The sequence below is a fragment of the Lepisosteus platostomus genome, chromosome 3, assembly GCF_059453375.1.
Source record: "Lepisosteus platostomus isolate fLepPlt1 chromosome 3, fLepPlt1.hap1, whole genome shotgun sequence".
NCBI lineage: Eukaryota > Metazoa > Chordata > Actinopteri > Semionotiformes > Lepisosteidae > Lepisosteus > Lepisosteus platostomus.
This window is the reverse complement of record NC_142613.1, coordinates 35,618,824-35,690,912: the sequence shown is the minus strand read 5'-3', so window position 1 is coordinate 35,690,912 and position 72,089 is coordinate 35,618,824. Positions and strand designations below refer to the sequence as shown.

At 35.9% G+C, this 72,089-nt stretch overlaps 2 protein-coding genes and 1 long non-coding RNA gene across 4 annotated transcripts in view; 1 reads left to right on the top strand and 2 right to left on the bottom strand.

Moving 5' to 3' along the window:
- tfap2b (transcription factor AP-2 beta) overlaps positions 1 to 18,066 on the bottom strand; it is a 20,060-nt gene extending 1,994 nt beyond the window's left edge. Inside the window, exons 1-7 of one of the 2 annotated variants that reach the window (XM_088625467.1) lie at positions 17,961 to 18,066; positions 14,160 to 14,615; positions 10,982 to 11,042; positions 6,118 to 6,337; positions 5,251 to 5,369; positions 2,845 to 2,986; positions 1 to 1,238 (exon numbers count right to left, since the gene is read on the bottom strand). The exon at positions 1 to 1,238 is cut by the window's left edge and continues 1,994 nt beyond it. In XM_088625467.1, coding sequence (XP_088481593.1) covers positions 938 to 1,238; positions 2,845 to 2,986; positions 5,251 to 5,369; positions 6,118 to 6,337; positions 10,982 to 11,042; positions 14,160 to 14,615; positions 17,961 to 18,041 — 1,380 coding nt within the window. In that variant the 5' untranslated portion in view covers positions 18,042 to 18,066 and the 3' untranslated portion in view covers positions 1 to 937. Of the gene's footprint in view, positions 1,239 to 2,844; positions 2,987 to 5,250; positions 5,370 to 6,117; positions 6,338 to 10,981; positions 11,043 to 14,159; positions 14,616 to 15,345; positions 15,741 to 17,960 lie in introns of those variants that run through there. The other variant, XM_088625468.1, reaches the window with a different exon arrangement.
- Positions 18,067 to 34,613: 16,547 nt separating this feature from the next.
- tfap2d (transcription factor AP-2 delta (activating enhancer binding protein 2 delta)) lies at positions 34,614 to 46,484 on the bottom strand. Its single transcript, XM_088625466.1, has 8 exons — positions 46,306 to 46,484; positions 45,101 to 45,598; positions 43,289 to 43,349; positions 40,343 to 40,508; positions 39,612 to 39,730; positions 39,278 to 39,419; positions 38,963 to 39,076; positions 34,614 to 37,438 (listed from the first exon to the last, which is right to left on the bottom strand). Exons 1-8 carry the CDS (start codon positions 46,342 to 46,344, stop codon positions 37,219 to 37,221), a joined length of 1,359 nt encoding a protein of 452 aa, XP_088481592.1. The 5' UTR covers positions 46,345 to 46,484; the 3' UTR covers positions 34,614 to 37,218.
- A 99-nt stretch (positions 46,485 to 46,583) lies between these two features.
- Positions 46,584 to 61,687, top strand: LOC148674799 (uncharacterized). Its single transcript, XR_015935397.1, has 3 exons — positions 46,584 to 46,832; positions 57,146 to 57,268; positions 60,951 to 61,687. It is a non-coding gene; the product is annotated as an uncharacterized LOC148674799 (long non-coding RNA).
- The last annotated feature ends 10,402 nt before the right edge of the window (positions 61,688 to 72,089 follow it).

The window sequence follows — 72,089 nt, the reverse complement described above, 5'->3', positions numbered from 1 at the left end:
GGTGTTTTATACTTATGAGTTGTCTTTGATAAATTATACTTCCAGAGTTCCACTTGGGACGCTGTGAATTGTCGCACAATTATGCCAAGATGCACTTTATCTTGCAACTCACAACTGTTGCATTACGGACTAAGGATTTAAAAAACTGAAATGTTCGTAAACAGTATAATTGGCCACTCAGCACAGATATGCTACAGGTGTTATTAAATATTGTCGTTCCATGGACGACATGCGAGCCTAAACTTGGATCTTGTTCTTGGAATTTGTTTAATATTTGCGGTTTCCCTTTTTGTTTCCTAACAGAGTAACTCATATCAGACTTTGGAGACACTATTTATGGATTGATTAACATCTAAACTCCACTGACTTGGTGAACTGTAAGTGAAAATGTTGGCAACGAACCAAGGCATCATCGGTATGGTGCCAGTATCAGACGTATTCCAGTAAATATAGTATCACATATATGTCTGTGCACACACAAATTATGACCAAAAAAAGGTGTCATACCCCTAAGCACAAAACCCTGTATCCAACAGGAGTCTTGAACAGGTGACAAATCCACACGTGGTTCGACAGGAAAAGTGGGGTAGGCCTTCAGAAACGTGGCAGGGATAGAAAGTCTGAAATTAAATATTTCCATCTTCAGAAATGTAATGGGCAAAACTGCACGAAGAATGGGCTTATTGAATCCCAGGAAAAAATAACATATATATTTATATATATATATTGGCACATCCCCTTAGGAGTGCTTGAATCATGGACTTAGAGTTTGTACTTAAAACTTAGGTGAAAAAAATCCTTTGCTATGAATTCGGACCCAGTGTGGTTTACTTGTGCGCCTCTTTGCTTTTCTTCCTTTGCGTCTTCCTTGATAGTGTTCCTTTCCATCGTAAATGCAATATTTTAAAGCTAGAATATAAAGGATTTGGATTCGTTTTTATTTCCTGTGCTTTTCCTCTTTATCTCCAGTTTTGGAGCCAGGTCCCTCGCCTGATGTGTGCCTGTTTGTGTTGTTGTTGTTTAAGAACATCTTGTCCAGTCCTTTCAGTGCCTCCGTCAGGTAGTTTTGGAGCGCCGTGAGGGCAGCGCAGATGGCTGGAGACCCAAAGCCATGAGTGATGAGGCTAAAATGAGACAAACAGCTTTGGATGCCTGGTTCCAGAATGGGGGATGGTCTGCTGTTGCCCAGGGGCGTCCTGTCCTGAGCCAGGAGGTCTGTGAATTCCTTACAAAGTTGCCTGAGAAAGAATAAAATGAAAATAATTACCCTGTCAGATAACAAAAATCAAATACACACAAGCCTACTTCAAATACTACCTTAATTTGACATTGGAAACAGTGGGAAGGGAAACGAATAAAAATATTTTTGTTCCACGGAGTTCATTGCTTAAATCTCAAAATTAACCATTTATATCAAGTGAAACCTCTGCATCCACTATACATTAGATTGATAAACAGAGCAGGCGCAATCGATCACATATATCAGGGGGTTGTTTGTTAATGTGACCGTTGCTTGAAACCTGCATACTGTAGGTATATCCAACAGATCATCAACCTTCACCAGCAATCGTTCCAGGGCACTTGTTAGCCTTTCTTGTGTATATTTTTTTTAAATGTGCACCTCTGGACTTTTTAGTCTCACATTTAATTAGTTAATTGTATTGACAAAGAGCTGTATATAGATCCTGGCATAGACACCTCATGCATATTGATAGTTTCCTGGTTTTGGTCCCGTCCCCCCCCCCCCCCCCCCCCCTTACATTAAATGGGCTAAAGGCTTTAAGGGGGGAAAGGGAAGGGTCTATAAAACGTGTCTAAAAAACTACTTTAGCGCAGCGCTGAACTGTGATTGTAAAGTGGGCAAGGGACTTAAAAAACCACTCAACCTAGAACCTTCAAACGCAAAACAGAGGATCTGCAAACAATTAAAGGCCGAAGACATTAATATATTTTGACCCGGCGGAAAAGGGTAATCAAATTCATATCACGTTTACAAAACATCTAGACAAATTTGAGCAAATGATTTTCACTCCGTCATAGATTTCCTTTAATTACGTTGTCAGTAACGATATTCGTATTTCAGAGAAAGTCATACATTATGAGGTTGTTGCTGTTTTAGGTGTATATTGCAAAAATGTAAACTCGCCTTTGTGTAGAGTTCACTTTATGCTCTCAGCCAACTAATATAAACACGTACACTCATCAGAAAGGTATAGTTGTAAACTATAAAAGGAAATATTTGACGGGAAACAAAAACCTTCTTGTGTGCGTTTATTAACTGCTTCATAAACACAAGTTTAGCAATCGTAACATCTCCGGCGATAAACTAATTTCGCGTATTTTCAACAACTAGAACTCTTCCGCACATTAAAAACAAATAAACTTTGCGTTTCCTATCCTAAGGCAAAAGCCTGAATTTGCAACTGTAAGGAATAGTGACTGCTCTCCTGTTATGAACTGGATCCGTGCGTAAGGGGAACATGGTACAATGAAGTGAAAACATTTTAACTTTAGATCTAAGTGAAATAAGACACAAGTAAGGCTCTCGCAGTAGTCTAATAAATATATATTTTTGCTGGTCCGATCAAAAATAATGAAAACTAAGAAATAAATGGGAAAGATAACAGTCTCCTTTAATCAAGTAGTATATATTTTAGATTAAATATTGCAGGCCTTTATAGGAACAGAATAGGCGATTTGCAAATAGTGCTTGCGCCAGTTTTTATGCACACCAGATCAAAAACGCCAGCAGCTGCTACCGACGGTTCTTTGCTTTCTATTTTCTATTTCTTCACAGGAGGCAGTTGACCCAGGCATGATGAAACAAATAAGCAATAAACTTACTTTGTTGCTAGTAGCATGTTTTTTCGTGAATGGAGCTCATTGGGGTCCGCGTGCTGTCTATTTAAATACTCCGAGATAGCTTTAGCTGGGAATTCAGTTTCGCAAATATAGCCAAAATCCCGGGCTAAATGGACTGCTTCGCCTGAAAATTAAGTGGGTGACAGACAGAAAACAACGTTATTACTAGTGTTAATAACAACCACAATATCCACAACGACACAAAAATAATAAGATAATGTATCGAAGACTTGTGTTCCTTTTCTTGTCCCGAGAAAAATAAGATGAATTTTATTTGTACCAATTAGACGATGCCATATATTGGTGAAATTGATTCATGTTCTATCATTGAGTTTTTAGAATGAAAATTAAGTTATATCTCAAAGTCAAAACTTCAGATGTCACATACAGTATGTATCTGCCTATAAACTTTAAAGGCACGCTCTTGCAGCTGTAAAAAAATGTTTTTTTCCTCCTTAAAAGTTTTTTGGGGGCTTTTATTTCATTTCAATAAGTGGACAATTAGAGGTTACAATTTGATTTTTAAAATTAAAATTATTTTTAAAAGTATTGGGTTAAAGTCGGTCGACAATGGTGAACTGAAATATATTCCACTTCTGAATCGCTGAATCTGTTTAATATAGTCTTAAATGACTGATTACTACTGTACGTCTTCGTTGTGATTGTACAAACCTATTATAATTTCCTAGACCATAAATGCATGGCCTAATAATTTTACATCACCTCTAGATCGGTCAAACGTTTTAGTCCATAGAATGTAGAGAAGAGGTTAGTTATGGCTCCCATCCCCTCAGTACATACACACTGTTACTTTACTTTGGTTTGTCAATCTGTACAAAGCATTTGAGCTATAGAATAAAAATTACTATATGCTGCCATATAAAATCTGAATTATCTCACCATAGTGGTTAAAATAGTAATGACTAACGCGGCAAAATATCTCCGACTTGCCCTGCCCTCCTACACTCCCTCTCCCTCACACGCGTTTTTTCTCTTTTAGGTGTGGCTAGAAAATGAAGGTAAAAGTACCGTGCTTGCGAATTAACCTCTTTTTACTGAGCAAGAAATCTATCCACTGGATATTAGAGCTGAATGTTCTTCTGAACGTAGAATAATTTTGTAAACGTGTCTGTCCATTTAGGCCATCGCAAACAAAACTTATCATTGCAGGTGGAGTTGTTGCTGCTACCGCTGTTGTTTGTTGTTGTTAGTAATAATGCTCAATCGTTCTCTTTAAAAAAATCTGAAAACTAGCGATGTGCTTGTTAAATCCAATGAATTAATTTACTCGGTTTAAATTAAAAATGTAAAGCCGTGGCAGTAATTATTGTAATGATAGCTGCCACTTCTCTGACATGCTTGGTTTAGGTTTCTACCCTCAAGAGGTTCGTGTCAACAGACTCCCACTGACGTACTTTTAAACCTCAGAAATAAGACACAGTAGCTAGAGAAAGACCAGCTCAGGGGGGATTCCAGTAGATTATGCCTTGGTCCCTATGGAATAAGGCATTAGAACTAAAAAAAAACCGCTCGAAAGCTCTGCCACGGTGACATGGGAAAATATCTAGCACACAAACACCGACGTTATATGGAATTATACAAGAAATATATTTTTTAATTAAATCAGTGTCATTTTTAAAACTCGCTAAGTTGTGCTGAATGTGGGAGAAAAATGGAACTGAAGCCTAAGTGATTATAGCCTGGCATTAAAAATAAAAAGTAAAACTAAAACTGCCAATAACGGCATAACAGTCGCAGGTAACCCGTTTATTAGTACAGTAAATAAAGAATAGCCCACTACCCCATCATTAATTTTGAAGTTTATTAGAAAATTATGTCCTTTGCGTTTCGTTAATTTACTGATATACATTATTATTACGTTATTATTGTTATGTTATTATTGTTTTATTATTAAATATGACATATTAGGCTATACATTTAAATACAGTTAATACACTTTAGGATGTACAGTTAATAGACTTTTGGATGAAACATAAATCCAACTGAAATAAAGTACGATAAGTACATTCGAAAAAAAACTTATTTTTTCTTGTCGTTTTAAAGTAATTACTGTTTTATCCTATAGGCCTTACTTCTAATTAAAGATTACGATTTCGAAAAATAATCCGAAAGTAATTTTATTTTTTCAGTAGCTTTTCTACTTTTTATCCTCCTTATTGGCGTTTCCAGTCCTCGCCATCCACTATGAGTGTTTATAACGTGTTGCAGCAGCATCCGGCCTTCATGCACTCTCAGACTTTGGGATTTGGGGACCATCTTTCGATGCATAAATGTGACACCTCATTTGACGCCTCGTAAAAAAGGTAGCTGGTGAAATCTATGGCCCTCTTTGCTTCTTTTCAAATTAATTGATTTATGTTTGCTTACCTTCTACTAGTGAGGTCAGCAAAGTGACATTTGCGGCCTTGCGCCTACCCGCTGGCAAATTCAACCCGATTTTTTCTAGTTTTTCTCTCAAGGATCTCCCACCGTTTTTTGATTTTGCTCTGAAATGACAAAAGACAAAAACACCATTATGATTAGCACGAGAACAATTATAATAGATAAGGATGTTTCTTAAAATTATCCTGAGAAACAAAGTCGAGTGGTCGCTTTGACAATCACGTTCTGTGTTGTCTGACGAAGCATTTACATTGGTTCCAACTTTTACAACTCGGCACTTCTCAGGGCGTCTCTGAAGCATTTTGCCCAAAGGTAAAACGGTGGTGTTGCCCCAGGCTTGAGCCCACAACCTTCTAGGTTAGAAGTTCACTAACCGTGTTAGTACTCTGCTTCCGAGTTTGCTATATCAAAAAACGAATAATAATAATAATAATAATAATAATAATAATAATAATAATAATAATAATAATCAGTCACAAGAATAATATTTTATAAGACGTATATGCCCAAATGATTTACACATTGTGGTTGATCTCCTACTGTTTATTATATCTTTCCTGTGGGCCAATATGGTTAGATTGTTTCAATAGAAAACTGTGTGTTTTGCTTTGAAACAATGGAAAACACTGAGCCATTTAATTTAGTAATGTACGACCCAAAGCAGATTTAAGGGTAGAAATAGTTTTCTTATGGCCTGGATATCATTATCCTTAGTTCTGATATTTAACGGAGAATAATCTTATAGCTGGGCTGCCCTATGATTTTGTTAAAACAACATTCAAGACTAAATCTATAATGGACGCAAAGAGGTAAATAGAAGCTGGTAAGAGAATGACGTCCAAACTGACTTACCTTCTGAGAACACCGCCCAAAAGAGAGGCATTGAGACATTCTGGTGGAGAGAGGCGCCTTTGAACTTCGCCAACTGTAACTTTATATTTAGAAGTGGAGCTGAGAAGGGACAAACGACCAGGTACTGAACAAAACACCTCGTTTGTGTTAACAGCAATGCCACCAATCAAGCCATCTTTGCTCATCATCAAAGAGGTCACACTCTTAGGAGGGACAGGAACTGAAAATTAAAAAGCAAAAAAAAATATTATGATAGTGAAAAGGAAAAGTAATCCCTGACGTAATGTCAGTGGGCATATCATTTGTTTTTTTCGTGTTCATGAAATGTAGCACAAGGAAAAAAGCAAGTTTTTAGAATATATTTTTTGTTTTTAAATATATTCATTTTTATTTTTCCTTTTCAAAATAGCTGTCAATTGTAGTAACACCTTTCCTGTTAAAACTGTTTTCCATTCCTCTGAACGAGTAACCGCTTAATCTCTATTAGTCATAAAAGTGACGTGGCTAGTGCACCTTTTTATTCGGATATATAACAAAATATTGTATAGACACACCATAAGTAAATAGCAATGATCTTACATTAAATGTCAAACTGTACGGAACAGTAAAACGTATTTTTGTCTTCTTAAATGAAAAACGTATATTTCTTTTTATTGTTTCTCCATAAATTATTTACTTCTTATTTCATTGTTTCTTTTCAAATATAAAGAGATATTGTATAATTAATTGCAAATCGTATGCCAGTGTTATAAGGCGCCGTACTGAGCCCTGACAGCATTAGTGAGCTGCATATAGTTTACTATGAGAGGCCAAAAAGGTTTTATATGGCGATCGATGATTAAATGTTTACAGTATCATAACCACAATATAGCATTGTCTTTTATTAAAACATTAAAAATTTTAAAAATATCGTTAGTGTCGTAGATATATAAACAGGTGTGCTTTCTTTACAAAGTCCTGATATCTGTCACAATTCTCGTTCCCGTGATTTACAGAGACTTTCCTTGGTCAGTAGGATACAGTACCAAGGCTTCCCAACATGCACAAACACAGCTTAAAAAAAAACTCTTAACCAGATATTAGTCAGATATATTATTGTGATGCGATTGCTAGGACTATACTTATAATGGCTATAGCGGCATACTAACTCTGTTGTGGCCTGGCCCCAGTTTGTCATTCCCTATCTTTAGGTGTGGCAAAAAAGAAGGTAGAGAGAAAACAAAGTCGTAAAGCAGACATATCCCGACTCGTTTAAGACATAGGCTCGAGTTGCATCAAATGCATTATGAAACTTTCTTCTAAGGTTGATTTTACTTTTACTGTGTATTCATGTGGTTAGAAATGTGTGCATTTTCCTCCCCATCATCATCTTTATTTCCGTGCAGGTAAATAGTATTTTCTGAATGCAGTGGACATTGACAAAATGTGTAAATGTACGTTGAAATCTAAGTGAAATATTAAGAATGGAGACTGGAAATTTGTCTGGACCTAAATAAAAAACGAAGAGTTTGAGACAAATTAGTAATTTACAGGATACAGTATGTGTCACAACAATAATATGCCTAACTCTTTTCCTTCTCTCTATACGCAGCATATAATTTTATTTGATGAGTTAAATTGTGTATAAGTTTAGGATACGTTTGGTGCAATGTTTAATAAATACCGTCGATGCTTAATAGGCAGATGACACCTTTGCAACAGGCTGCTCGGAGTTTTTGTTTTCTTGTGGGTCGCACAAGTGCGCTCCCAATCATGATTTTCTTTCCGCGTTTATTGTTACATGTAAACTACTGTACATAATCCCCACAGATGGGTTATATTTGTAGGGTAAATAGTAAATTTAAGTCTTCAGAATTAAATAAGAATAGTAAAAAGATAATGATTTGCATGTATGTCTCTACGTGTAGAAAACATGTCCCTTCTATAGTATATATATGACCAATGGTTTTACGGTTTTGTATTTAAAATAGTCATCATATGCATTTATATATTCATTACATTTTTAATACTGTCGGGTAGAGCACAACTCTCCACTGGATTCCACGTAGGGACTTCTGAATTTAAAGAATGTTGTTAGTCACCCTGGCAATAAAACAACCAATTGTACATCACTAACAACTCTGTTGGAAAGCAAATCACTCTTCCTACTCCCGAATATGAAAGGCTGGAATTACGACTGGAAAGGATAAAAGCTGTATTTATGTTGAAAACAAGGGTTACCAGTGGCATTGACCTAAAGCAGGCCATCTCCCTCTTGCCCTCTATCTTCACACCATGTTATTTTTGTTTGTTTCTCTGACCTATGTTCAGAGATCTAGTCAAAAACGTCCGGATTATTTCCTGCTTTCAGGAAAGAGAATAAGGTTTGAGCAACCAATTGCTCAGTACAATAATGTGTTCTTATAAGTATTACACATTATACCCTCTTCAGACACAACGGATTTTATTTTTAAAAATTAGAGATATTAGTGATCGACGCCAGCACCTGCTCTTTTCAAAGCCCCGGCACGTTTAAGTTAATTCTATCAGTCACGGTGAAGTACTGTATATTTTAAACGTTTCTGTGCTAACACAGTCAAGAAATATTTATGGTGTAGCATATGCTTATTTGTGTTCCCCTTAAACCCCGAGGATACTCTTGGAGAAATCGGAAGGCTAGCGGTACGTTTCCATTCCCCAATGCAACTATACAATAATCCAGTTTTATTTTTACTTATTTATTTGTATACACATAGATCCCTGCTAATCTGTTTTATGTATTGAATCTGAAATCAAATCATTCGGGGACAAATAACTTTATATTTTTTGTCTTTATGCTTTAGACAAAAATAAATACCAGAATGACATTCTTTGTGTCTAAATGGGTTTTTAGACCGCTAATGTAGCACAACATTCTCATTATTACATTATTGATTGTTGATTGACTTGCGCCTTCAAATCGTATTAACCACCCTCTGCCAATCTATATTAGTGGAGTTTAAAAAGGCCTACCATTATCATCACACTGGAGTTCAAGCGGTATTTCTTAATGTTTGCTCTAATGGGGCAACGAGAAGACAGAGGCCATGGTCCCTGACTATTGTATTAATAGCTCAACGGGGGCTAATACAGAAAATTAGCCTTAAACGAGCTCTGGAGATCTCCACATGAAAAAGTCATTTATCACGCTGGCTACTTTAACTCGACTCGTTTGCTCTCTCTACTGGGACCAACTCATTTTCCCTTAACTAAATTACTTTAGAAATGTCAACCAGTCCGTACAAACATTAACAAGGGGCTTGTAGGGCGAAATGATTTCTAATTATTCCGGTCTTAAAACAAAAAAGGGGTCCAGTTGAATATATATATATATGATCAGTATAGTGATTTCTTGATGCATTCATGCGAGTGGTTCATTAACAGGGAAGGTATATACTGTACGAAAACATACACTTTGCCATATACTCCTTACTCCACTACCTGACATTTAGACAGGTCTACCCCGGTATATGTTTGTATGACATACTGTATACTAGGGTAGTCGTAATGTTATACTGAGAGCGTATGTGGTCAAACAATGCCATACTATACCTTCATCAGTATAATAGGGCCTATCAAAATAAAAACCTTAATAAACAATAGCAAGAACAATAATAGCAGCGAACATACAGTAAATAAACATTTAATAGTAGTTATTTTAATAACAGTTCATTAAAGCTCACAAAATCTCAAGCTAAACCAGTTTCTCTTAGCCCTTCTCTTAGCCCTTGGAAACGTTTCAGGTGTTAATCACCACATTGTTATATCAAGAAGAAGCGTGGTCTGATTTTTAATAGGTTTATCTAGTACCATGCATCATTTGTATAATTCGTTGACGTATCAGAAGGAATAGCATTAAAAGCAGCGCTAGAAGTAATATTTGTAAAAGACAACTGTATGTCGTATTGTTGCAAGACATCAAAGCCAAAGAGTCTTTGTTTATTTATGCTGTGCTTTAACTGAAACTGAAACCTCCTTTTACCACAGACATTCTATGCAGATGGGTACAACCTGCTCGCGTCTCATTAAAGTTGGTCACACAGATAAGAAATTAGGGATATGGTAAAATTATAGACAGGAGGATTTGCGTTACATTTAAATAGCTACACTGAGGACTTGCGTCTTGCAAGGCACACGTTTTTTTTAAAGTTATATAATGATTTAACCCAATGAACAATAACCACAAACGTATCAGATACTTATCTTTTCGTGTAAGAGAATATTAAATATCTACACACATTTAAATGCATATATAAAGTGTGTAAATGTGTGTAACATGTCTTCAATGTTTCCCTTTTAAATGTTGTGCTTACAAGAAGGCTTAGCTAAAAATGTTGAAAACAGCTGCATTTAATTAAATTGATTTACTGCAATGTGTTTTCAGTAAAGGGTTTAATGACATTGAAGTTTGTCTTGTACTAATTTGGACTTTTGAATTGCGCATTTTATGAGAATTTTTGGAACATGGGACATTTAATGTGGAAACAGAAATATGTATTATATACAGCCATTATCAGTATAATTTTCAAAAGAGGCAAATATAAGAACCAGGTCAATAAAACAGTGTCTAAAATCATTGTAGGTGCATGGGTTTCAGAGAGATAACGTACAATGTGCCATAATCAGTTCGTTTAACTATAAGTTAAAGTTCAAATACTCGCTTACATTAATCGGAGTATAAAATAAAGACCCAGCTCTTATTTCTGAAAATTGTGCTGTATTCGCATTTAATGCATTGTTAATGCTTCATGGAGTACGTATGTCGAGGTAAATACATGTTCTTAATATGCGTTTGACACTACATGCACAGTAGTATAAATGTCTTAACAGATTACAAATACCATACCTTTTTTAATCACAGATTGGTCCAGCAGGCTCATGCCACTGTTATTTGCGTCTTCTACGGTCTGTGAATATCAAAATACTAAGGATCAGTCACATAACTATTCAAATTTACTGGATATATTAACCAGACCTGTATATAAATCATGTCACTCTGAACTCAAGATCCGGTTATTTCCATTTATATTAACCCAGTAGGGGAGTTTTATCATTTCGACAGTCGACAAGGAAATCAAATTCTCCGACATTATATGGTCTTCTAATAAAAACGGGGTGCAAGCGTCTGCTGTAGAATTGCATTTCTCCTATCAAGCTGAGCAACGATCTTCAATTGATAATTTCTTTTTAAATAAACCTGCACATTTATTTTCTGTAGAAGCACCTAACATTATCCACTATTAACCTTATCGATTATTATTATTATTATTATTATTATTATTATTATTATTATTATTATTCGAAACAAATACAGGTGTGATATTTTCAATATCAACATACAGTTTTAGTTCCGGTTATATATTGCTACGATAATTCCAGCTATACATAATTATGTTCTCCATAAAATAAATAATTGTTAATTAGACCTTTAAGCTAAATCAAGTTTTAATTGCGTGAGACGTGTTACATTAACTGGAATGTCTGGGCTTACAGCTGCTTTTTGTAGAAGTAGTGGTAGCAGGAGCAATAGTTGTTATCATTGGTGGTAGTGTTGTCGTCGTTATTGTATTAGTAATTGCAGCCCAGTACTAACAGGAGCAGAGGGGGATGTTAAATGTAATTTAAGGCCTGTAGACTTTGGCTTTTCTTTCACTCTGCTTGAAATATATGTCAAAAAGTAACTAACACTTGGCTTTTCAACCAGAAATTAAATCTGACTGAAGTTACATATTTTAAGAAAGCATGTTTACACGTTATGTATTGGATGGGTACATGTATGTATAGTGATGACAGCTTGTGTGAATTGTAACTCTTGAGCAAGAGCTTTCCTCTTGTTATATTGATTCATTCCATATACAGTTACAACAACATCGAGCAAACAAGCGCTTCAAGATCAAGATTTCTTCTATGAACATAAATCAAGATAACATTGTAGAGCTTCAAGACGTAATATGTAATCATCATCATCTGCACTTTCATAATCTGGAAAATCTTTTTTTTTTCTGAGCAAGATTGCGAAAGTCCCATCAAAATGTGATAGAAGCTTTTGTTGTCTTACTAATATATATAAAGGAACAGATACTAAAAAGTATTTACAAAAGGGATTAGCAATAGTACGAGACTTGTTGAGCAATAGGCATCCCAGTATTCGGACTTTGAAACCAGCAATACATCTTAATGGAACACTGTGAGGAATTGTCTGCATGTTAAGTTTTAAATGTTATCAAAAATAATAAGTATATTTTAACAGATATTTAAGCACCTTTAAAGTCTATCTTAAACATAGAGATAAATGGGATTTATAGCGAAGACATGAAATACAATACTGATTAAAGCAATCAAATCGCCGATCAACGGTGCTTTTTAGAGTAGTTGCAGCTAATAAAAACACTCTTGTCTGATTTTGTATCTAATTATGGTCACCCGCTGTTTTCTGTACAGGATATTCACACAGCATGTTGGCACTTAATAGTCACAGGGAGAATAGTAAAGATTTAATTAGGACTAAACGCGGAAATAAGCAAAACGTACACTTTTAATTAAAGACTTCTTAGTTAAAGGTGATAAAGGCATCGTGTCGTTTAAAAAGATCAAAGGCCCCAGTAAGCAACGTTTTGGGGGGAAAAGTGCCGTTTACACAGACTTAGTCTGACCTACAATATAAAAATAGCCTTAATTTTATTAAACCTCAAATTTTACATGCATGCCCTTAGCGGTTTATCTATAACCTTCAGGCATACAAGCACATTTATATCAGTAGTTTGCAGATTCCCACGGGTAGTTAAATTGTAGGAATAATAAAAACAATGATAGAAAACAGTGTGAATTGAAAAAAAAAACAGAATCTCAATCAAATGTATTGAACAATTTCACAGGTACAGTCTTAAACAACTAGTCCTTAGATCAGTGGTCACTCTTATAGCCATTTTAACAGAACTATTTTTCACTTGCTTTGTTTCCTTTTAGTTGGCTTTTCGATATACACTAGAAAGCAACAAAAACTAAGGAGGGTGTAGAGAAGTAACATCAAGCAGAAACTGCAAGGGAAGCTCTAATCTAATATTCAGGATAACAAGTATGACGTCAATTGTGCTATCATTCAAATAATAAACCGTAGATATAGAAATAATGTATGGAAAACGCATCCTATGTTTTAAGTGCAATACTTTTGACATTATAAACAGGATTACACTGTACAGCAAAACAATTAAGGGTCAGATTTTAAATTTACTTTAGTGGCTGTTTTAAAACGTGTTTTTTAAGGAAATGTCTAAAAAATAAATCCTTACTATTATTATTGGTCCTGTGTTGTTGTATAATTTGCTTATTTTTAACGATTATCGTTGGTGTTTTGTTATAATTTTTTAGTGGGAACGAAACATTGCCACGTTGTCATCTTATTTGATTGCTTTCATTTCAAACAATCTTGAGATCCAAGACAGATTTTACACAAACGGTTCAAGGCCTTCTAATTAATTTCCCAGATAGCTAATCGGAAATAGGATGGATTTGTATTTTGTAATGGGAGATAATTAACGTCTTATTGAAAACATGCCCAGTGAAGGTCAACACACAAAAGTCTGAATTTTTATTAAATAATTGATTGTAACTTTACATCTTATAGCTGTCCCATATCTTTTTCATTTCTAGTACTATCCAATACCAATCCAAACATATGTTTGTGCTCTATTACTGTATTACACTTCCATTTAGTACCATTTCTTCCCCCGTCTTTTTTATTTTATCGTTTACCACATTTCTCTGAATTAATATTCATCTAAAAATTAAATGTTTGAGTGAATAATTCGTTAATTTAAATTATATATTATTAACCGTGGTGAACGGCGTAATATGACTTAAAACACAACACTGACGTCCTGTTTAAAACTGTTGATTAAAACTGGCCTTTTAATCTTGAGATAAGATCACTTTATTGGCCGTAATAAATGTTATAAGCAACACGTAATTTTTAATCTGGCTTGGAATTATTATTAATAATACATATAAAAAGAGCGGAAATTCACCTGCACATCTTCCATTCCATGCGCAATGCCATGAAGTGACAAACTGTCCCCCATTCCAGAATCCAGCCCATGGTGCGCTGAATGAAGAAGCACATCTGGCCGTCTCACAGAGGCATAGTCCCGCCTCGGGTCGAGTCCGGAGAGCTGCGGTAAAGAAGCCCGAGGCTGGGACAGTAAAGAGCCAGTTTCAGTTCCAACTTCTTGTCGTTGCCTCTGCCCCCAGGGGTGTTGCTGGGGTTGATGCAGAGGGTTTAAGGAGTAAGGGTCATTAACGTGGGCATACGGATCCTGGCTCTGGTGGTATGGAAGCGGCTGATAAGGTGGAGGAAAGTAAGGCGGCTGGAAGTCCGAAGATGGAGTATGGGAGAGCGGGGGAGCGCTGGAATACGGTCCCTGCGATACTGAACCTAGCTGGGACAGCCTGGAGCTATGGCTCGGGACTCCGTCGTGCCGGTCCTTAAGAAAAAGAAAACAAAAACAAGAAAACAATTTATTTTAAAAACAGCTGCGCTGTACAAAATTGACTGAAAAGAGTGAATAAATGATAAAGCATTAGGCCGTACACACAAAATGGCTTGTCCTTGTTTCAGCTCTGCCTCGGCATAAATTAATCATAAAAAAGTAGAAAAATAAAAGAAAACAGACGGGATCTTTTTGATTTTATGATACTCTATTAAAGCAAGTATAGGTTTATTCTATTCTTAAAGTAATCATCTAAAGTATTAATAAATGAAAAATATTGACAAGAATAGTACAATAATACAATGTTATCCATTCTCAATATAATTTGTTTCCACGCTCGGTTTCCGTTCTATATTATCTGACTATATATTTTGAATACTGATAACGTAGTGTCTGGGTTTAAGTGTGCTGACGGATTTACCTTAACACTCCTTACTGAGGTTGTAATGTCAAGTAAACGAATTAATATATTTAGCCAAAATTGCTATCCAAATCGCCCAAAGCTATAGTTACATTTTCTAATTGTAATTCGTTTTTGGTACAGAAACACTTTCTCCTTCAGCGATTTAGCTAACACCCCAAAAAAAAAAAAAACATAGGTAAAACGGTATAAGTAAATTCAACTGCTGTAATCTACAATTTATTTTCCAATTTCCATTGCAAAAGCCAGGGCTGCTAAAGAGAAAATGGACCTGTGTAAAAAAAAAGCAACGCTCCGACTCACCATGGCTGAATACGTATGGACTAACATCTGGAAGAAAGTCTGTTCACAGCAAAAAACAATAAAATTATGAAGAAATCAAGAGCGACGAGCAGTAGAAAAAGCAGCCTGAGGTATTTCCAAGACTATCCATCAACGGTTTCTCCAAAACGAATGGAAATGTTTACATATATATGTGTTTTTATTTTATTTTTCCTGAGCTCCTGTTCCAATCCTCTTCTACCCAAGGCAAGACTCAAACTGTTCTCATGTACCTTCCCTCTGCGTCTCTACACCACCTCATAATAATTGTTATTCATGACTATTAATATTACAGGAATACTTAAAGGGAGAATGGAGGACAAATGGAGCGTGAAGCTGGAGTCAGCTCTGGCGCTCCCCTACTATTGTAAATGACGTTCATTCAGCTGAGAATTACTAGATGTAATCAGACAAGGGGGCTGGCAAAGGCAGACTTTCCGCAAAAGTTTAGTAAGCGAGTGTCAACAAGACAGCTAATGCAACCAGTACGGTTCCTTTATAATCTATAAAATCTTTTGCTGGGATTAACTGGCCAGCGCTGTTCCAACCAATTATAAAAAGGTTATATTTCTACACCTGGTCTGTCTATGCGTGGTTTGTATGTAGACATACTGATTCAATTTTGTATATTTAAGGGGTATATAGGCCTCTATATGTATGTGAATGCAATTGCATGAATATACTTAATTGTTCATACAACAGACACTTTAACCTTCACGAAATTTAAAGTTTCAATCGATTTCAAATTAAAACAATAAACATTAAATATAATAAGTGTTCTACTCATGTCTCTAGTTTCTGTCATACGTTTTACGTTTATTTTCACTATCCTGTGTATCCGTAAAGTATTGGTCCGTCTACATTGCTTTCTTCTATTCATTAGAGTAAACAAAACGTATCGTACCGAAACACTTTAAAGATGCATTAGACAGAAGGTTTCCTCGAAGGGAAGGCTGGTTAAGTTTACTGGACAAAAGATAATGAAAGATATGCTATTGTTAGAAGCTTTTGCAAGTTTCATAGACCATATCTGCCTAGTTTTACTCTGTGGTCGAACATATAATTATCCCAGAGGTGTCTTTCACTGCTGTTTCAATTACTTGCGTAAATTACATATTTCCAGACTTCGGTGTTTAAAAATCGGGATCACTGCAATTTATAAACACACGTTCACAATTTAATATTCCTCTCTTACGGTTTGTTCTGCACGATTTTGTACGCTACGCAGGAAATGTTGAGGTTGACGCTTTGCAGAATGTGCCGGATTTCGCCAGCTTGCAGTTGATAATTAGCCTGACGACGGCTGTGAGAGCTAAGACATTTGTGGTTATCTGGAGGGCGGCTACCCGCCGGGCTGAACTAAAGAGCCCATAAAGACACACACTGACTTTCATTCAGTAGCTGTTTACACTCCCACATAAGCCCGTTTCTAAAGTCTTTGTGTATTTTATCCCATTCATTTAAATCTCGAATACCTCCGATGGCACAGTTTAACATTTGCGAACGCGTGGCATTTCCTTTTCTCTCTCCCTGTCAGCTGGCTTTTATTTTTGACTACTTACTAAATGTTGCATGTTCATGACATTTCACGTCAATTTATAATTTTGCACCACTTGAATTGCAAACTTTCGTTTATTACTATTAATTTTCGACAATTCCAATTATTCTTATGTAAAGTATGTAATGGACTTCTTCTCAGTTTACGACAATTTTCTGGTTCGAGCACTTTGCAATATTCCTTTTTCTATTCAATCGACGGTTAAAAAAAACTGAGAGTTTAGGTATGTTACTCCTACAGTTTCTAAAACCAATTGCGTTATCGTTGCGTGTCCTAAACATTATCTCACTCCCAGAATTATGAAGTCCTTAGTCTTCTGATCTTTTTTAGGCCAAAGAACAAATACCACTCAATAGCAGTTTTGAGTAGAACATCGTATTATACTTTACAGACTATACAGAAAGTCACACATAGAATGGCAATAAAATATACTTTTGAGCATTATTTTAAACTGTAGCCCAGTTATGAAAATAAAACGTCTGCGCCCCCTTTTCCACACAAAAAAATATGCTGTCTATAAATCTGCTTTTACCTGTCTTATACAAAAGTTGATTCAACTCACTTATCAATCTTTAACGGAGTTACCTTTTAGAAGAATTATGGCACGAGTTTTTAACCAAGGAAGCTTTTGAAACGTGCAAAAATGACAATCATAATAATACGTTTCGATTGCTTGTCATAAATGTTAATATTTTCCAATTAGGCCTATTCGATGCCCACTATGTAATGATCATGAACAGACCATTCCTAACGACCGAAGCTGTTCCGTTGTTGAATGTCTTACCATCCCTATTTTGTGAGTTTTTATTTTTGGCTCAAGCATATCCAAAATGAATAAAACTCTTCAAATTATTTTCAGCACTCCTAAAAATCAATACTAATGACAATTTCATTCTAATTACGAGTTTGTGATAAGTATTACTCCTCTCTCACTCAGTAAAATTAAATTAATAATAAAACATTAACAGCAATGATGAAAATACAAAAGCAAAAAAAGGAACCCCTCCGCGTTATTTGAAATAATTGTCATGAACATTACCTCATAAATATCTTCATACTTGACATTTTCTACTAGTTTCCAGAGCATGTTTGCAGACTGATCTCTGTTAACTGAGTGCATTCATGTGAGGAGCAGATGCCTGAATTCTTAGTACCCCTTTCTCAATCTCTCTCTCGCTCGCTCTCTCTCACCCCCCTCCCTCCCCCTTCAGACATACACATACAAAAACACCCCCACCACCACCTTTGGTCTAATGACCCGTATATGACTGAAATAGAGGGGATATCTACCAAACTGAAGTATCCAAAATTCTTGTTAATAAGAAAAATCAATGGGCACCTCCTGTCTATTGTTCCGTTGACACCACATCAAGAAAAAGAAAAGCGAAGCGTTAAAAAGCTTAACTTTCGTCAAAAAAAACAGGGCTTTCATAATACGTTTTTATGGGACTCTATATGATTATTTTAAGGTTTATACTGTGCCAAGAAAACAACAGTAGTAATACCAAAAATAGTGTTTCTCTGAATGGGGTCACTGATAAACAGCAAGCAATTGAGAATTTACGCCTTCTATGAAACATCCAGCGGTACATAGAAAATCATTTTAATGGTGATTCCGGCAAATTTAAAAGAGAAAATATTGTTCTTCCACACATTTATGTTTTTATGAACATGCTAAACTGAAATTAATGTTTTCATTATTTATCCGCTATAACTATACGTAATAACCCATTCTATTTCCTTCATATTGTATTTCTAAAATTTGTCGTAAAATGATTTAAAAATCATTTTTCAAGCTCTAGGTATATATAGATTAAAGATCTAAATTACTGACAATCACAACAACAATAACATCGTTATTAGACACAGCATTAATAATATCTTCGGTGTGGAACGTCTGATTATATACAGTATTGTTTCTCAATGCAAAAGAAAAAAGAAAATATCTTTAATATATAATATATGAAGTTTAATTTTAAAAAATGCAGTTGTTTTTCAAATAAGGTGTCATGGATGTGTTCGCGTAAGAAGCCTTAATTATACTATATACGCGGTATTTCAACAGTATATAATAGTGTTCTGTAGTACACTGATTATACTTGCAGAACGAAAGTCTCACCTCCTCATTGGTGAAAGTCAAATAGAAAAAGAGAAAAAAAACTTTAAACAACATATAACACATTAAAGAAATATATAGAACCTTACATGATATTTGACTATTTTAGTATATTTCACATTTGTTTCAGTACAGCTTACCGAGTTTGTAAACGGGCGCACGAATTTCAGCATTCTTTAGCCTAACAGGTAAGTTATATCTATTTATACTATTTATTATTGTTTAAGCTCTTGTGTCATTGGAAAGGGAAACTATTTGAAATTACAGTATATTTTATTTAAATAATATTCGATTTTTTCGCTTTTGCTGTTTAGTGTTCTTTTTATTTTGAATCGGAAGCCGATATTTCTGAATTTGGTTTGTTCTTAGAATTTTTGTCTTTTGTAGTGAAAGGGCAAATAGTTAATATTTAAGGAAAGCATGTTCCCAACTAATTTATCATCTGATGTCTCTCGAATCCTACAAATTAATAGCTCGATAAAAAAAACTCCATCTCCAATTTTTATCGAGCAAGCCTCATAACTGTCACTTGTTTCCACGGGACGGGAAAGCGGCATCAGTGAATTGTGACTCCAGATATACGTGTGTTTATATCGCCCCCTACTGGGGACTGAGCTTCCCAAGTTTATTTGGTGCGTTTCTCATTTTTCATATATCATTGAAGATAGGACATAAAACATTACTAATGAAAGGGAAAAGACTGTCATATTTCAAAGGTTGTAATATATCATGGGAAGCCAGCACCGGTTCTGAGGAGCCACAATCAAGCAAGTTTAATGGGTCACCACTGAATCATCAATTCCCGAGCACCCGGAACAACTTTATTTTGTCCATTGAGGCATGTGATGTACTCAGTTAATTGCTCAGACATCACTTGAAATAAAAATTAACAACACCATATACAGTAGCTCTCAAGGACAACAAGAGGCCTTTCCTTGCATCAGTGAGCCAACTATCTTCTTACAATTGTTCAAAACTCACATGTAAGGCCTACTGGACTATGGCTCTCCATCATCAGGGTTGTCATGTACTAACATGGCCCTGATATACATTGTGTCAATAATTGTTTAACTCAGAGTTCATCTGAATAATTAGCTTGCAAACAGCAGTTAAATGATGCAAAATGCATTATCTTATTTTAAGTCATTAATGATTTAATCATTGACCAAAAACATTCTAACAAATGTGTTTTTAAATACTAACTGCAAACAGACATTAAAACAATGGATGGAGATGCAGATACCAGGTAATAGCATAAAAGAGAACAATAATAGAGTAATAGAGGATAGCGGAGGTGTCATTCCTCATCTTCTCTGAGCTGAAAGTCCAATAAATTCTCTTAGGATAAATATTAATGTGGGTCCAGAACACATGAAAACTTAGATCCAACTGCTAATTAAAGAAATTATAAACTTTGTGCTTGTTGACTTCTTGTTTTCTCTTTGACAGGTTTCTCCCTTTGACATTAAGAATTGGGATACAATTTGCATTTGGCAGGTATGCCAAATTGTGATTTTTTTTCAGAATCCTGCTACATGTACAATCCACGCATGTTAACCCACTGTGCATTATTCAAATGTGGAACTGAAGTGCCTTGTAGTTTTTCCGCCTGGCTAGTCCACAGTGTTAAAACCAAGGTCCAGATTAAAATTGAATCTTTCACCTAATGTCAGTTATAAATTTCCTACCCAGCATTTAAAATGGTAAGTCTTTCTTACACAGGGCAGGGCAGGGCAGAAGCAGGAGTCAGTTTCAAGCACAGGTTTTATAGATCAAGATTCCTAGGTAGGTAAAATTTAATTTAAGCCATGTGAGAATAGATCAATAAATATGTACACATTGTTATATGACAATTCATATTCTCCTAAATGCATACTAATAGCTATTACACCCAACTTTTATTCCTTGTTATTTGGGGGCAATAGATCTATTACGTTTGCAGAGAAACATACAGAGGACATACAAACATACAGATTGAGCATTTCTCTGTTTTTTTAATTGTTTTTCTAGATTTTGCATTTGACTGGTATGAATCACATGGTTATTTAGCTAAACACAACAGTGTTCCATTTGCTATTGAAACGTCAGCTACAGTAGTTAGAATACAGGTTGTGGAATGGAATATAACAGGGTTTGGAAAACAGAAGCAGACAGGAAGCATATTCCCTTAGGGGATCCTGTAACTGGGACATTTCTGCAAATATACATATTTAATTTCAGGATATTACATTTTTTACTAGTTTGAATGAAGTGCACTTTTTATTTTCTTAATATCCATTTCAGATTTTGACAGGTTGAAGTCTGTGGTACCTTAATTTTGGGATATGCATAGTTTAAGGGGAGTGTCATCAGCAAATGTTTTGCATGAACACATATGCAGATATGTGGCTGGTAATCATACAAAGAAACCTGTGACCGTGTGGAACCCTCAGAAAAAGAGGAAAATGTTCTGCCTTTCAGAACATATTGCAAATTAGTTCAACAGAGTATTTTAAGGTCCTGCCAAAAAGCAAAACACCAGGCAAGCATAATCTGGCCACCAAGTACTCCTGCACCAAACAGCATTCATTGAAATGTAAATGAATAAAACAGTATATACTACAGCTAGGTTTGAATTGCAAGTCTGCCTCAGGCCAATTGATCCTAGTGGACAGAAAAAGGAGATAGAAAAAGCTTGTGGGGCCATAATATGGTAATAATTTATACAACAGGAGATGATGCCTCTGCTGTGGTATAAAATAAATTAAATGGAAGTTGTTTTGTTGCTTGTTTTCAAAAAGTCAAGAATCTACAGGTCCTTAGACCTCTGCACAATATACTTGAACACATGTGACTGCAACAACCATCAGGATAAATGAAGAATCTGTTAATTTAATAATTTTGTATTAACAGGCCATTCCCGGGACTTCACAGTATCGTACTGGTAGAAAATTGAAATGGAAAACAAATGCTCCATTTATTTCCCTTAATTCCTCATTCTGAGGAATCAACTTTTCATTCAATTTTATGAATGCAATTCAAAGGATTATCCCATGTTTTTAACTAACGAGAGATCCTGACAATGGCATCTTTAAACTCTTATTAACATATCAAATTAAAAATAAATAAATAAAAGTGTTTAAATGATTTTTTAAATGGTATCTTGTATCAGGCCCGATGTAATAAAGTCCTGAACTGACATAATAGAAAACCCCTGTCATGAGAAATGTAAAAGAATAGTTTTCACTTTATATGAGTTTAGGATAACCTACACCTTGCAATGTAGAGCAGGTTTCACATAAATAAAGTTTCTTTTATTTATTTTAAAGCTTCAGAGGTCTAAAGTATAAGTAAAAGTAATCAGTAGAATGTATAAGAAAGTCATTGTACGGTAAGAAACCAAAAGTTTCCTATCAGACGGTATTTACAATAATTTTTCATTTACATTCAATAAGACGCAGGTATATTATGACTGCCTTCCATCTGCCCACCTTTGATACACAGCATCTTTGCATTGTCTTCTCTGTCTAAGATGATTGTCTTCCATAAATCTGAAGTTGAGCAGTACGGCCAATTACAAGATCTTGCCACTCGGAAGATTGAGGAGATGCTACCTCAGGAGATATCTGGTCATGTACTGTGCAGTTGGTGAGCTCTCTTCAACACTTTTACTTTGCTCTCTTCGCTTTGACATTTTTAGGTCTCAGAGTGCCAGACTCCTTCCCAAAGTTCTTTCCTTGATCTGTTTGGTCAAGGGCCATTTCCCCAAAGTTCATAGTAATGTTGCTATTCTGTGATATTTGCTTTGAATTTTTTTTAACCTGGTGTGATTGTCTTGGCTATGCTGGGAGTAGAAAACACTGGTGCTGGTGCATCTTCCCTACCACTTGAAACAGAAAACGTCCATAAACATTGTGCATGATATGACTCTAGTTTCTGTTTCAGCACCCTATAATAAAGTAGGAATATTGACTGGATGGTAGGCCATCAACTTGATGTCTGTTTTGATGTCAAAATCCTCAAATGCCTGCTTGTTCAAGGCTGCACTTATGGATTTCATAAAATGCTGGATTTCTCTGTTAAAGTCAACCTTTTAATGAAATGTAACTCCCAGGATTGGGAAGTTTGTGCAGGATTACTTGTCACAGTAATGACTTCCTTGAAATCTGGAATTACGTCTTCCAGTCTGTGAGATGAATGTGTGGAGATGTATTGTTTGTTCCTGTCTACTGTGGTTAAAAATGTTTCGCAGTTATTGCATCAGATCCTGCGGCTTTGTGGTTTTTCATTTGTGTAAAGGATGTCATCATCTCATCACAAGTTCCGTGTTTGTCTCTAATTGGGTTTCTTGATTGAATTGGATTCTGGATTGAACAGATCTTTCATAGGAATTGCCTGGCTTTTTGTCATTGATCAGACTCCCATTTCTTTAGGTCTCAAACCAACTGGGTCCTGCATTCTCAGGCTGTACACAGTCCTTATGGCAGCAAAGAAACCATGGATGTTGTTTGTGCCTCCGAGATGTTGAATTTATCTTGCTTTGTTTGTTCTCCATCTTTGTCGTCAAGTCAAAGCTCTCCTTTGAACCTCTGCCTTTGCTTGCTGTTGGGTCAGGTTCTTCTGCTTGGATTTTGAGTCACTCTGCCATTCAGATAAACCAATTCTGGTGTTTCTTGTTATAAAATCCAGGTGTTTGCTTGAAGAAAGATCACTGGTAAGATGCGGTTTGAGGTACACTGTTCTTCTGTTCTCAGTTGAGGCTTGAAATCTATCCTCTAATGCATTCTTGAAATTATTTTTGATTGGATCCTTTTGTGCTTCAACATGAAATTTGCGGGACATGCATTCTTCCAGGGAAATATTTGAACAACTGAAATAAGAGAAAATAAGGTTAGAACCTTATTACTTATTCCTACAGAGAAAATTAAACTCATTATTTGTGATAAAATTGGAAGGATAATTTTCTTGCAAACAAGATAAGCTGGATAATGGAATTTCAAGATTGATGTAAATTTCTTTCATAGTAATTGTACTTTGACCCTACATTATTCTAGATTTAGTTCCTTCACAAGAAAATCTATGCAAACACTGAAATCCAGAACTTTCAGGTATAACAACTCTTTTCATCAACTAGTAGACAGTTTGTAGGAAAGGATTTTAAGTGCACTGTTGATGAGCTTGTGTTAAACTACCCTTGCATAACTTTTAAACAAAAATAATCTCCTTCCTATTCAATTTATTGGAAATGCAAAAGGTTGCCAAGTTGTTTAAGTGTAATTGGCCAATTCACATACATGATAAGAATCTGTACTTGTCCTTTTTCTCATAATTTTTTCTTTAAACCATTCTGATTAATTGTTGTTAAATCCCATTCTTTGTTTTGCATGATTTATGCAAAAACAGGGCAAACATGTATTTACACAGTCATCCATTCTATAACTAACAACGTATGAAACTGAATCATTGTTGAAAATTCTAGTCATTGCTGAGGCACATATTTTCCAAATTGAAGAAAGAACAACAAAACTGGGAAAACAGCGCACTGATTTATGTGACCTGAATATTTCTATTTTACAGGTACATTGTTTACTTTACAGGATTCCTAGATATTTATGACTTTTAAGATGAACAAAACATACATATTTTTGCATCCTCTTTCCTGGGTTATTAATAACCAGATGATCATGCTATTTTACGAAAAGTCTGTATTCTGGCAGGGTTTGAAAACTGGTAAACAGGGACATGCTAGCCTATCGTACAGATTAAATATCAGCCCACAGACTGTATTTAAAGCGCTGTTCAAACACCATGTATTAAACCTAAATCTAGAGTATTTATAACTGATTCTCCTTCGAAAATTCATAACTGAATCCCACCTCAGATGTGTTTTGTATCAGGCTTTGCAAAGCAATTGTCTTAATTCCCCTACTTATGTTAACATGTAACACTGGCAATAAGGCAAGAATCATAAATGCATGATACAGTCTTGGAGACTGTCCAGAGAATGGCCTAGTTTCAGTCTAAAGATGAATACAGAGAGCATTTAAATCAGCTTTGTGACTGCCAATGTTCTGTAGCAGACTACATAGATGAAAACTGGCACAAAAACAATCTCAATGGGTAGAAGGCTTGAAGCTCTAACAGATGTCCCTGTCAGTATGTGCAAATAACAGGCCAATTTTCTGTTATTGTTTCAGAAGGTGAATATTGTTATATAACCCAAATGAGCTTCCTTGTGATTTTCATAGCATTCACCTTGTCAGTAACCTCATAAATAACTGAAGTATAAAGACACAAATAAGATACAGTATACATTTTGTGCATATATAGATATATTTTTTCTTTGTCAGAAATGGCAGGCGAAAACAAGAAGCAGAAGTCTTGAAAACAATTGGTACCAACAGCTTGTCACTCCGTGCCCTGCAGAACTGGCTTTGAAGCTCCTGGCACATTGGAGCAGCTGCAATGTTGTTAAAGAGAATCTAGACAGTAAAGAAATTGTCACAGGATGCCGTATGCATCTTCCATTGCTTGTTAATGTGTATTTGACCACAGAATAAACCCTGAAAATATAGCATGTAATGCTTGTGTTTTCAAGAGTCAAACTTTATCATCTCTAAATATTTAAATTAATACAGAGCCATCACTTTACTGAGACACGTAAAGGACCAGAACTACAATTCAATAAGACTGCTGAGTACAGAGTCTAAGAATATAAAATTCTTAGTAATATTCTTAGAAAATGGAGTAACAGAACATGTGAGTGGCTCATCTTGGATACTGTCTGCTTGGTCTTCCTGATCTCCCCAGACCTACTCAGGAATGAATCAAATTAGTTATTTCTCAAACTGATGGAACAGTGTGCTCGTTATTTTCTTTTTTCCCAAGAAGATGCCTACATCTAATCATTCTTTTTGCATACTTAACTTGACATAATCATGCAGCTCATCCAGGTGACTTCTGCATAGATGTAAGCAAACAGTTTTTGAATGAATAAAACAACATGAATTATGGATTATGGAATTCATGTAAGTCTCTGACTTTTGAGGATATGATATGAGGAGATTCTCCTACTAATAATCTGTGTTTGATTTCAGTCGTATTGCTTCTTACCTATCCCTACTCTGAAGTACTGTAATGATTGTTCTTAGGCTGTAACAATAACCTTTACTGTTCACAGACTGCAATAGTTTTGAGGATGTTTTTTCTTCTTTCAGCATGTGACTCTTAAATTTGACAGCATTTCTTTGTAATATACTGGTACATATATACAGCAGGTGTTTAATCAGCAAAGCTTTCATGTAACACATTTTTTCTCTTTCAGACATTACCTCTTGCGTTTGATTCCAGCCAGAGGCACAGTTTGTGTGGACTTTGTACATCCCTCCATTGACTTTGCTGGCTGTTTTTCGGGTTTTCCCATTTTATCTCAGAAAGAGATGCTGTGTAGGTTCATGGGTATCCCTAAGTTGTCCTACCATTCCATCCCTGATGTGTCTTGTCTTCAGTTCACTGACCACAAAGTAAATCTATAAATCACTGAAACCCTAAAACCCTATTGGATTCAGAAGTTATTGAAAGTGTTTGGAAAGATACATAAATACAATAGAAAAGATGAAGGCCAAGTTGTTTATGTGCATCGCTCTTTCAAGTTTTAACTCAGCAAACACATTCAATTCAATAAGACTGCTGAGTACGATCAGCATAACACATTCTAGAAGTGTTATGCCTTTTCAAGAATGTAAGACAGATTACAAGCATGAGAAGGCCACCTGGCCCATTTAGACAGTTTGGTAACATCATCATCACTTTATTAACCCTTTACAATTTCTTGCATTAGGAACTATCTTCTTTCAGCATTACAATTTCTTGCATTAGGAACTATCTTTTCACATATCCCAGCTTGCTCTCCATGAGACACAGACAGGGAGAGAGCCTGGGAGAGCCAGAGCACAGGGTCTGCCATTGAACAGCACTCCTGGAGCAGTTGGAGTTAAGGGCCTTGCTTAGGAGCCCAACAGAGTAGGATTCCTCTGCCAGCTGCAGGATTTGAACCGGGAACCTTCCAGCCACAGGTGCAGATCCTTAGCCACAGAGCCACCACTCCACCCCTAAAGTAATGAGCAGGTCCTTAATCCAAGGATCTCATTCTGTTTGGGTCTGTTTCTTCCCACAATTCACTTTGCTAATGGAGGGCAGGTGAGGATTTATCAATGTACCTCACAGCTCTAGGTTTGGTCCTGTGCAGTGAATGCCGGTTCTTCCCGTGCTTTCATGGTGTTTCTCCAGGAACTCTGTCTTTTTCCTACCTTCCTTAGAGATAGGTTAATTGGCTGTGCAAAACTGTTTGTTTTTTTTTTCTCACAGGAAGGAGCAGTGGGTCTCTTTCCTCGTTAATCCGCACTGTTTGGCGTAGTTTTCCTACAACGCCAACCCTATCTTAGACGGTTAATATCCAGGTGGCGGTAAAGAAGATTGATGGAACTGTTGCCAAACTGCACCCATTTAAAATCAAAGCAGCTGCTGGTTGTGTTCAAACTTAATCCTAGGAGGAGTCAAAGAGCCTCTTTTGAGGCCACTTTTTATGGCAACCCCTATACCTTTTTAAATAACTCATAATAATCTGTATGACTTCTTTAATTAGCACTATGAGCAACCTGATAAGCCACTTTACCATTTTTCAAAAATAAATCTGAAAATGAAGTATTGTCAGGATTCACTAAAGCAGCAGTCTCTGTAAATCTGTGTTAAAGCTCATGATCTTACTAGACATGTCTTAAGAAATAAATAGTAAACTCTTCCCTGCTAATAAGGCAGCGAAGTAAACTTTAACTTGCAAAAGCTTTTTATTTTGAATGTCACACACCTATTCAACTAACGTGTTGTGAACGCTGTGCAGATCACCTTGCTACCACAAGATGGCGACAAGGGACTGTTTGAAATGTACATTATTGAAGAACTTACGTGCGGAAGGTAGCAGCATGGCAATCCCAAGTACAAGTACTAGTATCACCCGCAGTGGCAACATTGGTCACAGATACTCTGGTAACTGTTGTCTCAGATTTCCTCTTTCATGTCTGTTTCCTACACCTGTAGTCATAGGTGGCTTGAACTACGAAACAACAAAGCCTTAAAGTTAACAAATAATTTGCAGCAGCTGTATCACAATTCACAGAAAAGATAAATATTTTCAGTGCATTCTCCAATACTTCACGCTGATGTATTAAAATCGTTCATTGCAAATAACGGAGGTATTTGAATATTTTATTCTCATACAGAATTTAAAGGTTCTGTTTGACTCTTACGTTTGTTGCTGAAGATGTGTGCATCCTGTTTTCCTTTCAAATCACACTGTTATTTAACAGCAGGAATGAATAACTTTGGGATCAAGTAGAGTTTATGATGTACAAAAGAAAAGAACAAAATAACATTTGTCAACAAGAATGACAGGTAATCTGTATGTATTCATGCTTGCAGATGTTCGATGTGAAGACTTCTGTGTAAACCAGTTTTCTGGTTTAATTAACTGTAAATTAATTAAATTGATGTAGTTAGTTAATGAACGAAACAAACTGTAAATTAATTAAATGTATGTAGTTAATTAATAAACAAAACAATGTAATAGGTCAATCTAAAGTGTCAACATAGATGAGGATGGCAAAACACACATATGTCTATAAAATACAGTGCTTTTGTAATTAATTTATGGAAAATAAACCAAGTAATTACACTTAGGGGAGTTTAGCAATACCTGGAGTGTCAAAGAAACACTATGAGAATTTAAACACAAACACAAACACAACAAGGTAAAAAGATAATTCCGTAAAATTATTTTATTATTTTACCAGTAATCCAGAGGTTATTTCATTTTCTATTCTAACGTTTAAAAATTTCACATTTTGTCATTTTAAATCACAATTCATTTTTTTTATAAGCACAACCTACTCCTCAAATTGAAAAATGAACCAAGGAAATATACAGTATAATATCAAAGAAAAATAGAAAAGTCACAATAGTCACAAAAGTATTTAAATGCTTTGCTATGGAAAAGTTTAATTTATTTAAGTGAAGACCAAGGAGCTTTCAAAACAACTTAAGCTGTATAAAGGCATAGATCAGGAGAAGGGGATTAATTTCAAACACCCTTAATATTCATCCATTCATTTTCTAACCACTTTATCGAACACATGGTCTCAACAGAGCCAGAGCCTATCAGGTACAAGACAGGTACACCCTGGTCAGGAGATCAGTTCATCGCAGGGCAGACAGATACAGCCACGCAACACTCACACCAGAGGCAATTTTCCCAGAAGCCAATTAACCTACCAGAATGTCTTTGGACAGTGGGAGAAATCTGGAGCAACTAGAGGAAATCCACATGAGTACAGGGTGGACAAACTCCTCGCAGATGGTACACCAAGAATGGAGACCTAACCACTCCTAATCACTGCACCATTGTGCCACCCTCCTTTAATATCTATGAGCATATCTTAGAGGAAAAGCTGCTAATTTTGAACAAAACATCACCTTTCAGCAGGACAATGATCTAGAGCACAAGGCCGAACCTACGCTGGAGTGGCTTAAAAATAAGAAAGTGAATGTCCTTCACTGCTCCAGTCAGTTCCAATTTAGAATCTGTTGTAAGACTTGAAATCTGCTGTCCATAAGTGATCCCCAAGCAACTTGAGAGCTTGAGCAAGTTTGTCAAGAAGAAATGGAAAAAACATTATTGAACTAATAATGGTATGTATATAGTAAGTATGCAAAGTTGGTAAGGATTTACCCCCCAGATACCTGCAGCTATAATTGCTGCCAAAGATGTTTCCACCAAATACTGAGATCATGGGACTGCATACTTATGCAAACAACATACTTCATTTTCATTAGTTTTTTTATGACATTTAGTGTAGCTTTTCTTAACCTTAGAAGTATTCATCTTCAGCATTCAGGTTTTGGATAAAATGTAGGAAGAATCTGAATGCTTGTGCAAGGCACTGTAGATAAGAATTGGTATGGCACTGTGTATGTTCCAGAATATACTGTATGGAAAGTAACAAAACCTTGAGAAACTGCTTTGACTTCTGATTTGTAGTATCCCTTTTACTCACAGAGGGGAGAAAAAGCTAATTATATAATTTCTTCTACATTTTCACCTCAGAAACAAATGGAATTCATTTCAAAAGCCCTGTAATCTAGAGTGTATCAGTGATCGCCACTAGTGTACTCTTCACATTTATTATTTGAAGGGTGACTTATCTGTGTAAAGTTTAAATTAGACTTTCTAAAGATCAAATAAGTAATTACAGAGCTGATATATACAGTATATATCACTCCACTGCAGTATGTAATGCAAGTGATCCAGTACAGCAGTATGAGGAACGCAATTAGCATAGTCAATCATTTAGTAACCCATACCATCAATGAATAATGTGTGAATGTGAAAAGGTTAGTTTGAGTGCAGTGTGCAGGGGGAACTCAACTGACATTTGTAGCAAAGGTAATGACTTCATAGGTATTAATATTCGATAGAAATTAAAGTTAAACTGGGTATTGAAGAGCATTTCTACCATTTTTCATAACATACAGATAGGCGCACAAAATAAAAAGGGCTGTTAAAAGACGAACAGATCAGGCTTATCATCTTCACCATTACTGCTATTATTACAACTTCCAAGCTAATGCCATTATCAAAGATGATATATCTTACATTGATTAGTATGAAATCATGTATACCTGCGATTCAAAACAGTGAAATGTAAACAACTGTGGAAAAATACAGAAAGATGAATGAATACCTTAAATTGGTGAAAGCAATTATTTAGCATAAAGTCAAAGCATAGGAGCTGTTAGAATCCTAAGGTGAAGCATAGCCTCAGTCAACACAAAGTGAAGTAATTGCAAATCAAAGAGCAGAAATTGAAGAAACACAATTGCAGAGTTTTTAGTGCTGAAAATTGCCTGAGATTTTCTAGATATCTGGTGGCAGAACCGAGGTTCGAGCAAGGCCAAAGAGCAGCACCAGAGGCAGAAAAGTAGACAAAAGGAACTACAACGGGATCAACAGAAGATGGGCGAAGGGGACAATGGAGGTTTGGAGACGAAATACCGGAATGAATCTAGGAGAAAGAAAATAATAAAGGGAACCTTATGTAAGGACAAAGGACGAAAATTGTATCTGAGTCAAAAAAATAGGTGAAAAGAGCACACAAGAGGGGCTGCACGGCAGTGTGAATACAAGGTGGTGATACAGGAAAGCCAGCTTGGAGAGAGCTGTTAGTCGACTCATCTAGGAAAATCGGTAACAGTGGAGAATATGATGTTATAAATGGCGCCTCCTGCTGATGTTCTGATGATATTTTTAAAAAGTGGACAGCGGCATGTTAAGGAAGGAAAGTCGATGATAAAGGGTTGGGTGAAGGATAACACCAGACTCAGAGAAATTGGTTGGAGTCAAAAGAAAGAGATCAGAATACAGGGGAACAACACAGAGTAGGTCAGATGTCAAAAGGTGAAGTCTGAGGTGACGTGCTGGCATCTGAGAGGAGATTGCAAACAGGCAATTAGATACCTAAAAGAAATGTCAGTGTTATAAAATGAGTTGGAAGGGAAGATCTGAATATAAAAATAATAATAATAGATTTAAAGAAAAGCCATGGTACAAAATAACTGCACCCGGGCTATGGGTATAGAGCAGGGATCTCTAAATCTGCTCATGGAGAGCTTCAGTCCAGCAGTTTTTGTAGGTCAGCATTAATTCTCCAATTTATACAGTTGCAGAGCTATTGAAAAGGCATCGTAAACAATAATGGGTCTACATGGGAACTCTACATAATAATAAGTGTAAATGCTGATGTTCTAACAGAAAGCAGCATATTTTAAAATGGAATCTTTTTCCTGATCTTTTGTACATCACTGCTTGAAGACATGCACACACCCATACAGACGTTTAAGCCAGTTTAAAACAGGATTATATTTCTTTATGTATAGCTAAAACCATTCTTTTTGAGTCATGTGGGCATAAACAACTTACAGTGACAGCAAAGAGAAGACCTGAAGACATTTTTCTGCCTTTGATGTGCTGTCTTAATTTAGTATTATTTTGATACAGTAATGAAATAAGATAGTTTACTGTGAAAATCCTCAATAAAATAACCAGGTTAACTCTTAATATTTAAGAATATAGATATCTTTAGTTTTAGGAGATACAGTACATATCATGAATGTTATACATGAATTGTTCAGTATTGTGCTAATTTAAATCCAAACATGGCTGCTGGCACCAACTGTAATCTGTACAGTAGATACAGACTCTAATTAAGGCATGTTGCTAATTCTTAGGCGCTTCATTTGTAATTATTATTTACTACAATTGCAAATAGGCTAACGTCTGTGATTCTGCCCATTGTTCTCAAAAGTAAAATCACTCTTAACCGTGTTTGTAGCCATTCATCTAATTCTTCACATTTTATGGTCTCTCATAACCAACATAATGCTGTTACCAGTTACCAGAGTATTAAGTGAGAGGGAGAAATAAACACTGGAGTTCCGATGCTGAAAACGACAAGACAAGACACAGCCTAGGAGTTCAGCATGAGCTATTCCTTACGTTTCTGAATGCCTAATAATAATAATAATAATAATAATAATAATAATAATAATAATAATAATATGTGTAAAATTAATCAAAGACTCTTTTATGAAAGGTTGATTGTACATAATATTAGATTTTAGAGTGTATTTTTATACAACCACTTGCAGGGGAACACTAGCAGTGGCCTCTGCAGACAGCTAGGAGTGTTTGAACAGGATTTCACAAGGGTTTTAGTTATTGTCAGATCATTCTCATCCTATTCTTCTAACAAAACTGGGTATCTTTGGTCATGAGGGTAAGGAAGCCAGTGGACAGTGGGGTCACATGTTTTCCCTTAGGAAGACAGGTTGAAAGAGCTTGAGGGTCTAACAGAGGTGATTATAAAGGGACTTCACAAAAGTACTAAAAATCCTGAGTGCTACTAATAATAATTTAAAAGACTGCTTCAGGACTGGCACTAAAATAAGGAACTAGGGACACACGTGGAAATTATAAGTGGTGCAGGTATGAGTGGAAAAAGAAAGATTCAAACCACTGCACTCACAGCACATCTCTCTGGAGTATGCTAAAGAGAACTGTGTGTGTGGTATTTAGTATTTTTATATAACACCTGTTTTAAAAATGGCTTATTTCAGAGTGTGGTCACCAATGAGTTACGATGATGGATTTGGTCTCTTCAAGAAGTCTAGCTTTCACCCATTGTGTATTTCTTATGGTTTGCAGTGGAAATGAGGGAGAGATATGGGTAGAGAGAATCTGAGCTCTTCCCTTATTCAGTTAACAGCCCTGATTTACATGCCTTCCTTACCTTGCATGATATAAAATTATGAACATGAGTGAATTAGGAAAACAACAAGGACATTTAGGATCCTCCAAGGTCTGAATACTATAGGCACTGAATAAACTGACTGGAACTGTTCAAACACTCTAATACATAATCATTTGTAATAATTTGTGTTGGTAACATTGGTAGGTATTAGAAATTAACTCAAAGACTGGTAAGACTGTGAACAATTGCAATCTACTTGGGATCCATGAATGGTAATCAATCACCACAATTAAAATGGGCTTAATATATATGGGTCAGAAATGATTTACTTTAGGACAGAGCTAGTTTGAATTAGTATTTTTTATTTAGAAAAGTGTTAGGTGATCTAGGTGATGATCATTGCAGCTGTCTTTGATAAATTTATAAGACTCCAGATTGAAGTATTAAATATTGCAGCAAATATATTTTTACATGAAATTCAGCTGATTAACAACCTGCAAATGTACTTTTCTTCCATGGAAATGCTTGCCTTCAACTCCAAAGGCTATGTTGTTGGTATTTTTCCACCTGCCATATTCTGTACATTCTGTACAGTACTTGGCTTCATGTAATATTCATTTCTTTCAGCCTCTAAAGAAATCCCTTCTTGGCAACATTGTCTAGACACTTACAGTATGAACCTGAAGATCACTATGGAATAATGGGTGCCAAACACGCTTGCATCACTGTGGCAAACCATCATGAGCTCTCCTGTGAAGTAAGAATGTTCACAGAGGTGAACAGGAACTACAGTGTGTTGGGAAATTAATCTTTTAATACATTCTTGTCATATCATTGACCCTGTATTCAAACATTTCTGGAACACCTTATCCCACTACAAAGCTCTGTATTTCCTATTTTCTGTTAATACCCCACAGTTAAATGACAAGCACACTGCTCAAACATAGGCACCATTCAGCAAGATTTCCAAGATGCAATGACATACCTGAGAGGCATGGCTACTATATCCAATAAAAAATAAGTTCTTTTATGTTGTATATATGGTATTATGAAGGAATAATTTGTTTCAAGACAGATCAGACCATTCGTCTTCAGCCTACAAAACAAATGTGACAAATGGTCAATGGAAAGGAATGAATGTCTCAGAAAGAAGTGTTGCTTCATAAATGTTCAATAGCATTCGCCTTTGGATTTGAAAACACACAATATCCAAACTTTGGTCTGCAAAAAAAACGAATTATGTAAACAATAAACTGGACAATGTTTTATTTGTGACCAAATAAACACAAATTAAACTTACAGTTACAACTTGTTCATATATACAGTACATTAAACAGGTCTCAATATACAAAAACAATTATCTTTCAAGTACAATTTAAAAACATTATACTTAATCCCTTGATTCAAATATTCAGAGTTGGTAAAAGTCCCATTATAATGATTTACTTAGAGTCAAATTATAGTTCTGATATTTATATATAAAGAAATATAAAATTGATATTAGCTGTTGCTCAACCCAATGTTTCTTTTTCTCAAATAACACCCATAAATGATTTACAGGTAGGTTGTAAAAGAGCATTCCAGAATGATAACAAATTCATATACCAGTAAATTGGATTAGCAAGCAAAATAGTTTCAGCAGTTATAAGCAAGAATCTACGCTACCTACATTTCAGCAATTAAGTGGTGTACAAACCACTGGACACTGATCAGTTTCTTCTGCGTGCTTCAAAGGGAACTTCAGCAGCACAATTCACATACTGTAGTTCATCTTGGAAAACTCAGAATGCTAAAAACGTAATTCGTAACAAATAATGCTACAGTAAAGAGTGGGTGTCTTATTCCTGTCTTAAAAAAAGTAATTCTAATGTTTGATCATTTTAAATGATCCTGTACTATAACAGCATAATTGTTTGCTTTCAGATGTAGTAAAGACACTTATGACAAAGTCTCCAGACCAACAAGGTGCAGAATAAAAATGCAACTGGAAAATAATTCTAACACGCATTCTGTTGATCATGGATGTCTGTGAGCTCCATTGATTCAGTTAAAGGTCTACAAGGAAAAGTACAAATTGAAATCAAGACACAAAGAAGGAAATGTAATTGTGCTGTTCCCAGTTCTCTCCCCCTCCAGGAGAAGGCCATAGAAACTTGATTATTTTACGTATTTATTTGATACTACATACAAAATCACTTAATTTATACCACATACCACTTTTCATTTTAATTTTAATCGGACACAAGTTGGACTCACTTTAAATGCAAGATTTCTTTCAGTTTCCCAACATTCTCAAGTATTACAGGAGCTGTTAGAGGGGGAGCTAGCTTTTGGGGGGATTTTACTTTCACTTCTGATTTTATTGTACCCAATAGCATGTTTGTTTGTTTTTTTCTGTCATACATTCCTTGAGTAGAAATATGACTCTGCATTCAGTTTATTATGGAGGCATACATTGTCCATATAGCAGCTGGAATTATTAACCAATTTCAAAAGTAAAATGATTTTCAAAATCAAAATACATTTGATTTCAGTTCCCAATCAAATGGATTTTTAGTAATGCCAAGTCTCTGAGTTACTTTTGAATACTTACAAGAAGTGGCATGCATCTTTTGGGTGGTTTGTTTTATACAGAATAAGTAAAACAAGATGTCTAATGCTGCTTAAAATGTATTGTTGCAAAGGCCTTTTAGCTTAATTAAGCAGAAAATGCTACTAGACTCCTAATTGATTACAAGCAATCCACAAACATTTTAATTCTGCAGTATTCAGTTACAGTTACTAGAAGTAATAAGCAGTATGGTGCACCTTTGTAAGTTGTATTATGTTTCATAAAAATGTTGTGAACTACAAGATCCTGTTAATATTCTCTATTACTAGAATAATACAACATTTATATATTATTAATAATAAAATATTTTGGTAGTAGTGTTTAAATATGAGATATAGGCTATTATTAACAATATATAAACCTTAATAATACAAATAAAATTATTAAACTACAAATTCCAGTATATACTATAAGACTATATTATAAAGCAGCACTATGTCAAAAGTGTAATATAACAGCAATTTAAAAAAAACATTAGTTATTGCTCAAAATTAAGATATTCATAGAATGTTTGTAATCAATTGATCCCATCATAAGTGTTACTGGAGCAATCAACTGTTTCATTTTTCATTGGATGCAGTTGGTATAGTTTGCTCAGTGTAGTAAATGGTTAACAATATAAAGGCTCAATGGAAGACCCAAACATACTTGGTCCAGAATTAAGCCAAATAAGGCACCAAATGATAATTAAATAGATAGAGAAAAGCTGATGCTTCACACAACACACAGTATGTTCATTGATCCAAACAGAATGAGAGAATAATATACAGTTTGTTTCTAATTATAAAAGGCTTCAATAAAAAATCCAGGTTTATTAATATACTTTGAAATATTTGTAAATATTAAATGTGTGTAATGTATTGCCATTTCAAGCATTGAAAAAAGAGAGATTTTCTGATATCCTTGCAGCTTCCGGTGTTGTTTAAAATGGGCATGTGTATGAGTGATTTCTTGTCAACTGTTAGAGAGCATTGACCCTCTTGTCTCTATACTGTATAACTATATACCCATCTTTAAGGGAATGCTATCTAAAACTCAGGGACTTCAGCAGAATATCGTGTGTATAATGGTGAACAAAAAATACTACAAGCACAACATTCAGTATTTAAATAAAATGTGGAATTCTTTACAATCTTACATGTGTACAGTCTTCTTAGAGAGTTTGGTCCATTGTGCCAAAACTATAAAATCTTCAGCAGCAGAAAAGCTCTTTCAACCACGCAAGCATGTTCTACTCTGTCTTTTCCACTTTGCCATCTTTAGACTGGGTTTCTGTTGTTTTCCGCAAAGGAATTTTTTCAGAGTTGGAATTAATCTGATTGGAGTCCGGTGAAGCACCGTTTTTGTTTGTAGAGTGTTTCTCTAGGTAGTTTAGCATTTCACTTAAAACAGTTTGAAAGGTGCTGAGAGCAGCGCAGATAGCTGGGGTTCCAAATCCATGTGTGATTAGGCTGAAAAGAGAAAATGTTACAAATGTTACGGAAAATGTCATGATTCCACGGATAATTACGTGTGCAAAATAACGCAAATAATTCCCATTAAACTACAAATTATGCAATCTGTGAAAATTGCTTTGTTTTGACATTTTGTGAAGAATCTATCATTAATCCATGCTTTTCAATACCAAAAACTCATAAAATGAATACTTGCGTAATAAAGTGCTCTCGCTCTTTCTGTGTTTGCATGTGATCTAAATCAGACGTATGTTGAGAGTGTGTGCTTGATAGTATCAGCATTCTTGCTCTAAGGGACTGCAGCCTGGCTGCTGTGTAAAAGTGTTATCTGATTACTGTTATTAAAAGGTTTCCTGTATGCTTAGTAGGAAAATGCACTATGGTTTTAAAAGTTGTAATGCACAGACTCCGTTCCTCTGTCCATTATTCCATTCCATGGGTAGTGTGAGCTAAAACAATATTTCCTATGAATACTTGTGCTGTCTAATGACAGATTGATATACAGACTTTCCTCCTGAAAAGGTATTGTACTGTACCCCCTCAAAAAGATCCTTTCATTTTCCGATCAACTACTGTGATCATCTGGTGATTCAAGCCACACTAATTATAGGTACACTCTCTGTGGCACTGCCCAACAGGTAACCAAAAATGACCCCATGGAACACGAGCGGATTGTCTTTTACTTTTGAAATTGCCCAGGAAACATTTCATACAGCTCCCTTATACAGACTTCACATGAAGAATGAACTGCAACCCTAAAGATCAGGTCTTATGGTTTCCACACAATGTACAGGCATGTCACCACCCATGATTTGTGCCAGTACATATATTGAAGAAGAACAAGTATCCTGATAGATAAGATTCTGAGGACTCCTAGTCAACTTGACTGAAATACACCTTTAACCCGATAAGACCTGGAATGATGTCCCCTTGAAACATTTTGTAATATCCCTGGAAGTTTATACACTAAAAGCCTGTTATGGCTTCAATTGCCGATAAAAGAATGGGAATTGAACTCAAGTCTGCAAACTGGGAAAGCAGATTACAAAAGGAATTCATGTATTCCAGAATTTGATTGGGACTAAATGTACAAAAACATATGATGATGCATGAACTTGTGTGATTAAATGGTGGACATGATGTTTTGATCAATCTAGATTAGATCACCTGTTTTTCAATCTTTTTCAAAGTCTCTCTGCATATAAAAATGTGTATGCATTATGTTTTTACATAGAAGAAGGTACAGTAGTTGCAGAAAGGTTAACGCAATCTAGATGCTATAGTGAACAGTTTTGTGGTGTGTCAGTTCCAAAGAGTATGAGGAGAGGCCACGATTTAATAAATAATAATCTAGAGAATGTGTATTCATGGTTGATAGTATTTATTATGTTAAACATAGTTTGTGCTGTTAGCCTTCCTTAGTTGCTCAATTACAATATCCAGGTATTACCTACAATTATGACCACTAGTCACTTGTATGTAGTTTACCTATAGAAAACTACAATCCCTGAAAGACCTTACCTGAAGTGTGTTAGGTGTCTCTGAATATCTAGGTCAAGGATGGGGGTAGGTCTCGAGGATCCAAGCGGAGATCTGTCTTGGCTTAATAAATCTTGGAATTCCTTGCAAATCTGTCTGAAATTAAAACATTTGGCATTTTTTTCCTTTGCACCAGCAGTCGCAGTTGAACATTTACTGTATTCAGTACGGTAAAATGTGGTAAAAAAACAGTGTTTTTCTGATTGATGCCAAAATTTTAAACCAAACAGGCTTCACCGTTCTATTTATTAACCTTATCTATGTTTCTGGGGGTAAGGTAAATCAGCTTGTGCTTACTTTGTGGCTAGTATCATTTTCTTCCGAGCTGTCTGCTCTTTCTGTTCGATGTGTTGTCTGGCTAGATGCTCCCCCACAGCTTTTGTCGGAAACTCCGTTTCACAGGTGTAACCGAAGTCCCGGGCCAAGTGAAGAGCTTCACCTTGAAAATGAAACTCGATATGTGATTTTGTTTTCGAAACATGTTAAAAAATACAAGTATTAAGAGTTAAAATGCAACCAAGACGTTAAAGAAAGACAGTGTTTAGTCCCAGACAACGTCTCATACACACCGGACAACTGAAAGGAGAAAACGAGCAATTAGAAAGATAAGCAGAATTAACTAAATACTTACCTTCTACTAGAGACGTCAAAAGAGTTACATTTGCCGCTTTTCTTCTTCCGGCAGGTAAATTTAGCCCAAGTCTGTCCAGTTTTTCTCTTAAGCAGCGACCTCCATTTTTGGATTTTGCTCTATTCAAAACCAAAAACAAAACAAGACAATTAATTGAATTTTCTTCCATCGTTCAATAAAATATTGATTTGCATTGTGAACCACTAATTTTAACTAAACTAAACATAGATCAAATGTAGGTTATAGGTTCGTTTTTCTCGTTAGAATATACCCTTAAAGAATTTTAATTATGATAGCATTAAGTATTTTTGTTATGTAATGTTATGTAATGATGTGACTTGAAAAAATATACGTTTTCATTCCAGATAAACAGGTTACAATTTTGAAATAAAATATGCTTTAGCTATTTTTACCGAGTTTTAGTAGTATTTGTCATGGATGTCCTCCGTTTTAGAACTCATTAGTTCCTAACTGGTAACGCACTAGGCTAAAACATAAGACCACGTATAGGTCTGTAACGTTTCGGCTGTGGAGCCTTCTTCAGGTGTGTCAATATGTTTTCAGCATGGAATAAACCTATATTTGTTTCTTGCAGCTTACGTATCCTGACGTAGCTACTTACAGAACTTGTACTAATACAAAAGACTATCAATGTTATTATTATCATTATGATAATCAACATTTGTACAACACGAATAATTTGAAATGACGTTCATAAATGCGCTTGTTACCTTCTTAAGATGCCCCCCAGTAGAGACGCGTTGAGGCATTCTGGTGGGGAGAGGCGTCTTTTAACTTCTGCAATTGTTACTTTATATTTTGAAGTTGAGCTGAGCAGCGAAAGCCGCCCAGGCACGGAGCAGAACAAATCTGTTGGATTAACAACACACGTACCCCCTGCAACAAAAACAGACCCATCGAAAACAAATAAGCAAACTTCATTTACAATGTACCACTATATCACAATCAGATTACAGCAGTGTACTACATGACGTAGTACGTTTTGGACAGCCGACTTCAATCATAATAATATATTGTACATAGGGAGTTAAAGTAAAAGAAGCCTAACTAAAAATAGTAGGTGACAGGTTAGCATGCAGCATGCGGCCTAAAGGTGCCCGTTTAACAGGTAATCAGTCCTCAGCAAATTTGTGTGTAGGCTACGGCGTATGACAGAAAATGGGAATGCCTAACATGACAACAATTCTTAAATCATTTCAACACGCGTTGTAGTATAAGGTTCTGTGAGGGCAGTGCTTTGTGCATCCGTCTCGTGAGAGAGGTTCACATTGCAACTTAGATGTTCTCCACCAATGCAAAGTGTGAGCACTACAGCTGATCGGGGCAAGCTAACTCTCAAGTACTGAAGTTAGATTCACTGAAAATTAGGCAATAGAAAAAGTACAATTGAGGTTAATGTGATACTTAATTTGAGCGTAATCGAAGCTGAGCCCCAAAAGAAGGCATTTAAATCAAATAAGATCTGACAATGTTTCTGGCTATGCATTAATGCCTCTGCCTTGGAATGTCAGTCACCTCTAAGCGATTTGACAAACCCAAGATCTCTTAAAGCATGCAGAGTTCAGATCATATTAATTCCCCAAAAATGTTTTGATTCAAAGTAGTTTGTATTTTATGTTGCCAAGGGCAATTGAAAAAGAGCTATTGCTGGTAGTCTGGTCCTCTTTTCATGGCCCAGAGGCTATAGCAGTATTTAAGCTGCTGAAATTTGCCTGGGGCAGCGAGGCTGAATGATCACAAAGCGAATCAAGTGCTTTTTTAGGAGTTTGCCACGAAGATTTACAGAAGGAAGAAAAAAAAGACACGGGCCAAATGTCATTATATTGTTTTTTACATGTTTAAGGTGAGCCCACCACACAATTATAATACATATAACATGCTAACTTAATTACCCAAATATAAATAAACTGAGCACATATCACAGCAAGTGTGGGGTAATACATGAAAGAATAGGCATAAGCCTGATCAAATTCTTAAAACCTAAGAGGGATTTCTAATGATTAAAAACACAGACGACTTCTCTAAATAGGAGCCTCGTTTCTTGAGTGATTTCTTTTGAAAAAGGGTATCTGAATATTCAACGAAGGCAAAGCTCCAGTCTGTATGAACAACATTAATATGATCTCTGCTGAATTTGGGACTGAGAAACATTAACATATCAAAGCAGGTGCCCGAGGCTAGAGAAGCTATCGATACAGGAGCACTAGGTAAAGCAAAGATTATTGGTTCTGATGGTTAGAATAGTGGAGCTTCGGGCTAAATCCTGCACACCATTAACTGGAAGTGATAGCACTGGGATCTCGGCACCACCCCAAAAGAAAGCACAACACCTAGACAGAGTTAATTAAAAATTGAGAACCCAGGATATATCCTTTGTTTTGTATTAATGTAAAACTGTGTATAAACTTTATAATATACCCAAGGTTGTAAAGAGATAGATTTTAATCATTGGTCTCAGTTTTCGGTTCGCTATAGTGGGCGATTTGTAAAAATATCTATCGAATTTTTTAAATAAGGCAAAAAGGGAAACAATCTGTGATTGATCCCCTAGTGAAAACCTACCATTACTTTTCAGTTAGGTCTACACACTCAAAAAAAAATGCGCTAAAACCAATCATTTATATTAAACAAGTAAGGCACGCCTTTTCCAGTTAAATTAATAAAAAAAACAGTTCTGAAAATAAATCGTTATTATTATTTTACTACATAGGTAGTATAATAATATTACAATATTATTACTGTTGATACTTTTTGAAAAGGAATCGTGTTTTCAACAGTTTGTCATTCATCTATTTGATTGCTTAACAGATGAAGAATGTCACCGTTTATCATTAGTCACACAAAAATAATTACATAATATATAAGGTCATATTGATGTAGTTTTAAGTAATATTCTAGACAAATTCGTTTAAAAACAAAATATGGCGAAGATGAGTGTATAGTTTTACACGCTACTGAACTAATTAAATTAGATGAATTAATAAAGCTTTAATATGTGACTATTTGTAGGGACGTTTCTAAATGTAGTGAGACTAAAAGTCGTATTTTCCCGGATCCGCGCTTCTCCCAACAGCTCTGGGAGCTTTTAAACAAGGAATTTTTGTATACAGTGCAATAATAAGACTTTTCTTTGTACTGTCGGGTTTATTTTTAGATTTTATACAAATTTCTCGTATCTCTCTAACTAGCTAATCATGATTATTTTTTTAACGTTTTATCATCATTTTAATATCGTTTTAGTTTAATGGTGTTTAGAAAACACCAAACATTTCTATACTGAACAGTACATATTTTTTATTTTCATTTTCCAGTTTCTTATACAGTAAGTATTGCTATTATTTATTTGATTTCTCAGAGTTATATTCGAGATATATTAGTAATGTGTTTTGGTTTATGAAATGCGCAGTTTTATCTCCCCGCGATTGTCTGCTTCGATTAATTTACCAAAGTAGGTTTAGGTCTGAAATGCTTTTTATGAAAACTAAAAGTCGGCAAAGTTTGAACTGAATTTTGTCATTCTAACACAAAATCTTCTCGCTGGCACAATCCAGCCTTTCGTTGTGTCACAACAACAATTATGAAATTAAACTTGGGCTTTCAAAATGTTTGAAAGAGAATGAAAAAACAACTCCAGCTTTCAGAAAAAAAAGTCTTACCTCTTCGAATTACTCCGCCTTGGCCATTTAAGACTAATCCACACTGGGTTTCCACTGACCCCTTGGAAAAAAAATGAAGAGAGATTTTAATAACAAAACAAATTAAAGAAAGAACAGGAATTATTGGAAATGAACAGTATCAGCCTAAATAAGTGATAGAAATGTAATAAGTTAATTAAATTAAACCATTAAACGTATCTCGTATATTCATGTAAGATATTTATTTTGTCCCAATACTACTACTGCCCACTACTAGGAATAATACCTAAAATGTTACTTGATTTTGAATAAAGTCACGAGTTTTCCGATTTGGTAAAAGTAGCGATTGAATATTATTACTAACAAAATCAATAAAAACAACAGCAATAATAATAAAATGGTGATGATGATGATCTCACCCAGACGTGTTTATCTAAGATGTAATCTGTAACAGTAACATGCTATTATTCTTCATTAAAATTAATTAATCCTTCCAATAGGCCATGGTCACTATTAGGGTTTTAAACTTGTGTTGTGTATACCACAAAATAATTGTAAAAAAATAACTTCTCTGATTTTTAAAAAATCTAGAATACCAAATAGATTAGATGTTGTAAGCCTTTTTAACAAATTCTGGGTCTATTTTTCCTATTTTGCAAGGCTAAAGTGATTATAAAATCAATACGCAAAACTCAGAGATCAAGCATAAATTAAGCTAGTGACTACGAAAAGGTGTGACAGTTTTCTTTGTTAAGCATGGAAAATCTGTTTAGGAGACTGAAAGATGCAACTCTGGCCACAAGACTGCTTGCATCTGTTCATCTGTCTTCGGGCTGCTGGCCGTGACCTGGCGCAGTTTCACTTTCTATTCTGTTGTAAATATATATAATACATGAAGTATTCTTGCAAGAACACTTCCAAGAAATTATTATTGTAAATGATAAAATATTTTACATTTAAAATGATCGTGAATTACTGCTCAGCAAAACATAATATAACCTATCTGCATATTCGTGTCACATATCTTAATATATACCTGAACACACACGAAAAAACAGCCTTTTAGTGTTAAAGGGATGTGTTCTCGAGCTACCCGTGTATATTTTCGAATTATTGGCAATGCATTTCAAGTGGATAACAAATACAACAATTATTAAATTACTCTGAAAGTTTTTCAACGCCCTTGTTCAATCGACATTGCCGTGATCGGATGACATTGCATAAATAACCAGTTGAGTGACATTAAGTCGAAAATTGGATAAACTACGGTGCTCTTTTGCAGAGGATTTTCCTTTTGTTCGGTCTTTCCCAATCCTCTAATCCCTTCTTTTGAAAAAAAATACTGCGCTTTTCAATGAGGAAAGGGGGAAATGTACAGAGAAAAGCGGCAGACGTGCTGCAAATTACTAATACAATTTCAATTCTGGTGAATTGTTACCCTCTCGGTTAAACAAATGCCAAAAGAAAGAAAGAGGAAGAAAAATAAGCAAAGAAACAGTGCATTATTATTATTATTGTTATTATTATTATTTGAAATTATATTAAAAGCAAGATAACTGGCTAAAAACCTTGCTTACCTCGTTTTATAGTACATTAATGATTAAATCAAAATATTTTAAAAACATTTTAATAAGTGCTGCACAATGTGGTCATACCTCTATTAGCCAATGGAATATTTTAATAAAGCTCAATCACTCGTCCTTTCTATTAGTATACATATATGTGTGAGTCTCTTTGGCCCCTACAAAAAAATGTTCACAGGGTAGGTTCACTCCGACATCGTGTGTTTGATGTGTTTCCACTTTAATTTAATTTTTATGGGAGGATATTTACCTGTAAGTCGTCGGCTCCCGGCGGTGGCAGACCCAAGCTCGATCCCGGCAAAAGTCTCTGGTCTGGGTGCATGCCATACTGAGACCCATGGCTCATGAGAGAAAGATCGTGCCGGCGGTAGGCATCAAGGCACCCTAACTCTCTCCTCTGCTCATCTAGGCAAGAGGATTTCAGGGCTCGAGCGTTATGAAGGTTTATAAAATCTGCAGGTTCCCCATGGTGGATCTGTTGGTAGTATTGCTGGGAATGGTGAAGAGAATTCAATGAGTAGGCATCTGGGTTAACAGCCGGGTGACTGTGCTGGAACTCATAGTGGAAGGATTGATGGTGAAGTGGTGTATACTGGTGATTTGTGGAGAAATAAGGGGAAGCAAATTCGGTTCCTGTAGTGGAGTAAGTTAGTGGCGACGACGAAGAATAAGCGACAGATGAGTTGGCCACAGATTCCAGGCATCCAAGCTGCATCAAACGGTAGCTGTTAGATCCATCATGACGTATCTGTAAGAAGAGGAAAAAAGAAAATATGAGGTATGTCATTTACAATACCTTGCAGCTACCAGTATGCAGTCTGTTTGCTCTGCGTAAAAAAAAATTCAACATGCTAAAAAATGAACTCATTGGAAATCCAGCCTTCCAAACACAATTCAAAGTCCGCTTTAAGAAGTACCTGATGGCTGTGTCATATATCTGAAAGCCTGGAAGGTACGAGAGTAAAGCACCCCTACGTACTTCTCCAAAAGCCCTCAAGAAAATTTTACATGTCTATCATTCGAGTTGAAGTGGATTAAAATGCTATGTAATTCTCCCTTACTTTGTAGCTCAAAGGTAAAATCCCCATACTGCCGTTCGTTCATTTGCAGGTAAGCAATGCATATGAACAGATTTCAAATGATAAACATGACTAATTTCAGTCTTTTTATTTTATTAACTTACCGATGCACAGTTAACCCTCATCGGTCCTTGTAAAATACAAGCAAGTGGAGTTTAACATCAATTCCTGGGTAGTTACAATCGTCTTCATTAAAGCTATTTATTCTTTATGGTATTATGAAATTTACGTTATAGCAACTGTTGTAAAGTAAGGAGTGCCATTCCTGGCGACAGATGTCATAACGAATTTTTCTGTTATTCTGTACCTTATCTGGAGCAGATTTTAATTAAATATAACGGTTTCGTGGGTGAATAATAAATATGAAATAAAATACCTCCGCATCGTGAACCAGTCCCGGAAAGGTTGTTGACATTTTTGCGATCCAACACCCGGTTTATCGCTCTATCAGATAAATGCCCTTAAAATCCAAAATAGATTTTCAAGAAAAAAAATAAATAAAAAATCCTCTCTCAGAGCCTTAAAACCTGGATGAAATAAATTTCCCCTCTGCACAAAAGCAGCTCCCTGGTTCAGATTTTGTACTTGCTGGGTATTTCTTTAGCTGATGTCGTAGGTCCCTTGGTAATATAGAAGTTTTGAAAATTAAGCATCAGCATAGAGAAATGGGAGGACAATAGTGGAAGAGCTTCATCCCAGGAGACAAGGAATAAATATTGTATCTTCGCCTAATAAGGAGCCAAGTAGTCTTTCAACATTTTTTATGATATTTTGTGGACATTTCTTTTTAGTCGTTTGTGTTTTCTTTGCAAGATCACTTCTAGTTCCTCGCATTATTCTTTACTGTTATTTGAAGACACGGCAAACCATCGAAATTACATTTTTGGGATTTTCAACAGAAATGTAAGTTATCTTTGAAAACACTTGCATCAGTATGATTGTTATCCTACCTAGAAAATAAATCGAAAATATTTAGCCTGATCTTCTTTGTCTTATTTCTCCAGAATTTTTTTTTCAACAATTGGCTTTTCGTTTGCGATTTCGTTAACGCCTTAAGGGGATATTTTTTTAAAAATGTAAAATATATTTATTAATATAAATATTTTGTATGCATATTCATGTGTATATGCACATATACATATATATTTTAACGATTTGTCTTTATAAGAGAAGTTTTATTGTGGTTTTGGACATTTTACTTCTTTTGGAGCGTGGATGCAGTTTTACAGTATATCGAATTTGATATTATTGTATGTGTTTTTGGTTATTTGATCATTTACTCATTTGTCAGTGAAAATAAACAGATGTCACTGCAAATTAAATGAAAATTAATGGGAATAGAAATGTTTGAATACATAAAAAGAAAATCTACTTGGGACGAAACATATTTTAGAACAGCAAGTGAAACGTTTTTGTTTTGTTTAACCTTTCTTTATCAAAACAACCACTAAGATAATGTTAACTTGTGTAAATATACTTTAATTAGCCCTTAATTCAGTTTGATTCTGTATGTTTAAGGAACACAAACTCTTTTGTTATTAACAGCAGGCGATCACACATTAAACTACCCTGTAAAATAGAGTCTAAGCTTTTGGCGGGTTTATTAGTCTCTCTTCAAGCAGGCTAACAAGAACTGTCACCCGGCCCTCTTTGCTTTGTAAAGATCGACAATGGCACACGACTAGAATTTAACTCCATTGTGTGAAGTCGAAGTGTGATTATCCAGGCGTGCACCGGGGTCATCACTCAACACTTCTACCTCGTTTTATTAGCCCGATAGAACATAACTGGGGGGTACCTTTAGACATTTTAAGACAAAAGATGACCGAATTGTGAAGTCGTGTGAAGCCGCAAATAACTGACTTAGCCTGTACAGTACTACGGGAAAATGATCACTTTTCACCTAGGAACACGATGAAGGCTGCACAAATATAAGAAAAACAAAACAAATAATTTCATTTATGCGTTACAAAAATGAACTTCGATTGGGATTCATACGTTTTGGTTTTCAAAAGCACCAGCGAACTGGCGATTATTTTTTTCACTGCCAACTTCTGAATGCGGTGAAATTGGGACATATAAAACTACTCGTTTAAAAACAAAAATTATACTAGTATGGCTCGACCTGATATTTAATAAGTCCTCACGCTCTACACTACTCCACCCCTCCACACACACACATGCCCACCCACTTCCCTACCCCGACCTCACATAGTCTACAAATATGACAGATTGTGCAGTCACTACTAAGAAATAAAAAGAACAACGTTGTCTGTGCATAAACTCGTTGCCCTTACATCAGATTGGCGTTATTAACGTCTAATTTTCGTGTTTGACTGGATATCCGTCCGTGTGTAAAGAAAGTTGCAGAGCAGGCAGTCAGTCTATTTCTGATTTAACGAGTAGAACCGGGTAGTTCTATTTGCAAGGTTCAAAGCGGCGAAGCTTCATTGAGAAATAACTGATCACTGAAGATAGCGTTTGAGCAACCGAAATGTAGTCTACGTGTTTCATTTTGAAATTTTAGTGGAAGTTCAGTTTTACTAGTTTATTTTCTGTTACAATTGTTCACATTTCTGGTAGCTATCGGTAGATAAAGTCAAAGCGTTACATTACATATTTCGAACGTTTCATTGATATAGTGATAGTGGGACGAAACCTGCTAAAATCGAAACTCTTCCAGGCTTTGCATGGTTGTCCATATGATGCATGACTAAAAGTTGATCAAATTAGAAAAACAATATTTCTGCACACCACGTAAACAGCAGTGTAATTTTCCTCTTACTTGTGTTTACGACCTGTATTCTGTTTTTCTCTGCATTCAAGTACGTCAACCACTGTATTATGGAAGAACAAAAATTATTCCAAGATCACTCTACCTGAAATAACCTTACGAAAAAAAAACACAGTATTTTGTGCTTTAGGCAAAAGGGAACATTGAAAGAAACTGAATGGCAAATCGTGAAAGGTTTTTTTTTTAAAGATTAGGATCCGATGAGCAAGCTCACCGCATACTGTATAAGCGGGGTACCAGTTGCATGGTAGACGTTCTCTTTACAGCTTAATGCAACATCGGCTCAGCACACGTCGAAGATTCTGCTGTGCCATATGTACAGTCCTGGTCAGAATTCCCTTCCATCTGTTAGGCTTGTCTGTGATTTTTAATTCTGCTTAGGGACATACATTTAAATGCGTACCTCCGTGTTTTGTTGTGGCTTGTTTCATGGTTTTCTATTTCACTAAATAAAATGGAGACCTTAGGCCTAAACCTGACAGTATACATCCCTTTTCTATGTATAACGTGTACCGTATTTTGCATTTTGCCTGGTCACATTAAAAATCATAACAACTTTGGAGTTAACACTATACAAGGTACATAGACTACAATAAGGAAATCAATGTTTTTCCAACGCATTATAGTAATTTTCTATAAAACATCACCGTGTTGGTGATTGTTGATTTGAAGACAGAATGGTGTTGTAGTTGCTTGAATATTAGACTTTATTGTTTTTAATAAAAACAATGTACCTGCAAATAAAGACGTGTAAAGAGTTTAGTAATCCTTACAGGCATCACAGTTACTGTAACTATTCTACAATAATTAATATCTGTGGAACACGTACAGTATCAGCAACTGTGGCATTTGTTCATTGTAGACCAGTACCTCAGTTTTGGGCATGACAGTAGCTGCTGGTATTTTGTGCTTGGATTTTACTCCGACTTTCTTTCTAATAGCACGATGCTCTGTCGTTTTGATAATTCGGATATTGGTACTTGGTCTTCGTGCTTGGACACGTGTTTTCCTGTAATTTCTTTCTCGGACAAATTTCATTAGATTGACGACTGCGAAGAGAGAGGGGTTAATTTCTAATTTCTAAACATGTTTAACTACATTTTGAAGACCATGTATAGACTTTTTATGCTAGAAGATAAATGAAACCATCTGCTACGCGGTGAATTCAGCCTTTAGGAATAATAATCTAATAAAAGATGTTTCGGAGTGCTTACTGTGGAGTTGTGAGTTTATTAAATATGCTTTAAGGATGCTAAAGTTCATTGTACGTATGTGAGACATATATGCATATATAACCTAAGTATTAACATTATGCTGTTAACATCGACATTTCTAGCGGTTATATGAATAGGCTACATAAAATATTAATTCACATTTGATATTTAGGCTAAAGCTAAAATTAACAGTTTTAAATAAGATTAACAACTCTCGAACTCTAGAAGCAAATATCAAGAAATCGTGCTTACTGTACATTAAAAATAATAATGTCCGTATATTGTATTTAAAATGAAGTTGGCATCTGCAACGTACAGTACTAGCAAAAGTCAAATGTATCAGTACCGATCTACTACATTCTAGTGAACAATCTTCCAATACTATACAAAAATATGTAATGTATCTATGTTAAACACGGATAACAAAAGAAAAAGTTTTCAATCTTTAGCATGGAGAAGTCACGGTTTCAAAGAGCTGGAGTTAATAATGTAGAGTTTTAACAGTCTTCCCTCCTGTCTGAATTACTATCAGGTGTTGTGCTATAGATTGACGGCAAACCGCTGTGGGAATTAGGCAAAGCTCAAGTAACGTGCAACTTTAGGAGGGCTGAGGTTTCGCGATGTTAACTCGGTTATTCATTAGGATAAAGCTTAACAGCAATAGGAAGAATTAGACCACGTACTTTATTGGAAACTTGTGCAAAGATGCCCTGACAGTTGGATGTGAAGGGTTACATTAATGCTATAGCAAATATTTCCAAATTAGTTTTCTGAAAGAATTAGATCAGATGGGGGTTTAATAACTGGGGACTAAGAACACTCAAACAACGAATCTTTAAGGAATTGAACAGCAGATGAGTTTCCAAGATTTATCTTTAGTACTCCTTGATCTTGACATTCATCCAGTAAAGGTTCGTATAGAGTACTGTATGTTGATACTACGCTGAAAACAGAAAAAACAAATGCCCTTTGTTTTAGACAAATATTCTAAGAAGTCTGTATTTTTTCTATAATGTGCTGTGCAGGAACGAATTCGTTCATACTGAAGTTAGTAAGCTCGTTGAACTGGTTGAGTGAATGAAAATCCCTACTGTCAATTTCCTCAGCTATGCACCATGCGATTTTTCTCTCCTTAAAAGGACAGTGTTACGTCTACGTCTGTGTTCTATGTTAATACATTGCTTCAATATAACACGATGCCCCCCCCCACACACACACAAGAATATTTTTTTTTCTACTGATGAGTTCCAATCTGGTGACAATAATTTAAACACCAATAGTGTTAGAATACTAAAGTAATTCTTTTAATCAATATTTAACACAATGGCGGAAATTATTTACTTTGTACAAGGTCAAAGGCACATCTCAACTCAGCCACCCGTCCACACACACAAAAAAAAAAACAACAATTGCAGACTGTTTCAGAAAGAAAAGTTTGTGAACACACTTTGTATATTACTAAGATGGCTATGTTATATATAATTTTGTTTTATTTGTATGTGGACATGAACGAGTATGCTTCACGTAAAACTTGATACGAATTCATATTCCATTTTGAAACAAAATAGGAAGCAGCTTCCACTGTTATGGTGTGTGCATGTATTGGATGTGTGTGTGGGTGACTCATACAAATAAAAAAAAATGTTTTACTGCAAGGTTTGCTTACACACATTTAAATAGCCAGGCATCAAAAACAAAAAGTATCGGTAACAGGTGGTCAGTAATATTCAAATAGTGCGATTACAACAATGACTTCTGTTAGAATACAAAATAAGGGTTGCAAAGGAAGGCAGGCTATGTACAGTAGCTTGTTTGGTTGAGAAACAAATGATAAACACTCCCCGAATCATGCTTTTGTAAAGTAAATCTTATCATTTTAAACAACATGCCTTCTGACTAGGCATTTTATGTTTTATTATAGCTTTAATATGATATGTGAATGATGGTAAGGAATTAGGAGATTAAACAAAACAGAATTAATACTAGTTTAATCCTCAGTGCTTTCTTTATTTTATGCTCTAGATTTAAGTGTTGTTTAGCGAGTTGACTTTATTTGTCCAGAGATTACCTTCAATGAATATATAACTAACAAGCTAACAAACAATGAATATGACACTAACAGATGAATATATATGTGAAGTGTATATCGTTACACTTTTTATGTATCAAGCAACATACAGTACGGTGTTATAATTTATTTTAAACGTGTTAAAACATGAAAACATGTTTTGCGGAAAAGTTAAAAAGGTGGTCTTATACATCCACGCCATTGCATTCCTTTCACATAATCTTAATGTCCTCAACAAAGAAATCTTATTTATATTTTTGTGTGTGAGCAAACTTGAATTACTAGTGTGACGTAAACTATAAACGTTCCCGAGTCTGTAACGGGGAGTGATAATTTTACTTTACAGATGAAGAGGTCAACCATTTCAGTCTCAGGCGGTCAGAGCTGAGAAGAAAGACAAATGTAACTGAAGTTTATTAAACTAATGAATCTTTTGTGGGTTCTTGTGCCCAGGTCGTTACGTTGGCTTTGTTCAGCTCTGGTTTAACTGCTTGAAGAATGAGTGGACCTGAAAGGAGCTGTTCATTCAGAACCAAGCAGCCACGTGCCAGCTGAGCGCCAAAAAACAAAAGGGCTAAATACTGTATTAATTAAAAAGGGCAATCTGCTCCATCCTCCCCATGCAGACAGAGTCTAACGGAAACTGCATATGGTTTTGTTAATCCGTTATCCTAAATTATTGTTGTCATGGAGCTATTGAAAAGCAAAAACAGTGATTGGAGGTGAGGTATTAAAAATCTTACAGTTATTCATCACCGACCGTACTGTATTATTGTTCAACGGGAAAGGTCATCCCAATGAATAAGATTCAGCCTATTTTTAGATAAAAACAATTAGCCCGAGGGTACTCAGATTTACAAGTACAGGTTGAAAGCACAGGTTGAACACTAAATGTATGATAACTTAATGAGAATAGATAAATCGTGAAGCCGGAAAATATATCAATTGTTGCGTAGTTTCCCGGTTTTTTATTATGGATTAGCCCTCAGAAACCAGGCTTGCAATTCAGATCCACTGAATGTAAATTGTTAATATTTTTTTTTTAATGAAGATGAACAAAAAGCTCAATGCTATCATTTTAATGGTCATTTTTTGATACACTAACGGAGACATATTATGTTGAAAATGTTATAATTCCCTACAGATAAACACAGTTAAGAAAACACTATAGCAGCCTGTTCAGTGTAAGTGCTTGTATAATAATTATTAGTCAAATCGTATGCGATGCATAGCCACCTAGAAAAATAATAAGTTGTGACTGCTTAAACTGCATTAAAAGTTACTTAAAGTTTATATTGTGAACAATTGTTTTACATAAGATGCCTTGCATAAAGACATCGGCTAAAGCTTTATTATGTGGATATTAGATATACATACAGAAGGGTATATAATTTGAATTTCCAAATAGTACAAACATTGGTTTCACACGTGGTTAAGACATTTACTTTCTGCATAATATATTTGTTCATCCATAGATGTCCCCATAATAAAATAAAATGAGTCCATCCTCGAGCAATTCTTACACCCCTTTTTTGGACTTTGTTACTCTTATGAATGTTCTTACTTCAGGGAGATTTCGTATTGGGAAAAACGGAGAAAATCCATCAGCTGTTTGTGTCATTGGTTCTTTCCATTGCACAGCAACTCCTTGGTTCCTCTACCTTTCCTCTATGGTGTTGAACGGTGACAAACGTACGTCTACTGTTGGAGAAGACGTTGAAACATTCGCAAACAAGTTTGGTCTAATCAATGAGCATTTTGACATTCAGACTTGAATGCAGTGCTTACTATATAAAAATACACACCTGTGAAATCAACTATATAGTCTCTTGATGCATTTCACTCTGTCAGCCCTCAGCTGATACGAGTAGATACGTGGCATCATGAACATTGTTCATCGCCCATTCATCCGCCCTTTTCACACTAATTTCGGACATTTTCTCACACCATAAAAAGTTTTTACCATGCGGAGTAGTTACTCTCCCTTAAGATTCACACGGCTTTAAACCTTTGCTAAGCAAAAAGGTGACAACTCCTCAATGTTCTGTAAACGTTCATTTTGCTAGTAGGACAGCAATCTTTACAACAAGACTACGTCTTACTACCTAGCAGCAGACAAAGGTAAGTCCTATGCCAAGAGGTCAGAATATGACGCTGTCGTGCCGCTCAGTATCGCACACAATTCAATTGCATTAGCGATAGTAAAATACACTTTCTGAATTAATCAGAAACAATTATTTGGCGATGCCAAAGTAGCCTTATAGCTTTATTAATGTGTACATTGGAGCAAACAAAGTTAATTGCCAGAAGTCATCAAAGAGTCACATAGATTTGATTGGCAAATATAACGGATTAGCTACTAAATCACCTCATAGCTGTAGTAGTGTATAATTTAGGTTGAGCTGTGGTGATCACAAGACTGGTCAATATGAATTAAAGACAGCAACGAAGATTTCGTCTCATCCAAATGACACCATATTATCACTCTCTAAATAGCTATGGCAGTAGACAACAGTAGTGGAAACCTGGAGTAAGTTGTTGATAAGCTACATACATTTCTACTATAAATTGTGTCTAAAACATATTTTGCACAGCATGGCATCTGGACAATTTTATGTACTTTTATGACAAGCTTCTCTTATCCTTCTATCCCTCCCTCCTTGTCTGACCCACACATAGCTTACAAGTTGCGAATTGTGTAATAAACATTTAGTAGGATGTACCTATTTCTTCTTCTTTTTTATTTAATCTCAAACTCATCCAAAAACAGGTTTGATAAACTATATCCTAAAATGTATATTTAAATGTTATGTAGTTTATTTTTTTTTCTGGCACTGTGTTTGGTGCATTAAATGAAGAAAGATAAGTTTGTGACCTATAATTTGCCTTCTTAATGGTGTCTGTTGTGGAACAGAGGAACGTTTTTGTAGCTTTATTTATTAACGATAAAATCTGTTTTTGAAATTTGTGTTCTGGACTGGTCACACTAAATCTGCATGTTACCAAAAACATGTAGTGGTGTATTAGTTGTATAAAGTGAACAAAAAGCCATGGCTTCAAATAAACGAAATATGCAAACCATGCACTCGATAAAGAACAAAGAATGTTGATTTTCATATTCCATAATCGACAGATTTAGAAAAAATGGTAGTTATGCAAACAAAACTGGTTAATAATGCCGCTTAGTCCAATTAAGCAGTCAGCTAAAACTTTGTTGTTGTTCTTAAGCCTATACACTAGTCAGCAATGCCTGTACCCAAGTGGAAAATCATATCAGCCCATTTTAGGAGATTTTTGGGTGTAGAGCTGTGAACTTGGAGAACGATGTACATTTAAATGCCAGCTATTAGTTTTGCTCTTTAACAGGGAGATGGAACAAATAAACCCTCTTTCCTAGTTCTCTTGCTGCTAGCTGTAAAATCAACCCTTCTTCTTCTCAACGAAGCACACCAAGATGCTTGAGACAAGTGGGTTCTGCTCTTTTTCTTTGTAATTTGGAATCACATATTAGTTCCTATCCTACAGTATATCCTTCCAAACTGGAACCATCGAATGATCTTTCCTCCAGATTTGGTATGACAATCCTTGTACGGGAGAAGGAGAAAAATGACCTGTGTGTACTCTCCTTTAAAGCCATTCATCATTTAACAAGCTTCACATTGCCTTCGAGGAAAGTTACTGCCTCTCGGAAGAGCAGCATATATCTCTGTTATGCCACTACATTTCCAACATGTCCTGTTGTTCCCAGGATTTGCTGTGGCATTGAAAGTTTGGGGAATCCAGTCTACTTCAGTCTCACCTGGAGGTGTTCATCCAGTTGTGCACTGAAGTTCAGGGAATCCCATTCGTAGTGAATTATTGACTTCACCTAGGTTTGAATCACTGTTGTCTGGACCACAGAATTCATTGTGCCCTCTGAGCAAGTGCCTTTACTATTTGAAGCTTTCAGCTGGCTGCCACTGAATGCACCCATGGTATAGGTGAAGCCTGCAGCTTATTATGAATACGTTGACAATGTGAGTAACTGTTTTAAGCAACACACACATCTGCTCCTGGGACATGCACAAAGAGCTATGGGATACTGCTGTCATCCATTTGATACTATCTTGCATGAAGTCATCCATTTGATATAATCTTGCATGAAGACACTTCTGGAGTTTCCACTCCAGATGAATGACACTAAAGCTCAGCACAGCCTTCCCAATGTCACTCAGGCCTGTGCACTGTTTTGATGAAGCCATACTCCAGCAGCTTTTTGTCATTGATGTCTTACAGTTGTTTCTCATTCCCAAGCAAAGAAAAGTTAAGCTGGTCCTACACTTCAATATGGCACCTTACTTTCAGCTGCACTGGAAAAGGAGAACTTTGGGAAAGTACAGTGTTCTAGGGTAGTGCTTCTTTAAACTAAGAAGGCAAGAAAAATCAGCCCCAAAAGTTCTGTGGTCTCACTCCTAATGACTGAAGTCTGGGAAGCAAAGAACACGTTCAAAGGACTTTTGTTTCCTGTTCTCAATCTGTTAATAACTTTATCTATCCTCTGTCAGATACTTGATTGATCCTGTGAGGTATAGTGTGCAGTATAGTGGTATTGTTATAAATGGTTTCAGGAATAACTATAGGTCATTGTCTGGGAGATTATACACAAGGTGTTTGGAAGTTTGTGTTGCTGTGTGATTCAACCAACCATTTTCAATAACTTAATGTTAAGGAACATAGGTAGGACTATACCCTTGTAAGGACACCAGTAAACAACATACACACTGTAGGGGCAATTTAGAGACAAAGATTACCCTGAGAAAGTGAAAAGCGTGGGAGGAAACTGGAGTACCTAGATGAAACCCAGTTGAACTTTGGGAAAACATACAAACTATAGATCCACAGCGAGATTTGAACCCAGGACCCCAGGGCTGTGAAGAAACATGAAGCACTGCTCACTGCTGACGACCCTGAATGATGTAACAAGATAATATTGGATATCTGACATTGTGGACTTGTTTCTGGAAAGTTCAAAAGTATTCATTGCACAACGATGAGATTATAGTCTCCTATTTTCCAGGGAGGATTGTTATATGTTAGCTGATTCTTTATAGTCATCTTCTATATTTTGGAGAATCTTATATGTTTTTCTGTTTTCCTACAGCATCAAGGAGAGGGGCCGTCAAATCCTCATCACATCTTTATGTGCTTTGATTCTCACAAAATTGAAAACTTTTACTGCTAAAGGAGACTGCAAAAAAGACATCTATAGACTTTGAAATATTAGGTAGGTGTTGAAGTATATAATACAGTACCTTATTTTGCTCATTTTTGTTATATACAGTAGAAAATGTGTTTTTAAACAATTGCCTTTTAAGAGATTATTATTGTTTTTTTTTAAATTATGCTTTATTGCATTGTACTGTAACATTACCAGAACTACTTAATAATATGGTACAGTGCCAAGGCCAACATTTTTACCTCCTAGGCCCTCAGCTGACATATTTCATGATTGGCTTTTGATTTAAAGGATCTCTTTCTAGCACTGTTCTGCTGCTGTCTTTATTATAAATCTGACTTAGATGTGAAACCCCGCAGGAGAAAATGTGGTACATTTTTTGAATTGAGGCTCTCTTTCCAGTAGCTCTGAACTTCTAGAACTCTAGAAATTTCCTTGGCCTTTCAAATTCTTTTTAAGAACTGGCTTCCTAATTCCAACCCAGATAGGATTAGTTGGTTGAATATTTCTGTCTGCAGATAGCTGTGAGACCTGTTTAATTTTTGTGCTTATCAGTTCTTTGGAGCTCTTGGGTGGAGAGAGGAGTGACCAGATTCCTTAAGCATAGTAATGTTTTTTGCATGCCTCGAGGTAGCCTAATTTTGGTATGTTTGATATGAGATCACTGCAGTATGTCTGATTCAATTCCAGACTTTGAGGAACTAAAGGTATGTTTTCTTTGGTGAATAGCATATGTGAAAATACAGTCAAATTGTACATGCTTTTCTAATTTTGGCACCATTTATGGATTGATGAAATGAGGAAATAATGCATTTTATAAGGAAATTATTGAAGCTAACACGATTGAGCTGTTTCACTATATTGTACTGCTCTAAAAATTATGTTTCTTACAATAAAATGAAGAAAAAACTAAAAGAGAAAAACTACAGATGAACTTTGTTAAAATTATATTGAGATATGTTGTCTGATAAAAGCAAAATTCATTGTCAGTTTCTGTGCTTCAATTCAGTACTTAATTAGAAATATGCTATTGAATTTAGCTGATGAAGTGTCAGTGATATGGTGAATTAAAAATATTTAAAACATTGGCCAATGTTTCTTTTCCATAACAGTCCTAAACTCTTTGTGTCCAATGGCTGAAAGAGCAGATTTATTTAGAATATAAATGCTTTTTGTTTGCAGATTTTCAAATTCCACGTCCACTAACACGTTTTACTGCTAAATGCTATAAATGTTGTAATAATTAACAAGAATATGGCAAAATTCACACCAATAGAATTTACATTACATTTATTTACACCAAGTCACCTCTTCTAGTAGAATTTCAGTTCAGGCGGTTATAAATTATTTTGTAAACATTTACATTTCCTTGCCATTCACACTTTAGCTTTCTGACATTTTGGTCTCCTGTTTTAAAACATATTTCGTACAGTAAGATTTAAAGGCTATAATTCTGTTTGTATTAGCACGCTATCAGGGAGTGTGGAATAGTCATTAGGGTCTTTAGTCTCCAGATTTCACGGTCATGTTTTCAAATCTCAAATGGTGACCAGAAATCAACCCTCCTGTAGATATTGGTATATTTTTGTATGTTAATAAAACAGCTAAGTTGTACAAGTCAATCTGGCTAAAAGTGCCAGCCAGACAAAATGACAGAATGATACAGAATTGTTGTATTTCACAATAAGAAACAAAGAACACGAGACACAGTTCATTGAGTTTTCTGAGTGAGATGCAAGTGCTTTGTGCATGTGTCTGATTTAAAGAATGACATTAAAGCCATACTGTTTCCTTGTGATTGTTTCTGAAATGGTTTAATTGTTATTTAATAAAATAAAAATTGTGACAGAACTACTGCAGGTGAATCTTATCCAATCATGAATTAAAAATGACACTAGCTATATACAGTAACTGATACAGAAGCCCCATCTATATATGAAAAGGAGTACATACCATTTTTAGTGCTTCTGTAAAACAAACATTTGTAACTTATATTTTTCACTTTCTTTAAATTTCTGTAAACCCCATTTAGTCTGATGGCTATAATTCTGTTTGTATGATGTACATCTCCATTCCAGACAGGAGCAAGTAGATGTTAATTCCATACTGGTAAGTAAAAAGACATACACAGCATTTTGAGCTGTTGAGTCTTGTTCAGTTGTGATGGAGGGAGAGTAAGGTAACAGGAATATAAAGCACAGGACAGCAAAGGACAGAATAGCGAGAATAGCTCACAGGTGAGAAAGAGTGTTCATAATTAGACTTACTTCTTTTTAAAACCATAATTTTAATAATAAATAAAATAATAGTTTATTTGTGAAATCCTCTCATTTATTTTATTTGGCTAACAATGTACACAAGACATTCTTTCATACATAGTTTTCTGTGTCGGAAGCAAGATTTTAGATTTTCACCCCTCTCCCCCAGATCTCCCTTCATTTGGAGGATCTTCTCAATCTGCACCCATTCAAGACTCAAAAGCCAAATCGTTGTGTTTCTTCGTTTATGGGATTATGCTGTACGTCTTCCTTTTCAGCCAACACAAGCTGATGGTCAACCGCAAGCTTGTTGTTGTCCGCATGGGAGAAGTACTATGCTTCCTTCCCAACAAACAGTGAGATAATAAAATACATATTATTCCTATGCAGTGTTTAGTATTTGTGCCTGACAGAGCCAAGGCCCTCGGTTCAGTTCTGGACCTGGGGTGCAACCTGCATGGAGCTTGTATGTTCTCCCCACGTTCGTGTTTATGTGGGTTTCCTCCAGGTGCTCTGGTTTCCTCTTACAGTTCAAAAACATACTGGTAGGTTAATTGGCCTCTGGGAAAATTGAGTGCAAGTGTCTGTGTCTGTGTCTATGTGCGCTCTGTGTTGGACTGGCATCCCGTCCAGGATTGTCCCTTCTTTGCGCTCGTTGCTTGTTGGGATAGGATCTGGCTCCCCAACAGCGCTGACTTGAATGAACCAGTGAGAAAATGGATGGAAGAACAGATATTATTTCTTCTAATGCTGTGAGTGGAAACAAGAACAAGACTCATAAGGAAGGAAGTTGGCATAAATAATCGCTTTCCCTTGTTTGTTATCAATGACCGATGAGGTATCCATAAATGTGATTGTACATAGGCGATCAATGTAAGTGAAAACTTCACTTATTTTACATTATTTTATTAGTTTAAAGAATGCAATGTGCTTAACATGAGATATTTTAGTTTGACTCTGATGGCATTGTGGGTGAATGTCACATATAAGAGTTCTCATTCAACAAAAATGATTGAGTAGTAGCTGTTTTCTCACAAACAAACATACATTCACCAACACATAAATCTATAGATTTTTTACTAGTAATTCCACATGGAACTGTTGAACAGTCACCACTGAATAATGTTTATTACCCAATTCTGTGCTCCTCTAACCCCAATGGCGAGTATGGAAAGGTAATTTGGTGCTGCGTCATCTATTTTCCTAGTCATGATACCCAGAACTGGTCAACAACTTAATTTACCAAGTTTGCCAGCAGATTTCCTTCAGGCTTGGTATGACTCTTCTCCCTCTCGATCCTTTAACCCCAGAGTCCTTTGATCCAGAACATCAGATGACTGCTGTACATAGATTGTCTCTGAACTCTAAAAGCAAACATTTGCACATTGATAGCTGTGAGTCCACACGTTTTCTTTGTCTTCAACATTGCAATTTCACACCTTTTCATTGGAGTTTCCCTTTGTATCTTGCAGTGCAGACTTCAGCCACCAGAGTGCATCTTGATGTATGTGTGTTTTAAGGACCCTCAGGCAACCACCCTCAGGGATAGGATTACCTTCAGCATTCTATCAGTAGAAAATGGATTCCAATATTAAATGTATTAGGTGAAAGGTTACTCTTACATGCTTGCTTTTATGTACAGTAAGGTTGATTGGGTAATTCCTTTGTAAGCTTTTAAATGAAAGCTGTTGTTTATGGATATGCGCTAATCAGAGGAGACCGAGACATCTTTCAAGAGCTCTTTAACAGAAAAATAAATTTCATTCTTTTCACCTTCAGCCAGAAGAAAGAAACATGAAAGACAATGCTTTCAAAATGAAATGCTACTTAGGATTCTCAGAGAGAAAAAGAGTTGTCCTAAAGCATTTTTCATACTGCTCTTTATGTTTACTAGATAAATCAGGTTATGTTACAAATAAAAGGGGTAAGATTTTGATGTATTGTCCTTAGTTTGATAGTTTAGCTTGCATGACATGACCTGAAGGTGATGCTTTTGAATTAAGCCTTCAAAATGTGCATGTTTTTATTACTATAAATGGAAGTTAGATGCTTACTGATGAAATGTGAAATTATATAATAATAGACTAATAATCAGATTTAGAAGACAATTTTATTATATTATTTTATAGCTGCTGTTAAGAACAACAGACGTCAGAACCATTTTGGTCTTAGTCAACAATAAAGGTTAGCCGTCATTTCTGAAGTTCAGAATCAGGTCAGATTTTGTAACTGGCCTGTGTGTGTTACATAATTGTCATGAAAAACATTTGTTATTTTCAGAATCAAATAAAATAATAATAAAAATATGTTCGGATTTCCATTACTTGCATGCTTAAAATCGGGCTTATACTTAATAAGCGGACAGGACTTGCATCTGTATGCTTTTAAAGAACTGGGTGTTATCTGTTAATGATAATTTCCCAAACAGATGTTTGGACAGCTTTGACAACTTTGTTCATGATTTCTTTTAAAGGAATAAAAGCCTTGGTATGAGAAGGTATGCATTTTGCAAGAATTGAAATGGACAATCTCTTCTGTTACTACTTCCAATACAAGTGCAGCCCTTTCAGGCACCCTCAGAGTATTAAATAAAAAGGAGTGTGTAGAAAATCTTATCCATTTATCTTCTTACAGCTTCTTCCAATTCAGGGTCACGGGGGAGCCGGAGCCTACCCTGGCTAGCAACAAGCACACGGCAGGGTATACAATGGATGACAAACCTGTCCATCACAGGTCTGACCCACACTCACACCAGGGCCAATTTTCCCAGTAGCCAATTAGTCTATCAGTAAGGCTCTGGACTGTTGGAGGAAACTGGAGAATGTCAACACATAGAGAATGCTTATTTTGGGGGAAATTTTACTTTGCTTCTCTTTTCCATCTCCTACACCAACATTCTTGATGGATTGAGGCAGAACATTCACAAAGATTGTTCAGTACGATCACACTGCAACTCGCTTGATGTTGGACAAAAAAGTTCTGAACAAGCAGATACTGTAAAAAACATGAGTTCCCTTTCATGGTTACGAAATAACCGAAATGGCGGATAACATCATGATTCAAAACCATGATTTCATTACTTTAAATGATATGATCGTGATTTTAAGTGACATTATTCACTATTCACAAGACAACAGAAAGCATTTTTATGTGTCCTAGAAAATATACAGAAAAAAAAAACAGAAAATACAAATTTTGCAAGCCAGCCCTTTCAGGACAATGCTATTTTTTCCAAGTCATATTAACCTATTAAAGCAATTTTTTATGGAGCGTTCTGCTGATAACCATAACAATACATCAGATTTTTCTTGAATAGAGTGAACATTAAGTGCTCGATAGTGAAGTGACAATTAAAGCTAAGCAGCAATTTCAAACATCACAAAATGGTACACTGTAGCTTACAAAACCAGAATATAAAATTCCCTTAGTTTTGAGGAGTAGCAAAGGTATAAAACAAATCACAGGAGCTAAATTAAAAAAATAAGGGATGAGGGAAGAAATAAATTATGTACCATGTATGGGTGTATTTATTTATTTAAATCCATTTATACTGTAGATAAAAAGTATGCAGAAAAACAAAGCAGTTATGTTCTGATCATGTATTCTTTTTTTTTACCATAAGGGAAATAATGCAATTAAAAAGCACTGAAAATGATCTTGCATCTGAAACAGCAGCATGCAAATCTACTCAGTACTGCTTTACACAGGAGGACTCTGACACACCTCAGTACTCGCATCACGAATGACCCAAGATGCCTTTCAGGAGCTGCTGCCATTCCCTAATGCCCTGTATTTGTTTTTTTCCACTGCATGTAGTCCTAGCCCTCCGACTAGGTCATCAGCAAAAGTGAACCCTCGGTGCCGTGCGCAGGAAGAATACTTTCTGTATTCATTTTGAGGGCTTTAAAAATAGCATGCGCTATTAAAAGATGTTTGTAGGATTTGCTAAATGTAGGTTAGAGTTTTGTCTCTCAATGATTATTTTTTTTCTTGGCGTTGCATTTCAAAGAAAGGCTTCCTTGTTTATGCTACACCCTGGCACCTTTAATAGCTCTCCCTTGTGCATCTCTCCCCTCTCTCTGTCACCATCGCCATGCTTATCACAAAAAGGATGTCTTCTGATTAAGAGGCCTCATTAGGTGTGTTGCAGATGGCAGACGAACAAAAGAGAAACACTCAGACGCAGGAACATGGAAAATACCTGAAATCACACAGACACACAAAGATGCATCTCTCCATCCATTCTTCATCTTTCACTCAGTGACTGTGTAATAATACCAGCTGTATTGTGTCTTGAGCCAGCTTTTGAGATGTGCTCTGATTTCTAATTCAGACTGGCCAGCGCTTAATTGGCTGAGCAGCAACTGCAAGATGTATCTCTGCTGAAACAGTTTCAAAAATCCAGTTTTTAGCAAATGATCCCAAAGCTGAATGGATAACAAATGGTTTTGGAGATAAAAAAAAGGAATGAGCTGGTAATCCTATTCCTGAAATAACTGCTAAAGATATGCAGTATCTATAGACCCGTATATTTTGGAATCACAGTTGTGAGAAAAGGCATTTAAGAAAAAGAGTGCAATGAGTAACAATATTATTTTTGATGTTATCATACTTTTTCATACCTGGTTATGAGCTCATAACAACAGTTATAAATGCGAGGAGGCCATTTAGTCAGTCTAGTAGTTAACAGTTAATTGATCCAAGGATCTCACCCAGCTTTTGCTTGAGAGAAACCATAGTATCGGCTTCAACAAAGTGGCTGGGTAGCTTGTTCCTTCTTCCTACAACCTCCTGTTCTTGGTTTTAAATGCACTTCCACACAGTTTCCCCTTGAGTGCCCTGGTTTGTGTTTCACTGGTAATTAGGAAGCCATTCACTGGGTTCACTTTTTAACTGCCTTCAAGGATTTTGAATCCTTGTGTCAGGTCCCCTCCTAATCCTCTGCGTTGAAGACTAAAAATGATTCAGTCCTTTCTGCCTGTCAGTCTTTTCCTTCAGCACTAGAATGTATCTAGCTGGTTTTCTTTAGCCAGATTCCAGAGTAGCAATATCTTTTCTATGATGTGGTGACCAAGTTGCACACAATGTTCAAAATGAGGCCTTATTAGTACATTATATAGTTTTAACATAATGCCCCTCGATTTAAAGTGTATGCTATGGTCCATTTGATCCAGTGATCCTGTTTTCCCTAGAGGGAGACCTGCTAGTACTTTTTCTTCTCCTTCGTAAGAACCGAAACATGAGAACATCTTGAAATACCATCCATTAGTACAGAAGTCTAACTTTTGCCTTAATTCTGTCACTTTTTTATTTTTTTTTACCTTTAGCTTGTTGTTTGAAATTGTGTTGCCTTGGAACAAAACTAGGTAAAGACATGTATGGTATATAAGAATGTTTGGAAATGGGAGTAGGTCATTTGGCACCTGAAACCAATTTTTTTGTTTGTAGCTAACTGATCCAAGGACCCAATTATATAATATAATAGAGTATATTAAACACAAAAGTAATTTCATAAGATATCCATATATAGCATTATAAAATATACATTATTATATTATATAATAAACAGTTTCAAATCTGTGCATAATCGATAATAAATTGTTATGCCGTTATGCACACTGTTTTTAGTTTACCATATTACATTTCGATATCCATGTTTCTCAGTTTGTCTTTTGCTGTCTTCCATCTGCAATGTGCCTGATGAGGTTTCTAAATCTAAAGACATGCTTTACTCAGGCAACCTTTAGTTGAAGCTTTAGGTGTCAGTTGTCACGAACATGGACTGAAATCCGTGTCAGATCTTATAGAAGACCCTAAGCGATGCGGTAAGAGCTGGAGAAAACAGGAAGCGTGGTAAAAGGGAACACACAGGGGTTTAATAGTGCACAAAATAATAGTGACAATCCGTGAGGCAGTGTACGGGGAAGACAAAACGGCATCCAAATCCAAATGGGTCCAAGGGCAGGTCAAAGCACAGTCCAAGAGTCCATCAACAAGAAATCCATCCTGGGAGGCGACAAAGTTAAAATCCCCAGGAGGGGGGAACACATGGACAGACAAAACATGGAGGTCCAAGGGTGACGGGGCGAGATCCTCCAGACCCCGGGCTCAGGAAGCGGGAGGTGTCGGGGATGAGGCCTGTGCCCTCAGGAGATGGACGTAGGGTTTCCTGGTGCTAGGCGGGCCTCGCGACATCTTACCCTAATGATGAGCCCCGAGGACAGGAGGAGCTGGTCTTTAAATAATAACGCTAAAAGGGTACACCTGGAGAGCTTAATCACAAGAACAATAATTGGAGCAGTGGAGCGCCCTCTAGGGAGGGATGTCGGGCGTGACATCAGTGGCCATGGAAGAACATCTTGACTTTCTCAAAGTAGTCAGCCTAGATCCTTACTTACAATACAGAACTGTTACCTTAGGACTTTAAAATGACAAACAAGATGCGAGTATCTTGAGCAGTACAGTATTAAAATCAAATCAGGAAATTACATTATCATCATACAATACACCAGCAAGCCCTCACTTACAATGCGGTAGAATATTGTTTACACTTTTGAGCATCATGTTACAACAAGGACTTTGCTTCTCGAGAATCAGTTCAAAAAGGAACAACAAGATTAACTCCTGGCCTTTAAAGACTATCCTGCACAGGCTGATTAAAGGAACTAAAGCTCTTTAGTTTTGAACAGAGCAGATTTTAAGGGAACATGATGCAAATATTAAAAAACAAAACAAAAGGCATTAATAAAGTCAATGCAGAGGCCTACTTCAAGAAGAATTGTGAGGCAGTTAACTCAAGGCACAATGAGAAAACAAGAAGATGTCCACTTAGAACTGAAAACAGGTGCCATTTCTTTACATAAAGCATTGGACGTGTGGAATAAAATACCCAGTCACAGTGTTAAAGAATATATCTGAAATTCATCAAAAAGGGCTGAATGAGATCCTTTGAGCAATAAGCTATTGTAATTCTCTCGTTTGCAGCCTTTCCTATTTTCTATTGTGGTTTCTTATGAATGACATGAAGTCTGTGATTGCAAATGTTGCCTAATCACTGTGCCAGATACTTGGTATAGTCACTCAGAATGGTATTTTGTTCCAATTCAGAACGTAACATATACTGTGAAGAATCTCTGAACTGTGAGCTGATATCCTTATGGCACCTTCTAGCCAGTTGCCTCCAGGGCACTAAGTATTTCTTCATGAACCCCCTTTCATTCTTGCTTTCATTTACAAGCTGGAACCATGCTTTTAGAGCTTCTGAGGTGCCCCTGCACCAGTGAAACATATTATTTAATTCCATTTGTCCATGAGTGTACAGGCTTTTATCTCATGGTCTTGCCATGCTATTGCTCCATAGCTTCCTCTTTATGACCTTGATATTGATATATGCAATTGATATATGGTTATTAAGTGTTGTCAGACATGGACGTCAACTGTTCATGAAATTTCTTTTCCCTATGAACCCTATACAACAGGCATACTTCAGACATACATACCAATGATCCTGCCAATGCCTGTGAATCTTGAAGAAATACAAATACCCTTTGATTCAGGCAATATCAGGCACGCCACTGGATTGTATTTTTGATAGTGTCTAGTTCCTAAAAAAGGTGAATTTATAGGCCCCCTCTCAATATTTTCACTTGCAAAAGCTAGAGTGAATTTCACGCTATCCATCCATAACTGGCAATAATAACGTGCACACTCGCCAACTGTTCGGTATAAACATGCACCAGTAAGATATTCAATATACTGTACATTTAAGGGTTATGCTTTTATTTGAAATTCTTTTGTTCCCTTGTTAAATGAACATGTTATGTGTGAATGATTGTGTTCAAAAACATAGGAATAGATCAACTGAAAAACAGAATTATACTTGAGAAATATAAGAGCCATAATATCACATACTGTATATATTTCACAGTTTTGTTGCACAATTTCCTTATCAATACTAAACAAAGCACAATGTGTTTTTTTCTGAGATACTTAGAAGGATAACAAAGGAAAAAAAAAGGTTTGCTAAATATCGCTTGCCTTCAAATGTGTAAATATACTGCAAACATTTTTACATAAAATGTCCCCTATTGCAAGTTGAAAAATAATCACTTCAATGACGTTTTATTTTCTGAGCTTATTGCATGACAGAAATAAGGAACAATATAATTTCTCTAGAACTTTACTTTTGTTTTTACCTGTTTTTGCAGCAATAAAACAACACAAAACCTTTGTATTCTCAGCTCAGTGTTTTACTCTACGAGTTACACAACATTCTGAGAACGCTTTAATTGTGTCTTCATGGAGTTGAAAGGTTCAAATATTATTTCATGTGCCCAGAATCTTCTCCATTGCTCTTTTGCCCAATCAAAGGTTTTTCAGTTGCAATCATACCAGCATTTTGAAAATGTCTCTATACTGTTTACTTTCACATGGAGTGGTTTACGTAGAATTGAAATAAAAGTTTACCTCAGGGTATGAAAGAATTACCCTTGAAGTTCCTAAAAACAAACTGTCTACCTTTAAGTTATGTTTCTGGCCTTGTACCACTCACATGTGTAGGTTCTTTTTTCTCTGCCTCTTTTAAATCAGAAGACTCTGAAAGTTGTCAGAAGCCTTTAAAACAAGTGGAAAATGTATATTTCACTACAAGGTGCAATACATTTATTCTGAGGTGAAATGTCAGTAATACATGTGTTATATGTTATTTACATACTATTACATTACCTTTAAATGGATATCAAGCTTTTAAGATTTAAATCTGACTTTTTTGTAGTTGGTAGGATTTAAGCAAGACGTAGTGTGTATGTTTGTGAGTGTCTGCATTTATGGACTAAATGTCTAGTGTCAGAGTAAGATGCTGCACACTTGACATTGACTGATTTTCCATCTCCTTCCACCTCAACCATGTACATTAAAGTGTTTGGACCAATATTTCTAACACTTGTTAACCTTCTTTGTAATCTAATGTGGCATATGGAGCAGAGATGATCACAGCTTGTGGTCATTTTATTTTGAGGAATTTTAATAACTGCAGGTACACATGGCAGCTAATCACTTCAAGGTTACATGCACAACACTGGGAATGAATACAGTTTGAACAAATCCAGAAAGAAACACCTAGCATCGAAGGTCACAATTCAGTATGTATGATCTCATCTTGTAAAAGCAAACTACAGATAGAAGGAGTGGTGTATAATCAGTTCAACTAGTGTGATTGTAAGACGTGTAGCATTATGGGGTACAGATGCAGCCATTCAAAATGCGCGGGCGATACCGCATTATTTTCCGGTACGCTGTACGCAGTCTACCGCAAGCTACCGGTAAATACGACGAGTTACCGTAAATTCTCCTATAATACGACAAGCAAAATAATAGTATCCGGAATTTCCGCAAGGTGGAGCTAATAAAGCTCAACCTCTCATGTTTGAGCTGTGGCCATCAAAGTCTTTAACGAAGATATTACTAATAGTATTAATAATGAATGACCTTGGACAAGCTGTAAGTGTAAACTCAAAGTATTGCCCTGGTCAACATTCTTTTTTTCATTGACCGTCTTTGTAAAAGTAACACCACAGCATTTCGCAATCACGCATTTGTTTCCAATCATGCAAAGTACAGTAATTTTTGAGAATCTCCGATTCACCATGCCTTTCACATGCTCATAAAAGAGATTGATTTAGGAACATAAACATATTACCGTATGAAAACTGTACTGTATACAGTATGTATATGTATATTTAATGTCTTAACTGTGCCCGTTTAAGTATTGAATATTCATATCTAATTTTACCACTGAAGGGAAATCTTAGTAGCTGAGCATAAAAAGAATAGGAGAATACTGCAACGCGTGTGAAGGCCATAAACAATATTAATTTTGGAACATAAACATACAGTATATGGCTGGTCTCGGTACTTTAAAGAAAACATACACGAAACATGGTTTCATTATGACCAGAATCGGTCTTGAGATATTTTTAACTTGATTTACAGTATTTGAGAGGTATGTCTTAACACCGATACTACAGTGCGTAAATACTGCTCACGTATATGTTTCTTGGTTTATATTATGCATTTCATACGGTCAAATTACTTTTGAGCAACTAATAAGAAGCGCGAAACGGTATGCGTTTTAGTTTCGTTTTGTGCTGGGACTCTGCTTTTAATAATGTCGCCGTGGATTGATTAGAGATATCAAGTACATACAAGTCATTTTTTAAATGTTGTAGTTCGTCTTGTAAAAATGTTACGAGTACATCATCTATCAACAATTACACAGGTTCTGTTTCCATATTGCGGATTTTGGTTACGTAATATTATTTTCTAGATTTCACGTTGTGAATATATGATTTGGGCAAACAGAGCCGCAAAGAAGTACATTATGGGTTGTTGTTTTTTTTTTGCAGTTTTATCTAGAACAAGCGATGCTTAAACCTTTGTCTGATTCTTGTGAAACTATCCACATGACAGTTACAGTACCTAGGAGTTGACTTCAGTGATGTCACTGATGGGATGTTTCTAAAAATCCATCCTCTGTAAAACGTCTTCTCTAGTTGTCCTGCATATGTATTCGCTAATGAAGCTGTGTGTTCTGAGCCTGGATCTCTACATTTCTGTATGAACCAGCTTAGAGGGCTAAAGACAGCTTGTGTTTAAATTGAGTGTAAGGCAATTTATGCTTCTAAAGTCATGGTCAGCATTTATTATTGTACTGTGCTGTAAACTTGTTCTGTGCCTAGTCACATTATTTTATAGCGTTTTTATAGCGTTATTAAATCCGGTGGCGCTGTGTGTTAGTTTCCTGACTCCCATGTCACATGGTCTGTGATTGAATCCCATGGAACTATGACTTTATTTTTTAACAAACATTTCTTTGAAAAAATGAAACGTTTCCCTTGGTCAGAGATTAAGGTCACTGCCTTTCATCTAAAACCCTACTTGAATCCTTCTAAACTAAAAATCAGTGTTAGTGAGTTCTAAATAAAGAGGTATCCAGGTAACAGTGAAACGGGCAGACAGTCTGGGGAGATCGCCCGTTTTCCATGTAAATAGTTCCCTGGTTCCGCACCCCTTGGTGTTTCTCTCGCTCTCTCTCGGGTCACCTGATCATTAGCTCGAAAGATTTGAGTGCTTTGTGTATATTCTAATGGTAGTGGGGGCAGGGTGTGTGGGAACAGGTTTGGTTGAAATTGCATTGGAGATCTATGTTCTTCACACCTGAAATATTTTCTCTGAAAGCATTTTCTTCGCAGTTTAGCCGATCTTGTTACAGCATGTTACAGTTTACTATTATTAACCATGCCATTTTTTGACCAGGCACGAATATTCTTAAGTCCATATCTTCGCAAGGGAATCAGTGCGAATTGCAATACTAATTAAATGACCGCAGGCACTTTCCACCCCCTCTGCCAGCAGGAACATTCCTATTCTTAGCTCAGCAGCTCATTACAAACCAGGTTTTTTTTACACAGCGATACAGCTTTGCGTTGTGAATCTGTTTTTCCGTGTTTACAAAGAAAGTGAAATACAGTGATACTCCCTGCTATACAGTTACATATGTTTAGATATTTAGACCCTTAAATTAATATCATTATTAATAATAATGATTATAATGATAATAATGATAATCGGCCAGTGAAAGCTCTGTTGTCCTTCACATCAATGCCTGAAACATTTTTTTCATAATGTCGACATACACAGTCGTGTAACTGACAGTTTGAGGTAGCCTATCGTGTAAATTTCGCTTTGTTGCTGATAGGTTAAGCTTTCGAAACTCTGCCCCAAAGTCATGTGACTGATTTTTCGCCCTGTTTCGTTGGTTAAACGCAATGATCACAAGCACCACCATGGTAACTGGGATGTGTAGTTTTTAATTCCGTTTGAATTATAACTGTACGTACTGTCTTCATATTTGGCCAGGGCTTTAAAGAGAAGGCGCGCCAAAAAATTTCAGTGCCGTCGTCTCCGCTTTAAAGGTACCCCCATGCTGGAAGAATTTGACCTCGGAACGTTTGCCCAGCGTAGTTATAGTGGACATAAAAACAAGAGTTCGCTGGCATTATATAATTATACGAATTACACGAATATAATTATATCTTATTAATTTCTTGAGATACGCGATTCTTTTAATACAGTCTTTGCTGTGCTCTAGAGGATCCTTGTGATATTCGAGCTCTGGTTGAATGATAAGTGTCGCAGTTTAAATAAATTTTGTAGTTGGCAATTATGAAATGCTCTGTTAAAAGCAAGGGAGTTTTTATGTCCATTGCAGTTCTTTTGAAACTGAACTTGTTTGAATTGACTGAGCTCCGTGCTGTACCACACAATGTCTGTTTTTTTTGTGCTGTCCTACTGTACTTCCTACTTTGAAAATACCTGTGAAACCGGTTTAATTCGTCACAGCCAGCCCTCCCGCAGAGAGGGGGGTTGTACTCGTTAATGTCTTAGCACAAAGCAGAAACTTCTTGGAAAGATTACAGATTTTAATCGTCTTTTTCTGAACCAGGGAAATTCTGATCATGTTTCTCTATAACAATAATAAAAAACTTTATTTTACATATCACCTTTAAAAGTGGCATCTATAAAACAATACAGTAGATGTAAACCACAGATTA

What these genes read in the sequence shown, in the direction of transcription:
- tfap2d (XM_088625466.1), bottom strand. Translation starts at nt 46,344, where the DNA reads ATGTCAACAACCTTTCCGGGACTGGTTCACGATGCGGAG. An exon ending in CGGGAGCCGACGACTTACAG is followed by an intron (nt 43,350 to 45,100) that starts GTAAATATCCTC and finishes TTTTTTTCCAAG; the next exon opens with GGGTCAGTGGAAACCCAGTG. An exon ending in AGGCGGAGTAATTCGAAGAG is followed by an intron (nt 40,509 to 43,288) that starts GTAAGACTTTTT and finishes TTTTTGTTGCAG; the next exon opens with GGGGTACGTGTGTTGTTAAT.